The sequence below is a fragment of the Aegilops tauschii genome, chromosome 1 (genome assembly GCF_002575655.3).
Source record: "Aegilops tauschii subsp. strangulata cultivar AL8/78 chromosome 1, Aet v6.0, whole genome shotgun sequence".
NCBI lineage: Eukaryota > Viridiplantae > Streptophyta > Magnoliopsida > Poales > Poaceae > Aegilops > Aegilops tauschii.
The window spans coordinates 468437853-468505902 of NC_053035.3; the positions used below are offsets into that span (position 1 = coordinate 468437853).

General features: G+C 47.2%; 9 protein-coding genes across 13 annotated transcripts in view; 5 read left to right on the top strand and 4 right to left on the bottom strand.

The window, feature by feature from the left end:
- Window positions 1-2017, top strand: part of LOC109771432 (protein ACCELERATED CELL DEATH 6) — a 3758-nt gene extending 1741 nt beyond the window's left edge. For both annotated transcript variants that reach the window (XM_020330117.4, XM_073501223.1), the window contains 3 exons: window positions 1-424; window positions 635-1167; window positions 1277-2017. The exon at window positions 1-424 is cut by the window's left edge and continues 253 nt beyond it. In XM_020330117.4, coding sequence (XP_020185706.1) covers window positions 1-424; window positions 635-1167; window positions 1277-1876 — 1557 coding nt within the window. In that variant the 3' untranslated portion in view covers window positions 1877-2017. The remainder of the gene's footprint in view (window positions 425-634; window positions 1168-1276) is intronic.
- Window positions 1621-7346, top strand: LOC109771444 (putative disease resistance RPP13-like protein 1). Its single transcript, XM_020330144.4, has 5 exons — window positions 1621-1882; window positions 2515-2765; window positions 2861-3918; window positions 4394-7022; window positions 7124-7346. The coding sequence occupies exons 4-5, from the start codon at window positions 4405-4407 to the stop codon at window positions 7143-7145; spliced, it is 2640 nt and encodes an 879-aa protein (XP_020185733.3). The 5' UTR covers window positions 1621-1882; window positions 2515-2765; window positions 2861-3918; window positions 4394-4404; the 3' UTR covers window positions 7146-7346.
- A 3734-nt stretch (window positions 7347-11080) lies between these two features.
- On the top strand, window positions 11081-12928 carry LOC109771440 (homeobox-leucine zipper protein HOX7). Of its 2 annotated transcripts, XR_012187438.1 has the most exons (5): window positions 11081-11375; window positions 11517-11761; window positions 11862-11941; window positions 12047-12563; window positions 12736-12928. XR_012187438.1 is itself a non-coding variant. In XM_020330140.4 (4 exons), exons 1-4 carry the CDS (start codon window positions 11126-11128, stop codon window positions 12384-12386), a joined length of 915 nt encoding a protein of 304 aa, XP_020185729.1. In that variant the 5' UTR covers window positions 11081-11125; the 3' UTR covers window positions 12387-12836. The 2 variants fall into 2 exon arrangements, 1 of the variants encoding a protein (XP_020185729.1); XM_020330140.4 differs by having other exon boundaries at window positions 12047-12836.
- A 3577-nt stretch (window positions 12929-16505) lies between these two features.
- On the bottom strand, window positions 16506-19380 carry LOC109771433 (lipid phosphate phosphatase 2). Its single transcript, XM_020330118.4, has 8 exons — window positions 18664-19380; window positions 18225-18538; window positions 18033-18120; window positions 17803-17912; window positions 17629-17722; window positions 17277-17465; window positions 17116-17175; window positions 16506-16898 (listed from the first exon to the last, which is right to left on the bottom strand). Exons 2-8 carry the CDS (start codon window positions 18471-18473, stop codon window positions 16711-16713), a joined length of 978 nt encoding a protein of 325 aa, XP_020185707.1. The 5' UTR covers window positions 18474-18538; window positions 18664-19380; the 3' UTR covers window positions 16506-16710.
- Window positions 19381-24075: 4695 nt separating this feature from the next.
- On the bottom strand, window positions 24076-27166 carry LOC109771434 (phospholipase D alpha 1). 3 transcript variants are annotated; one of them, XM_020330120.4, is made up of 4 exons: window positions 26950-27166; window positions 26795-26857; window positions 24835-26722; window positions 24076-24758 (listed from the first exon to the last, which is right to left on the bottom strand). In XM_020330120.4, the coding sequence occupies exons 1-4, from the start codon at window positions 27043-27045 to the stop codon at window positions 24319-24321; spliced, it is 2487 nt and encodes an 828-aa protein (XP_020185709.1). In that variant the 5' UTR covers window positions 27046-27166; the 3' UTR covers window positions 24076-24318. The 3 variants fall into 3 exon arrangements, with proteins under 3 accessions (XP_020185709.1, XP_020185710.1, XP_020185708.1); XM_020330121.4 differs by having other exon boundaries at window positions 24079-24758; window positions 24835-26719; window positions 26950-27130; XM_020330119.4 differs by having other exon boundaries at window positions 24079-24758; window positions 24835-26740; window positions 26950-27118.
- A 6915-nt stretch (window positions 27167-34081) lies between these two features.
- Window positions 34082-36884, top strand: LOC109771435 (uncharacterized). The gene is made up of 5 exons (XM_020330122.4): window positions 34082-34701; window positions 34830-34991; window positions 36128-36223; window positions 36322-36471; window positions 36566-36884. The coding sequence occupies exons 1-5, from the start codon at window positions 34201-34203 to the stop codon at window positions 36695-36697; spliced, it is 1041 nt and encodes a 346-aa protein (XP_020185711.1). The 5' UTR covers window positions 34082-34200; the 3' UTR covers window positions 36698-36884.
- On the bottom strand, window positions 36716-39225 carry LOC109771445 (uncharacterized). The gene is made up of 2 exons (XM_073501232.1): window positions 38802-39225; window positions 36716-38729 (listed from the first exon to the last, which is right to left on the bottom strand). Exons 1-2 carry the CDS (start codon window positions 38973-38975, stop codon window positions 36939-36941), a joined length of 1965 nt encoding a protein of 654 aa, XP_073357333.1. The 5' UTR covers window positions 38976-39225; the 3' UTR covers window positions 36716-36938.
- Window positions 39226-39591: 366 nt separating this feature from the next.
- On the bottom strand, window positions 39592-43754 carry LOC109771437 (phytochrome-associated serine/threonine-protein phosphatase). The gene is made up of 10 exons (XM_020330123.3): window positions 43480-43754; window positions 43153-43299; window positions 43003-43070; window positions 42371-42428; window positions 42065-42175; window positions 41931-41981; window positions 41051-41194; window positions 40880-40975; window positions 40721-40792; window positions 39592-39957 (listed from the first exon to the last, which is right to left on the bottom strand). The coding sequence occupies exons 1-10, from the start codon at window positions 43558-43560 to the stop codon at window positions 39874-39876; spliced, it is 912 nt and encodes a 303-aa protein (XP_020185712.1). The 5' UTR covers window positions 43561-43754; the 3' UTR covers window positions 39592-39873.
- A 1660-nt stretch (window positions 43755-45414) lies between these two features.
- LOC109771438 (putative disease resistance protein RGA3) lies at window positions 45415-54756 on the top strand. Its single transcript, XM_045229162.2, is given in 8 exon segments — window positions 45415-50784; window positions 50786-50946; window positions 51019-51097; window positions 51278-51869; window positions 52982-53597; window positions 53680-53819; window positions 53904-54102; window positions 54197-54756. Coding segments are annotated over 2 exon segments (4032 nt in total). The 5' UTR covers window positions 45415-46821; the 3' UTR covers window positions 50855-50946; window positions 51019-51097; window positions 51278-51869; window positions 52982-53597; window positions 53680-53819; window positions 53904-54102; window positions 54197-54756.
- Window positions 54757-68050: the final 13294 nt, after the last annotated feature.

Sequence of the window (68050 nt, forward strand, 5' to 3'; positions counted from 1 at the left end):
CACCAGGTGTTTTGCACGGATGTGGTGGCACTGGAGGAATCACTCCTTGCCACTGTAAATTTGGATGGGGAGACGCCTCTTCTCACTGCCATTACACGTGGCTGGGTCTCATTGACTTCTGTCTTACTCCGATGCTACCGCTCACTGCGGTTGAGTGAGGCAATCTTGCAACAAGACACGCATGGATGCAATGCACTGCACCATGCCATTCGCAGCGGCCACAGGGAGCTTGCGCTGGAGTTGATAGCAGCAGAGCCTGACCTGTCGAAGCATGTGACCAAGTTCAATGACTCACCCATGTACATCGCGGCAAAGAGAAATTTTACAGATGTTTTTGAGGAACTCTTGAATGTTCCAGATTCTAGTCATGCGGGACGGTGTGACAACAATGCTTTGCATGCTGCAGCTACAAACGGGAATGGAGGTGAGACCTAGGTGCGCAGCATAGATTACAGTAATATAGTGTAGTATTTACATCAAAGCGGCCATGGGATTGAAAATTTAGGATCATCTACAGCATATTTGATGTTATGGTTCCTCGGCTTTTGCATCTACAGTATCAGTTGTGCGCCAAAGGCAATCATCGTTCCTCGGCCCATCATTGACTAATTCATGCCTCTTGACTATTTTTCAGACATTGCTACAAAAATTATGAGGATGCGACCTGAAATGGCCAGAGCAGCTAACAAGTACGGCAATACACCAGCAAGATTGGTTGTCCTTTATAACAAGGTTGACATGCTACGAGTATTGCTAGAACATGATTGTTCTTTAGGGTATGAAATGAGCACAAAAGGTTTTCCCCTGCTTCATGCTGCCGCATATCGAGGTCATATTGATGTTGCTGGAGAGATTCTTAAACATTGTCCTGATGCTCCTTATTGTCAAGTAGATAACCAGGATGGTTGGACACTCCTACATACAACTATAACTAACAATCATGCAGAGTTCACCGAATTTATCCTGAGGACACCGCAGCTTCGCAAAGTCATTAACATGCAAGACAACCAAGGAAAAACCCCTCTACATTATGCAGTCCAAAGTTGCAATCCTAAAATAGTCGCTGCCTTACTGTCTCACGAGGATATAGATGTAACAATGATCGACAACAATGGTGATCCAGCAACTTGGGAACTGTGGAAGGTCATACAGAATGCCAAAACTTACGTATGTTATCTTTTAATTCATGTAGAATGAATTGTGCATGCTTATGGTATAAGGTCATTTGTACCCAGAATGAGGTCATTTGTACCTTCCCTTTTATTAATTCATGCAGAATGAAGTGTGCATGCTTATGCTAAAAGCGAATCCTCAACATACTGGATCTATTTATAATCTTCATCGGAAAGCCAAGCAAGAGGCGACTAATGCATCAAGGAAGGATGCAAAATCACTAACTCAAATATACACGACCAACACTTCGTTAGTAGCAATCCTCATTACGACAATCGCCTTTGCTGCCGCTTTCACCCTACCTGGAGGATACAGCAATGGCGCGGGAAGCGAAGGACTTCCCGTCATGTCTCGCAAGGTTGCATTTCAGGCATTCTTGATCTCTGACACCTTAGCAATGTGCTCTTCATTTGCTGTCGCCTTCATATGCATCATGGCAAGGTGGGAGGATTACGAGTTCTTGGTTTACTATAGATCATTTACTAAGAAGCTCATGTGGTTTGCATATGTGGCAACTACCACAGCCTTTTCAACTGGTTTATATACGGTGTTGCCCCCACATCTCCACTGGTTGGCCATTGCAATTTGCATTACAGTAGCTTTGTTGCCCATTCTCACGAAGCTGCTGGGCGAATGGCCTGTCTTGAGTCTTAGATTTCGTCTGGGAAAAACTTTCAACTCTGATCTCCTTGACATTGTGTGACCTCAGGTATTTGTCTTCTGGTCCTTGTAACATTTTGTAATCTATCTGTAGTTGACACTGTTTGGCTACTCATATAGAATTGTTCACTCATCATGAAAAAATGTTGTGCTATTATTCTTGTATTCAGCTCAAATTTTGGGACAGAATGTGGTCATGTTATTCTTGTATTCCACTTAAACTAAATGCAGTGATCCGGTCTCTAGAGATAATTCATGCCATCTGCAATGGCAGTCGCCATGGGTTATCAGCATCTGAAAGACGAGAGAGTTGTCATGAAACCATAAAAAAAGATGCTAAAAGCACCACAGAAAAGTATATTATATATGAAGAATTCAGGTACTGTTGAGCACTAGTAAGATTGCACGTGCAATGAATGTATCGACTGATGCACAAAAAAGCAGTCTGTTTATAACAAATACCGATGTGTACAAATAATTGGTAAGCCAAATAATAATTTATTTGCAAATTGCTTGCAAGCAGAAGCACAATATTAGCTTGTAAAACAGCAATCCTTATAGATATATCACGGCAAAGTATGACCTGTACATTTTAAAGCACAATATGTAATCATTACACCATGGATAACATGTAAGGACCACAAAATCACTAAATTTTACACTTTTATTACAACAAATCAGGAGCCATGAATACTAATGATAGCAGAGGACATCGTGTAATAAGTTGAAGCAACTTGTGCCACCAGTTCACCCGGATCAAGGACTTAGCGTTGGCTCTCATCTCCTTGGATACAACATATGGGACGGCGGGCAGATCACCCGGCAGTGCTGTCTGATGGCAATCCGAGGTATCTGTTGCTCCTTGGTTCTCAGTTTCTGGGTCAAGATTGTGATGATGAAACGCATGAGGCCACAGCCCTGAAACAGAACAGGTATCATTTCATTTCAGTTATACTACTGCCTCTGTTCTGAAATAAGTGATGTGGCTTTAATCTGAACTAAAACCATGCCACTTATTTCCGAACAGAGTTTGCTAAAAGGGCTTCATTTGAAACACCTGACACCGGCAGAACAAAGAGCAATGGTATTATGTACTGCTGAATTACACTATGTATCAACTGAATTGCTAGTAACACCTGACACCGTTGATCCTGAATTACATTATGTATCAAACTGTATCATGTATGCACTAGAAATTCAGGATCAACTACCGTGTTGGCTAGCAGGATGTGGGAAGAAGTGCAGGTAGCAGAACAAAGCAGCCACCAGCACTGTACGGATACACCCACACGACACGATCGACACTTTGTCAGCGCAATCTTCAGGAGATACAACTACTGTGCTTGTCTTTTCGAAAGAAACAACAACTACTGTACTTGTAAATTGTAAGTACAAACTCCATTGTAGACTTAACTGAATGAATGAAAGCCTGTATGTGATGACCTCAAATAATGCAGTGGCTCTGAGGTGTGCCCTGGACCTCTCAAGAATTCTTGTAGCCAAACAAATACTGGTGTCTAGGCTTCTGCAGCATATGCATCTCGCTGCGTGGATCGGTCATCTGTGTTCTTGAGTGCAGCCAAATCGGCGGCGTTCGTTTCACCTTGTTAAGCATTCGATCCCCTTGGCCTTGATCATCGAAAGGAATCGAGCTTGGCGTTTTTGCCCATTTCTGTTGCTACTGGAGTGGCATTCTTTTGCTACTCTTACTGGTGTTTCAGTAACTAAAGAAAACAGTTTGTCAGTACTCAGCTTGCTTTGTATTCAATTCATTTGTCTTAGTGACCGTGTCCAGCTTGGAAAAAAAATAGGATATGCAACAAGGAGCAGCTAGCATGACAAACTTAAGATACGATGATATCTAGAATCATATATGCATGGCATCTCACTTCATTGTTGTCGCAGGCAGACAAAGCTGTGAGGCCGGGCGAGACCATGGTTGGTTTCTCCGCCTAGAATTGGCTTTTTCTAAGACATTGTTAAGCTCCCTTTCCTTCACACCCATCAAAGATTTATCACCTCTTCCTGCTGCTGCTGCACATTTGACGGTGAATCGCTCGTTGACGGCAAGCAGCACTGGTCCAGGTGAGCCCTCAACCTTGCTTTCTTCTATGGTTTCATTTCTCCTTCCGCTTTCCACATACCCCTTTGTTTTTTTCCATGTTTTGTTCAAAACAGAACCCAGTAATCTATTGTAGCTCTGAAATCAAAGATAAAATATCGCATGCATAAATCATAATCAAACTGAGTTTCATATGTGAATAAATCTCACTTGAATATCCCAGTGTATATTTTACGTACGTACGTGATTTCTGGTCAGGGCGTTAACACTTAACAGTTGCAAAGAAATATTTAAACTTTATCAGCTAATTCTCACTTCATGACATTTCTCTACTTTATCCGTTGGAACTAACTTCATTAGGATTTTTGGTGGAAACATATCTTGAGAAAATAATCACTACAATAGTTGGCTTGTTGTATACAAATAGTCAGCTTGTTATATAATCTGACTAGAAAAATTACTTCCTAAATGCTAATTGCATCGACTGCTTGCTCGCAGGACGGATATAAATGTCTATTCCAGTCAGCATGAGCTTATCCGCTGTTGGGGTTGTTGGTGCCGTCAACGAATGTGTCACTTTGTTTCAATGGGCCAAATCTGCCATTCCCTCTCTTTACTCCCGATGGAGTGGCTCACAGGAGCAAATTCTCCAGGACCATGTGTTGCAGTTGGAGAGTGGCCTACAACGCCTCAGGGATACCCTTCCTGCAATGTACGACCTCGTTAATAAAGCAGAGTGGAGAAGCCACGAACATGTTGTGGCCAAGCTCCTTCCTAATCTCAAGGATGCAGTGGCTGAGGCCGAGGACCTTCTTGATGAGTTTGGATGGTACGAGAAGAAGGTACAAGTGGAGGGCAATGCAAGCCAATCTTCTTTCATTGACTTCTTTCATACTGCCGTACAAGGCAGCTTCAACAAACTGAATGATGTCCAATTGAGGTTGAACCATCTTTCAAGTCAGCTGGAGAATATGGGGCTCCGTGGAGTTACACGATGCTTTGACAAAATAGTCAGGCCGGAGACCACATCTTTTCCAAATGAAACAAAAATATTTGGTCGTGACAAGGAACTAAAGCGCTTACTGGGATTTCTCAATGTACCTGCAATTTCAAAACGCAAGAGGGCAACTAGTTTGGCAAGCACATCAGCAAGCAATCATGTTGGTAATCAATCGAGAATATTGGGTCTTCATGTTTTGCCAATTGTTGGAATTGGTGGTGTTGGGAAGACTACCTTGGCCCAACATATTTGTAGTCATCGACGAGTGAAATCTCACTTTGACATGATAATTTGGATTTGCGTCTCAGATGACTTTGATGTGAAGAGGTTAACTAAAGAGGTAATACAATCATGTACTAGAAATGAGGCAAAAACTGATAATTTGGATTCTCTTCAACGTGATCTCTCTAACCATGTGAACAATAAGAGGTTATTGATAGTCCTCGATGACATGTGGGATGATGCCTTGAAGGAAAATGGGCAGTGTTGGAAGAGGTTTTGTGCACCTTTTAGAAGTGCCCAACATGGAAGTGTGATGTTGGTCACGACTAGATGTCCAAATGTTACCGAGGGGGTGCGCACAATGGAGCCCATTATAGTTGAAGGTCTGAAGGACGACGTCTTTTGGAATTTCTTCAAATTGTGTGCGTTTGGATCTGAGGGTTCTAATAACGATCCTGAGTTAGAGAGCATTGGTAGAAGTATACTTGCTAAACTAAAGGGTTCACCTCTGGCCGCCAAAACTCTAGGACGCATGTTAAGCATGGACCTTCAAGCATCACATTGGAATTCTATACTCGAGAGTGAACTGTGGGAGTTGAAACAAGAGGAGACTGACATTTTGCCTGCACTTCGGTTGAGCTACATGTACTTACCACTCTACCTGAAGCAATGCTTTGCATTTTGTGCTGTGTACCCTAAAGATTACAGATTTCATAAGGCACGCTTAGCTGAAATTTGGGTGGCAGAAGGTTTTGTGGATCCTCGGTGTGGTGTTCCAATTCAAGATATTGGTTGCCAGTATTTTGAAGACCTTGTAAAACGATCCTTCTTTCAAATAATTAGTAGTAGATATGTAATCCATGACTTGCTACACGACATGGCACAAATGGTTTCAAAGCAGGACTGCTGCATCTTAAGAAATAGGAGTGACTTGGATAAAGTTCCCCAGAATGTTCGTCATCTCTACGTACTCCCTAGCAGTGAGTTTGATGATTCCAGCTTGTTAAAGCTATGCAATTACACAAAGTTGCGTACCCTAATTTGCAAGAAGGATTTAAAGAGAAAAACAGGCTTTGTAATGGGCGAATGGTGTACTAAACTTCTGTGTATGCGCGTGATTTCTTGTGACTCCACAAATGAGTTACCAGATAATATTGGCAATTGGAAGCATCTTCGGTACCTTGAAATCAACAAAGCTCGCCCTCTGAAGAAAATCCCTTCAACTTTTTGTTGGCTTTATCATCTTCAAATTTTATATGCCAAGAATTGCAGGCTAGAATGCTTGCCCGATGACTTTGGTAAACTGATTAGTTTGCAGAAGTTTGAATCAGTTGGATTAACATATTATGATGGGTGTCGCATGTATCTTGGTCCAGATAACAAGTGGAGAAAGATTACGTTAATGAAGAATCTGAACCAATTCCGTGGGCACTTGGAGCTTATTGATGTGCACTTGCTAAGTAAAGATCATGCCGCAGAACTAAACCTGAAGAATAAGAAATATCTTGATGAGTTGAAACTGAATATGCGGGAGGATCGTCCCACAGGTTTCCCTGAGTCTGATATTGAGTTTGATATCGACAACAATGATGTCGAAGTGCTTGAAGTTCTACAGCCTCCTATCAGTCTCAAGTCTTTGTTCCTCCAAAACTATGACGATAGCTGGCTCCCAAGTTGGTTTCAACCACATAACCTACCAAGATTAACATCACTTACTGTTGTACATTGTTTTCAACTCGAGAGCATATCACCTCCTGCATCACTTGAGAAATTGGTGATCAATGATTGTCCAAACCTAGTTTCAATTGGTGGAGCAAAGGCACTTGCAAGAATAAAGACCGTCGAGATATCCATGTGTCCAAAGTTAAAGGAAGCGGAGCAGATCAATACAATATCCCACCTAAGGTATTTACCTAACACTCAGTTCCTGTCCAGCTTTACTACCCTTTTGTTCGAAATTCCCAATAGTCCCAAATTGCTTTACTGATCATTTTTTGTTCTTCAAGGGACTGGAGGCACCGGAGATAAATAGCTAGATTACCTGGAAAATGAGGACAACATGACTTCGTGCCTTTGCCTCATCGTCTATATGTCTGTCTGTGGCTGATTAGTGATTTCTGCCCTTGAGTTTCATACCATCAACAATTTCTCATATTTGTACTGATAACTATCAGTTCCCAGTTTGCACCATCGTAGCAAACTCGTTGTAATCTATGAAACGACAGAGAATCGCAATCGTGTTTTGGTTCATCTTAACTCTGCAACATGTTCACCTTCCATTGATGAGCACCGCATCTGCCTGTTTGTGATATTTCCCCTTCTCCTGTAGTTTTCGTTCTTAGCTCTGTGGTTTGTGCTTGTGATGTCTTTCTTCTTTGGCTTCTCCTTCCTCTCAGGTTTCAGAAGTAAAAAAGCATTAGCTAGTTTGCTATAGCAGTTTGCAGGGGCCAGAATTGGACTCCTCTGATGATTATTCCCAACCGCCTCAAAGTTAAACTAAATGCCCTTTCGTAGCCCGTATGTCTGGCAGAAGGCTACACTTCCAGATGCGGTGTACAAACTGTGGGATTTGGGAGTAAATCAGGATCAGTTTGTAAAATGAGCAGGCAGCTCAGCCTTTCTCAAAAGGAATTTATTGCGGTGTGCAGCAGAGTAAAAGGCAGTGTACTTCTGCTCACCAGTATATGCATGTGATGCTGATTGTTGGTGCTGATGATGATGCTTGGGTGACTTGAGAGCCTGAACTAGCTAGAGAAGCCTGCTTATTTTTCGAGACTGGGGTTTATGAAGGGAAATAGATACAACACTTTTCAAGGCTAGGTACAGAATGTCCATTAAGGGCCTTGTTTCATTTTTCATGTATCCTGGGCTAGTCGTCAGTAGAGCTTTCTTCTTGTTTTTCTGTTGTTTACCTCTTTGGGACTAGCCCGCCCTCTGCTTTAGGTTTCATTCTACTTCTTTGTTTTCCTTGTACATTTATGTTTGAAAAATAATAAAAATATATGCATTAGAGTCGTGTTTTTCCGGTCAAAAAAACTTATGGAGATTTATTGCCTTCATTCGTTCACTCTACCTTTTGATTTATGAATAATGTTTCATGCTTTTGCGGTAGCTGTACTTTGCTCCAATACATAATAAAATATCACAGGGTAGATGTCACCAACTTTCTCCTAATGATTCGTTGAATGATCCTTTTCTTACCGATAAATTGCTGTAATTAGGAAGCTTGTTTCATAATATGAACACGGAAGGTTTCTAGCACACAACGATGTGCCATCAAATCATTTATATTCTGATCCGTAGCTGTTTTCATACCCCCAAATGCAGTTTTATAACACTTTGCTATCAGAAATTTACTTAACGGCAGCAAATTATATTATCAGGAACTTCTCAACAAAAATTTAAAACCTAAAGATCCATTGACGTGCCCGGATTTGGAAAAGTAAGTACTATTCCAGGGTTTAGTGCTGTTGCTTCAGTCCGTGATTCCTTAAAAAGCAAGCTATTGGTTACCGAGTTATAGATGATATATTAGTTGACTTCTGTTGTCAGACAATATTTTAAATTAGTTAACCGTAACAAGGATTTATTAAAGCTTATATTCCACAAAGACATTATTTTGCATAAAACTCATCCGCCCTTTCAACTGAGTCAAAGTGTTCCCCAAAATCAAACAGTCGTATCGTGTCTATCTGCAAAGAAATCTAATCAGTTTTGTAATTAAATATTCGGTGAGAACAAAAGGGTGACCTCAGCTCATTCACTTTTCCTGTACATTATTAGTTTCAAATCTACAAGTTGTCAAGAGGCAGTTTGCCCTTTGTATATATGTACCTTTGGCCATGCCGAACAGCCTTCCCTGTACTTTATCCTCCCAAATATATTGTCAAGCAATATTTTACACATATTACTGGTCTAGTTGTCAAAGTAGGCTATGGCTGAAATTTTAGTGAAAGCAATGTGTAGGTGTATGTTAAGTTCTGCAAGAGAAAGTCCTCAACTTTTCTGTTGCAACTACGACCAAGAACCGTTCGTTGTCTGTGTAATCGCTGATCCTTGTCACTGGAAACTCGCACGCCCATAGATAGGAAATGAGAGTTCGTGTGCATATGGGCTGCTTGATCATCATGATCCAGAATCTTGTCTGACTGGAGTCAAAACTGGAAGATTCAGGCCCACGCTCAATATAATAATACTTATGCACGGGGGCAAATTCAAAGTCTTGTAGCCATTTTGATTAGACACTTCAGATGGAAATGGTTGCACTTCCGCACAAAACCCTGGCAAGGTCTCTCTTTGCAGATTAATGAGATTGAAAGGGATGCAGCTTCTGATCTTCACCTTGGAAGCAGTTCTAATCTTGCACGTGTGCCTCTGCAGCTCCCCATCTACTACTCCCTCCGTTCCTAAATAGTTGTCTTTCTAGAGGTTTCAAATGGTGACATGGTGACTACATACGGAACAAAATCAGTGAATCTACACTCTAAAATATGTCTATATACATTCGTATGTAGTGACCATTTGAAATCTCTAGAAAGACAAATATTTAGGAACGGAGGGAGTACAATATGTACCTGTCAAGTTAGGAATTCGACAAAGGGCGGATTTTATTAGCTCAAAATGGAGCATCAAGAGGATACAAACACAAGAAGCACACACACGGCCTCTGCATAGTAGGATGCACACAGCCAATAAGGATGGTCGCAGAATTCTTGGTAAACGATTCACCCGATGACCGCCTTGCAAGGTGTAATCTGCGACGCAATATAAAAATCAATGATGACTGCAAACACAACTTCTTCTCGTGTGTATGTGTGTGGGGGTTGGGGGGGGGGGGTGTCACCAGAGCACCTTGTTTCATCGCCCTCAGGTTGTAGGCGGTTGGAGTTTGCTTGTATCCTGTACTAACTTGTGTGTTCTCCTGCATGTCCTCAAAAAAATAAAATTCCCAGTCTCTCATCCAAGCCACTCTAGAACATCTGCTACACAATTGGACTTGCTACCTAGTGTAGTGGTTCTTACAACTTCTGAAAAAGTGCTTTGTTACGTGTTGTCCATACATTAGACTCCAGATTGTCACATCATGGGCTACTTATTTGTGGAGTATCTAGACAACCTCAGCTTGAAGATGATCGCAGCTCAGATTTTGACATTTGGACATCACGGTACCAACTACTCCTATTTCCATAGGCAGCCGTAGCAGTCAGTGTGATAGATTCAGTGAGCATTCTGCCTTGCTGTACGGATTTGGTTAACAGTAAGAATTGTCTTACCGATAAGCTTATCATTTCTTAAGGAGAGATAACTTTCCAAGCAATCTTTTGACAAAGCATATTCTGTATTATTTATGCAACGCACAATTATTGATCAAATTAATGATAATCCTCTATTAGTTGAATAAATTATTTGGCTTTCAACCATGCCTTTTCTTGGAAGGGCAAAACTGGTAATTTTGTTAAGAAAAGACAAAGTGTTTTAGATTTCTATTGCACTAGTTGCATAAATTATTTGGTTTTCAACCCTGCCTTTTCTTGGAATGACAAGAATGGTTGTTGCCTTAAGAAAAGAAAATGTCTTATAGCTTCCTAATGTGTGGGAGAAATGCAAAATGATAACTCATAATAGCTCGTAATAATGCTCCTCTGAGAATCTCCTATTTTTTAATGTCAAAATGATAGTTTTGTGGACCTCGGTTGAAATATGAAAATCTCCAGTTAACCCTCTCTATAAGAGTAGTTCCAAAGTTCAAATAGATTGCACACTTATCCTACCATGATAAAAAAAATATTGGAATAGCAGGAGAGATGATATAATATTGGAGGTTGATGGGACAAGCATTATATAATAATAATAATGCAAACGTGTTCTTTGATACTTAATCATGTTTGAGTTTATTTTGTCAAAACTGATGATTACTTACTTGATTGGCCGACCACCACTATATATGTGGTACTTGCTATTTGTTTCCTCTTTGCCTCATCACTCCAAGACCCCTCCCTTTCCTTGACATGGAGCTTGAGCTTAGTCTAGGCGATCTTCCCACTCCAGTGAAGGCCAACACCATGCCTGCGCCGGCGACATGCCAAGGAGAAGACCACGACGACCTTGCGCTAGGGCTACGAGTAACGGCTACCGAAAGAGCTGGCCAAGAAAACCAGAGAACAAGCATAGAAACTGCGGAGGGAGAAGATAGCGATGAAGCATGCCCCGAACTGCCTGTCAGAGCAAGCCCTTTTCGCCAAGCCTCTGCACAAACAGGTAAGTTAAAGAGAATCCTGCAGAACAAGCTGTTGAATTTGATCGGTTCCCATCCCAGTAGGTCCATCCATATGTTGCTATGTGCTCGTAGCTTCTGTCTGTAAAATTCTTTGTATGCTGATGAGTCATTTTTCTGTACAGCGAGTGCGAATTCACGCGGGTTTGATGTGAACGCTGCTGTTCCGGTGGATGGGAGAGCATCGACAGCGAGGTCTTTGTCACCGCCGTCCATGCATATGGAGGTTCCTGTGACACAGGGAGTTGATGAGGAAGCTTCAGAGGATGAAGACAATGGAGGTGCAAGGGTGAGGAAGAAACTGAGGCTGTCCAAGGAACAATCTGCGTTTCTGGAGGGTAGCTTCAAAGAGCACAGCACGCTAACCCTGGTATGCTATGCACCCTATATTGTTCTGCCTCCGTATTTTTTCTAATCGATCAAAATAAGTGGATGATATAGCTGGATTCATTCGGCATATATATATCCAGGAGCAGAAGAGCTGTTTAGCCAACCGGCTGAGCCTTCGACCACGCCAAGTTGAGGTCTGGTTCCAAAACAGAAGAGCCAGGTATGTAACAAAATTTATACGCCAGTAGTTTTCCCCTTTTGAGTTTTGATGTCATCATTTTCCAGATCAGAAGAGCGACGAAATCTAACATCATATTTATCGCAGGACGAAGCTGAAGCAGATGGAGGCGGACTGCGAGCGCCTGAAGCGCTGCTGCGACGCGCTGGCACGGGAGAACCGTAAGCTCCAACGGGAGGTGGCGGAGCTGCGCGCCTCCCGTGCCCCGTATCCGCTCTACAATCTGAATCACCACCTGCCTGGGTTCGGCGCGGCGCTCCCATCGTGCTCATCATGTGACGCCACCACCCGTTCCACCGTCTCCACCGTGTCATCTCCAGGACCGTCGCCGATGTCCACCTTGTTTCCCGGCAGGCCTCACTTTGGCCCCTTCACCGTCACCCACCCGGTGCCCCCCCTCCGCCGCCAGCCGTCGGCGACATTGTGACGTGGCTGGCTAGCCTGGCCGGCCCGTTCATGTTGCCTAAGTTATGTAAATAGCCTCTTGTGTTTTTGTCACCAGTGATGTACATACATACATACGTAGAAAGGAGTCAAAAACCATGTGTACATCTACTTTGTAAACTCTACAGTTTAGCCATTTTTATAACGGTAGATGAGCTGAGCTCGCTTATACTCCCTCCGTCCCTAAATATTTGTTTTTTTAGATATTTCAAATGGGCTACCACATACGGATGTATATAGACATATCTTAGAGTGTAGATTCACTCATTTTGCTCCGTATGTAGTCACTTGTTGAAATCTCTATAAAGACAAATATTTAGGAACGGAGGGAGTAGTAGGTGTGGAATTTGCTATTACGTGGCTGACTTTGGAAAGTTGTTTTGGCTTTGTGTAAAAAATATAATCGATCGATGATGTGGTTTGCAGAGTGTCATCCTGGCAATTGTCGGCAGATCTCTAATTTCCATTTGTGTACCAGTCACAGTGCGGCACATGCCATTTCCTGGTTAAACATTAACTGTGACCTAATGACTCTGCGTGCTGGCTGAAAAGGACAATGAAATTGGTGATGCGGACCTCTGCAAATTACAATCATTGAGGCTGCATCACTGTCATCACATATGCGTATGTGTAGGAGAATTCGCCAGTTATGAAACTTGTCTTGGTGGTTGCGTGATTGCCGGCAAAAAGAAACGAGAGGGAGCATGCAACGTGTAGCAACACTGGCCAAATAATCAAACTGCTGTATGGAATTCTGGGTTCCGGACGCCGTCAGCATCAAGTTGGATATGCGCCGCACACCTGTCACCTAAGTGTACACAACGTTAAAATTATGTCGATTGTCTATATAGGGATATATATAGTTTGGACTTGGAATATGCAGAGGGTTAGGTGTTTGGGACGAACATATGAAACTCAGAACTATTATATAAATGCGCCGTCGCATGGCCAAAAGAGACTAAACGAAGCTGTTGGCTAGACAGGAGATCATGAAGGGGATGGTCCGGGCGCCTGTGCCAAGGGTGTCCGGACAGGCCATGGGGCATTGAGATGTGTCTGATGGCCATGACCAACTTGTCATCGATCCGTATTATGTGATTTAGTTCATGGAAATGAGCGCCTATAGTCATGCTCCAGGGGTATAGCCATGTTGACATATTTGGTTAACATATCATCTCCCCGTTCTTAGAAAAAACATATCATCTCTCTCATCTACTTTTAGTAATGATCTATTTGCATCTTTTGTAACACACTTTTCCATGTCAAGCATCGTAAGAGACACAGAAAGTTCACAGGGCCAGGTCTGGCTTACACCTGTTGAAGCGGACGACCAGCTACAACACTAGAGTAGCATATATTCACACTCGAAGCTTTGATTGGGTGCTCACATGTCGACGACGACGTTGACACGTGTGTGCGCTCGCTGTCGCAAACGATCCATCCAACGTCGACGCAAACACTTACGTGATCTGAAATCTGAACATCCAATCAATGAGTAGTGGATGTTTTGCAGAAAATTATTGAAGACTTTGCTTCCAGAGGTTTGCCACAACACCCTACTCTGAACAGCATGCCTTGTCCGGTGCTCCAGTATGCAAATGACACCCTGGTTGTATTGAAAGGAGAATCTTTTTTTGAAGGGTATTGAAAGGAGAATTTAACGAAGCCAGGCTTCTGAAGGAGGTTTTGGATGCTTTTGCAAACACCAAGGGGCTGCCCATCAATATTGATGATACTGATATAGTTGCCATATCTCAAGTGTCAACAGATCAAGTAAACAATTCTGAGTTTTAAGAGATCAAGTAAAAAACAATTCTACCCATAAGCAATGATGATGCTGTGGTTAGCTTTACATAACTAGAAATGTGACGTCTTTTAGATCTACTAAATCACCATTGTGTTCATCTTCCTGGCCCACATCCTTCACTTGCAGTTTGTTCATATATATATTTATGAAGGATAAGTGTTGCATCAGTAGCTTTCAGGAAACATCAAAGCAATCCAAAACCTCCTTGGAACTGAGATAGATATAGGGGATCAGGTAATACATAACCAGATGGAGTCTCAAGGAGCCTATGGAACATTCTCCGCGGCGAGGCTAAACCAGAAATATTTTTCTTGAGTTTGCCCCTAAGCAAGGCTTAACCATATAAAGTTGTTCTTTCTCTAGCTCGAGGTCAGACCTTCCTTTGTATCCCATGGCGGAAACCTACAGCCATTCATGTCTGGTATGTCTCCATAATCGAGCAATTCATGTCTGGGTTATGCTTTGGTTTCCAGTTTGTTGTTGCTCTCAACTGATAGTACTTACGCTCTGTTCCAGTTTGATTTAAACTGCCAAAACGTCTTATATTTAGGAACGGAGGTTGTACTACTTGAGAAATTGTTTTTCTGTACTGTGATAGTCAGAGGGATTATCTCAGTCTTATAGCTCTGAACTAATGGTACTCTAGCAATTATTGCTCCTGCTACCTCAGTACTCCCTCCATCCCATAATGTAAGACGTTGTTTTGACACTACACTAGTGTCAAAAAAGAGGGAGTACCTTAGTACTTCACACATTTTCTAATATACGCACTGTTTGTACTCACATATAAGATTCATTGGCCTGAATTAGTGAATTGGTTATTCTTGATTGCTCTGAATTGTTATTGTTTTATGACCTTCTAAAGGTGCCGTTCCAAGCTCCATTCAACGCTAAATGTTCACAAATAAACCAACAGTTACAGTTTTATTTTGCTTCCAAAGTGGGCTAGCCTATTTTGTAGTGGTCCAAAATAAATAAGTAGACCAATACGCCAAAATGTTACAAACAGATTTGGTCCTTGAATCTGTCTGTCATCATCCTATTTGCAATGCACCTGTTGTGGTAAAACCTGTAGGTAGCCGTACTGCCATGATTTTGTCCAAAATTGTCATCTTTGAATATATTGGTCATCGTTTTATGGTATATGGAGAATGATGTTCTCTGATTTGCAAAGTTAAATTCATAAAAGGAGTCACATTCATATTATAGAATATTAGTTTAGCTTTAGCACATGGATGTCATTCTTTTTGTACCATATGTGGTGCAAATTAGATGTCGGTGATCCGAACTGTCTCCTACGGGAGCATTTCATTTTACTTTAGATGGGAAACGATTAAGTCTGGAAAGGCATAAGTACATGTAAACAAGGATGAGGCGTTTAGTTTTTTTGAGTTCCCAGTTGTAACTGGTCAGCAGATCGAATTGTGGCCATTGTCAGGTGACGATCGTGTCTTCCTTTTTTCGTAAGACGATGATTTTCTTCAACTTCATTGTTTCATCATCCACTCTGATGGTGTAATGTTCCGTCACCCTATTTGTGATAGGTCACATTACTCAAGGTAGACCAAGCCTCTGTGCGATCTAAATTTGTTCCGCAACCGCTTTATAAACCCATTTTTGATTCTGACTTGCTACTGTCTGAGAAAAGAGTGGTCATTACTCAACTTCAAGTCTGTAAATACACTACTGCCCTATATTTACATTTCTTCTCTTTATGTGCATATCAGTCCTTTGTTCTGTCTGCAACAGGTTACTGCCAATTATGAAGATACCCAGGAGAAAAACTACTCAAAGAGGGCTTTATTTAATCTTTTCGCTTACATTCGAGGATTTTTACAGTAATGCCTTTAGACCATATATAAATATTCTTTTTCATTGGCCAAATGCTCAAATATGTGTACATGTATCGTTTTGTCAAACTTTGACAACCATAGCTCAAACATGTGGACCCCACCAGTCATAAAAGCCCGTCAAAACGCAGCAGTGACCAGACCATGCCCCTAAATCAGTCGGGTTTTTTTTAAATCCACAATATCAGTGGCTATGTGATTTTTTTTAGGGTGGCTATGTGTTGTATTTGCCGCAAAAATGTTTTTTTATTTACTCATCATATCCCCTCAATTGGTTCCATAAGCTTTTTCGAAAAGATATGACCACTATTTGACTCCCTCTTCGTTCCCTTTTGGGGCAGCTTGTCAATTCCTAACATGTTACGTTATGTACAAAATACTTATTTTATTTTGGTGCAAGTGATAGCAAAAGTATATACTGCATTTGCATGAACAGAAAATGCACTTGTTTAGGACTAGATCAATGGATTGATTCTGAAAACTCAAGGACTAGAACTAATTCGGTCCAACCACGAACGAAATCGCGCAATTTTATTTGTCTTTACAAGAAACATATACAGAACAAGAGTTCTACTAGTACCTACCTACCTACAAGGTTGATGTCTCTCATGGTGCGTGCCTGCCCCCATCCCCATGGTGGTCGTCTTCAGTTACCAGGCTCTGCCGCTGCCAGCCTCCATGTTATCCAACGCTCGGCCATTGGTTCTCATCTCCATGGAGGCAACATATTGTACCATGGACAGATCATGCGGCGGCACCGACTGATGGGTATCTGTTGTTCCTTGGTTCTCAGTTTCCGGGTTCGGATTGTGGTGCCGGAATGCATGAGGCCACAGCCCTGAAACAGAACAGGTAACATTCCACTTCAGTTATACTGTAGTTGCGAAAAAGGGCTTCATTTATGTACATCCGACAATGGCGGAAACAAAGAGCAGTGGCATTATGTATGCACTAACAATCCAGAACAAATGTACTCATGTGGATGTGGTGGTTGCTTTATATATAAAGCGGGGCGAAAATCTATTTCGTTAATCCAGGATAAATTGTAAATGTACCGTGTTTGCTAGCCGGATGCGGGAAGAACTGCAGATAGCAGAACGAAGCAACTACCAGCCCTGCAGAGATACACCCACATGATCAGCGGTCTGTCAGTGCGATCTTCAAGAGATGGAGACACTACTGAACTTATAACGGCTCTGATGGAGTTGGAACGTACCAAGGATTCCACCGGCAAACACATCCTGCCAGTGGTGCCAGTAGTCTGCGACCCGTGACACGCCGACCATCGCAGCGAAGAGCAGCGGCAGGATCACGATGCAGAGCTTGGCAATGTGTCCGCCCCGGTCAAACACCCTGATCTTGCCGGCAAGGTACCACGACAGGAAGCCCAGCCCGGCAAAGGACCCTGCATTCCATACCAGATGTACACGAGGAAACTATCAGATCGAACTGGTTTTTTTTTTTTTTGCCAAGGGGGAAGTGATTTAGAAAGATAACCAGTTCGTGCTACAGTACAACTCAAACAAGTTCAGATGGTCTTCAGAATTGCAGATGGTGGCCAAGCTTACATGAAGTGTGGCCACTGGGGAAGCTCTTGTGCCCTTCTTTGATGACTTTTGCGTCTCCGTGGCATATGACTTGTCGCGTGACCGCCTTGTAGTTCTGAAAAGGCAATTGGATTCAGCATGGCAAATGTTGAAGAAATGGAAAGCTCTGAAGAAGCAATTAGGAAGAGAGCTCACCGGCACCCCGTCAGGAAAGCAGCGATAGTAGAAGTTGGGGCGAGGCCGGCCGACGCCGTCCTTGATGGCGTCGGTGAGGACGCCGGTGATGAGCACGGAGAACAGCAGGCCTGCAAATTTCCCCACACATCTTTCAGAACTGATGACAAGAGCGGTGTTCTGACTAAACTGACGCAGTTGCAGGCTGCTGCAGCACAACAATTAATGGTAGCACCGCAAGGATAACCTGCCTAGTATGGCGTGGTGCAGGTCGTAGGCATTCTTCTTCTTGACATAGATGGCGGCGAAGATGAGCATCGGCAGGATGACGGCGTATATCTGCATCCGTCCACCGCCGTCGCCGGCGAGCAAGGTCCGGTCAATGGAGGAAAAAGAAGAAATTTTGCAGATAAGGCAGGGAGTCAGGTGGATGGGGAACCTACCGGGACGGCCCAGACGGGGATGGTGTTGGGCTTCATGGGGTAGCGGAGGTCGTCCATCATGAACTCGGCGACGAAGCGGTGGAAGGGCGTGATGAGGTTGAGCACGACCTCGATGGCGGCGAGGAGGAGCAGCACGATCCAGTCGTACATGTGCCGCCGCGCCATCTTGGCCCCGTGGGTCCGGAGGTACGGGGGCGGCACCCCCAGCTGGATGGGCGCCGCCGCCGCTCCCGGTCCCGGTGGCGGCATCTTGGTCTCCGGCGCGGGCAGGAGGGGCGATTCGATGGATTCGCCGGGCGGATCCCCTGGCGAGCCTGCGTTTTCCATCCGAGATTAGCGCTAGGGGAGTGGGACTGGATTCGTGGACAGGGCATGTGCAGCGAGACAGACGGAGACCGCAAGTGCGTAGATGACAGGTGCAGTGACGACAGGTACTCACGGGAGGGCGAACGAAGCGCGGAGGTTCCTCCTGCCGGAGCCGGCGGTCCGAAGTCGACGGCGGCTTCAGGGGCGAGCACCACCACCGCCTCCTCCTCCTCCTGCTGCTGCTCCTTCGCTGCAGGGGAAGCGGCCGCGAGCTGAACGGCGGCGAGCACGGGGTGGCACCAGGCTCGATGTCCTGCCTGCCTCGGTGCCTCCTCTATTTCTTTGAATCTCTGTGTTCCTCCGCCCGCCCTCTGGGCTGGGGCTCCGGTCGGGTGCGGCGGCTACGGATGCTGGACGCCCGCCGCCGTCGATTGGGGAGTTGGAAAGGGGTCTGTTTCTGGAATTGATTCCGACGGTGCTTCGTCGCGTCTTCTCCGTGTGCCGGAGACGGGTGGCCAACTGGGAGCGGCTGACAAGGGGGAGGTGTATGCTAGGCCAGGCGGCGGCTATAGCCCGCCCGCCCGTGAAGAATGGTTCAGGTTGTTGCTGGAATGGAGCGCGCCGTTGGGGACCGGCCGCTGCTGCACCTTGACTTCCGCCCCTCGTGAGCTGTGGCGACGGCTGTTTCGCCGGTGGTTCGCCGGCCAGGTGCGACCCGTCAACGTAAAGGATACAATATCTTCTTGCTGGAGATCAATGCTTCCGTTGTCTGGGATTTATTATGCGTCGACAGACGCTTCAAAGCCAAGTACTCCGGCCGGTGAATGATCAACACAAGTAGAGGGTCGACACGCCGCCTAGAAAAAGCCAAGACAATATAAAATACCATATACTCCCTCCGCCCCAAAATAAACGTCTCAATTTTATACTAACCTTAATACAAAGTTGAGACACTTATACTGTGTGACTGAGCGGGAATAAATTTATATATAATCGAAAGTGTTGAAAATACGTCAACCCGGTCAACCTACTGGTTTTGACAGATTTATACAACACGCTTTGCTTTTCAACAACACGGTAGTTGCTTTTGAAGAGAGTATTCATCTCAACGAGTCCCTTCGGGATTTAGTTTAAAAGGTCTCATGACGATAGTAAACATGTAAATGCAAGGAAACATCATGTGGGGTCCTGCTTTTTTTTCGAAAAGAAAGTCTCAATTTATTAGTTTGTGCTACAAAAGCATGTTCATACTAGAGACTTGCTTTTCATGGTAGAAAGTTGCTTTTCAACAAGACTTGTTGGAACATGCTCATGTGGGATCTGGTGTTGAGGATCTCAATATCTCATTGGAAGGAACACATCGGTGAGAATGGATTTTGATTTGGATGCTCTATATATAAACAATGTGTTTTTAAGGTGTACTCCCATCCGTTGCTAAATATAAGCATTTTTAGAGATTCCAATACAAACTATATACGAAGCAAAATAAATGAATCTACACTCTAAAATGCGTCTATATACTATACGGGTCAGTTTGGATTGCTTCCACGGGTCGACGCACCTGGCCTGGCATGTGCCTGAAATCTGCCTGATGGTTGTTTGGCTGATGCCTAACAAAAAAAAGGTGCCTGGCATGGCCTTCCCATTAGCCTGATCTAGTTAAAAAATACCAATAAAATATAGTATCTAGCTCAGGCAGGCTGATCAACCAAAGCCGAGGCAAGAAAGGACGGATCAGCCACAAAAATGGGAAGCACCTGAAGATGGATGGGTTAAGATCAATTCTGATGGTGCGGTTAATAAAGGAGAGAGTAAGGCTGGTGGTGGAGCGGTGCTTCGGGACCATAATGGGGCATTTCTGGCCGGAGTGTGCCATCATTTTCCACACATTGTGGAGCCTGAAGCAGCGGAGATTTTGGCTTGCAAAAGAGCTTTGCAGGTAGCTGAGGAGATCAATGTACAGAATGTCCATTTGGAGTTGGACTGTTTGCCGGTGGTGCAAATGATCAACCAGAAGGGCATCAATTATTCGGGAGCTGGACCATGGATTCAGGAAATCAAACAGGTGCTGGCGTTGAAGAATGACTACAAAGTGACGTGGGTGAAACGCACCGGTAATGTTGCCGCGCATAAATTAGCAAAAGTAGGGGTAGGTGATGAATTGTGTAAGGTTTGGTTGGGGGTTCCCCCAGACTGCATTTTGGATGTAATTTCGGATGACATTCCGAGCTACACTTAATTAAATAAAAGAGGCAACCTTTCCCCTCAAAAAAAAAAACTCAGGCAGGCTGATCAGCCTCGCCCAGGCGTCCCTTTCTCCATGCTTGGTTGTGCTGCCTGGACCAAATCATGATACTCCCTCCATTCCACAATGTAGTGCTTCCTCTATCTCCGTGCTTCAACTTTGACCGTAAATTTAACTACCAAGACCGATTACGGCGGGAGCAAAAATTATATCAGTGAATTCGTATTCGAAATAAGTTTTTAATTATGTAATTTTTTCACCCGCCGCAGTCGGTCTCGTTCGTTAAATTTATGGTCAAAGTTCGACCTCGGGAAGCGCGGGCGCACTATATTTTGGAATGGAGGGAGTATTAGCTTGTCAGCGTCTGGCACATATTCCTAGGTAAAACTTTCCCCAGGCCAAGTTCACGAACCAAACACCAGTAGAATCTAGCAGTTTCCCAGCCTATTTTCAGGCTTCGCTTCGTCCCAGGCATAGTGCCCAGGGCATGAACCAAACTAGCCATACATCCTTATGTAACCCATATTGAAATCTTTAAAAGATCTTATATTTAGTCTAGGGGGTGGAGGCGCGGCGGCATGCCGCGCCAGCCGAGAAGCCCGTGTGTGTGACTTTGTTGCTTGTTTTGCATGAGAAAAAAAGACATGGTGGCTTTAAAAGGAGCTGGTGGAGCGATACCTTTTGTTTTCCTAACTGATTCATGCAAGTCATTGCATTTTTTGTGTGGTACATACAGGTCCTTGTTACCATTTTGGCTCTTTTTTTGGTATGTCTAGCTTATTGTCGTGTGTTTCGGTTTTGGCCGACTTGGTGGTCGCGATGTTGCTACTACTGTGACAGGTTTGCCTCCCATGCTAGATCGAGAAATTATATATGGACACTGGTGGGAGGAAATCAGGAGAGAGAAGGGTGCCGCCTGCAGGGACTGGGAAGGGGACCGCTAGCTTCATCAATGCCGTATGCCTTTTGCAATATTTTTATTAGGAGATATTTTAACATGTGAGCTACATTAAAAAAGACAAAATTAACACTATTATGTGTTTTGAACACCACATGTGGTCATAATGTTTAATAAAGACTCGTAGTTGTACTTAGTACGAACTAAACATGGCTTAGACGGTTAACTTTCATTCTTTTTTTATTTGGTTAGGTACTTACATTAGATTTGTTCATGAAATCAGTCTCGATGAGGCAGGATGTGTGTGTGTTCATAGGCGTGAGTATGTGTTCTGTGCATTTGCGTCCATAGTGCGTTTGTAAAAAAAACTTTATATCTTCCATGATTTACATTTTTTCAAGTATTTGCATGAATCGTGAGTAATGTGAATAACTCTCGCCCTATCAAAATTGTACAACATGAGAACTCTTGAAAAACTACCTGATGGAAAGTGACACGGAATCGTAGCCAACCACGCATCTCAAGGAGGCGGAAGTTGGGTGGACCTAGCCTTGCCGCACGAGGAGGTGGCGCTCGCCGCACGCCAGATTTGGAGAGCGGGGCGCCGAAGAAGGAGCCACGTCCTCGATCGGAGCCTGGGGTGCATCTCGCCATCATAGGGTTTCAATTCAATGAATCAACCGGCCTTCGGATTCCCACCATGGATTCACCACCGCCCCAGCTTAGCATGGAGTCTAAGACAGGATGGAGTCTTAGACAGCTAGATGTACAGAATGCGTTTCTTCATGGTGTTCTGGAAGAGGAAGCGTTCATGCGACAACCTTCTGGGTTTGAGGACAGAAACAAATCTTTTCATGTGTGCAAACTTGATGAGGCCTTGTATGGACTGAAGCAAGCTCCTAGGGGCATGGTACTCCAGATTAAGCTCAAAACTTCAAACACTTGGGTTTGCTCCTTCTAAGTATGACACCTCATTGTTCATTTACAATAAGTCAAATATCTCTATATTTGTGCTTATCTATGTCGATGATATCATTGTTTCAAGTTCATCAAATGAGGTTGTTACATGACTGCTAAAAGATTTGAATTCTGAGTTTGCTCTTAAGGATCTTGGAGACTTGCATTATTTTCTTGGCATTGAAGTAAAGAAAAATGAAGATAGTCTTCATTTATCTCAAGAGAAATATGCAACTGATCTTGTAGCCAGAGCAGGATTGCACGGTTGTAAGCCAGCATCAACACCGTTGTCTAGTACAGAAAAATTGTCCTTCTCAGAAGAAGAACTCTTGAATCAAGAGGACAGCACCAGGTACAGAGGTATGGTTGGTGCACTACAATACTTAACTCTGGCTAGGCCTGACATTTCTTTTGCTGTCAATAAAGTATGTCATTTATGCACCTACTATAGTACATCTGACAGCTGCAAAACGCATACTTAGATATGTTAAAGATACCTTGAGCATCGGACTAACATTCAGCAAGTCATCATCAACTCTTGTCAGTGCATTCTCTGATTCTGACTGGGCAGGTTGTCTGGATGATAGATGCTCAACAGATGGTTTTGCAGTCTTCTTTGGTCCTAATCTAATCTCTTGATGCAAAGAAACAAGCTACTGTGTCCAGGTCTAGCACAGAAGCAGAATATAGAGCATTAGCTAATGCTACAACAGAAATCATTTGGGTTCAATCCTTGTTGAAAGAGCTTGGCATACGTTGCAAGCAAGCTCCATGTCTATGGTGTGACAATCTTGGTGCCACATACCTTTCTGCTAATCCAGTTTTTTCATGCAAGGAACAAACACATCGAAATATATTTTTATTTTGTCAGAGAAAGAGTTGCTGCCAAGAAATTGGACATTCGATTTATTCACTCTCAAGATCAAGTTGCGGATGGTTTTACAAAGGCCTTACCTACGAGGAGTTTTGAAGAGTTTAAACATAATCTCAACTTGACCAAGTTGTGATTATGGGAGGGTGTTAAACATGATATGCTAGGCGCAATGGTCCCACCTGGGCCGAACTAGTTTAGTTAGAGATAGAGTTAGACAATATTCTTGTAACCTCTTTCATCTCTATCTTCTCTCTTTACTTGATTCTCAAGATGTAATCTAAACTGCCTATATGCATATCTCAGGGATACGCCCCCGCCTATATAACATGAAACCGTCGCCTCCAACGAGGTACGACGTTCATCGCTCGTTTACAGGGTGAAACTTCTATTTTTTGCTAAGTATAAATCATAGGCTCTACATAAAAGGTTTCAATATTTTCCAAACGCACCGACTATTTTCTTTTCTTCTCTTTTTCCTTCTCTCTATTTTCTGTTTGTTTTTTGAGAAAACTCTATTTTCTGCACACAAAAAAGAGAAAACTCTATTTTCTGTAAATGGGATAGAGAAAAAGAAAAGTAAAGGAGGGAGAACCCTCATTATGATTTTACTTAGATGTAAGAACCCTGTTATTTACAGCACCAGCAATCCCAATTCTCAAGTTGTATAGTAAAACCGTTTATACACGTTCATCCATCCTCCACAGTCCACACGACGAATTTACAACATACAATCCATGTACAGATCACCTGATCACTGTGTGTCCATCTCACAACGAGCAGTCATCATCGTAGTCGTAGAGGATCTCGTACGTCTTCACGTTGTGAGGATCGGGGGGAGGTAGGTGGACTTGTTGCCGAGCACCCTGGCCTTGGTGTCGGGGAAGAAGGCCGTCGTCTCCAGCAGCTCTCCGCCGTCGCTCACGCCGATGGGGTAAGCCAGGAGGTGGCCCGGCAGGTCTCCCTGGGGCGGCGCATCGCTCGCGAACATGTCCCAGTGCTGCTGCGCCGCCTGGTTCACCCGGCGCACGCACGCCAGGCTCGACGGCTGGAGGAGGTCGACAGCTGCCGCGGCCTGGCCCAGATGCTCCTGCCACAGGGCGAGTCGTAGGCCGTGCACCTGCCCCCTGGCCGGGCGGTTGGTGGACGCGAGGTAGCCCGGCTGGTATGCGCCCATGGCGATCTCCGAGTCCCGGCCACCGTCCATGGAGCGCTGATTGATGTTGGCCGATCCCACGATGACGTACTCGTCGTCCACTGCAATGCAAATAAAATGTCAGCAAGACATAGCACCATAAAATTTTGACATGGCAATAGGTCATCGATCGGCTACCTATCATGGTCTTGGCATGGACGTATATCATGAAACGCCTGGCCTGCTGCGCCCTGTCGTAGTCGGTGTCGGGGTCGGGCCTCTCCGGCGGCACGTACTCGCCGGGGCTGAGCGCCTCCCGGTTGCCGAGGCAGAAGAAGGTGAGGTAGTCGGTGGGGCTGGCCTGGATGCCCTTGGCCTGGATGGCGAGCGCCACGTCCTTGTACATCATCTCCATGGTCCGGCGCTGCCAGTCGAGGATGGCCTGCACGGAGCCGCTCTCCGGCACGCCCTCGGGCCACATGGGCACCACCACGTAGACGGCGAAGCGCTCGCCGGCCTCGATCTTGCTGACGATCTTGAGCGACAGCTCCTTGGGGATGAGGTGCAGCGCGTTGATGTCCTCCACCGTGACGCCGTCGTCGCGGCGCCACGCATAGGAGCTCCCGAGGAAGTACTGGTTCTCGATGTAGATGAAGTCGCGGGCGCGGCGGATGGCGTGGATGTAGGCGTCCTGGATGCTGCGCTCGATGACGTGGTCCTTGCCCGTCTCGAGGCCGATCAGCGCCGCCTCCTCGGGCTTCTCCGGGAACCCCGCCGCCGCGCCGCCGTCGATGGACCGGAACACCTGCACGTTCCAGGAGTCGGCGTCCTGGACCGCCTCGCGCGCCGCCCAGCCCCGGTCGAGGGTGACGAGGTGGTTGTCGCCGTCGCCCTGCTTGCGCCAGCGCTGCTCGAAGTTGTCGAGCACGTCCCACGCCGCCGGGCCCTCGACGCGGCAGTGGATGTCGTGCCACGGCTCCCTCGGCCCGCCCTTGCTGATGGACGCTCCGGGGAAGTTGGGCTGGTGGAAGTCTTTGTGGTGCGTGGTGCCCAGCGTCCGGAACAGAGGGTGCTCCTGCGTGTCGTACCTCCCGTCGCAGAGGTCGATGCCGCCGAGGAAGCTCACGAGGCCCGGCGAAGCGTTGGCTGCGGCGTTGCGGCTGCTGTCGACGATGACCGTCTTCTGGTGGTGGGTGAACATGGCCGCCGTCTCCACGTCCTGCACGTAGCTCCTGCCCTGGTCGGGGTTCCGCGGGCAGAGGATGCAGCGCACGCCCGTGCCACGGAAGTAGGTGGCCGTGTCCTCGTCGTGCGTGGCCATGAGACCGTCGCGCCGGATCGGGCCGAGGCCCAGCGACGTCCGGTCGTCCCACACCAGCATCAGCACCCTGACGCCTTCGGCCGCCTTCCTCTTGAGCAGCTCGCCGAGCGTTCCCGACGACGGCTTACGCGGGTCGCGCACCAGCGCGACGTCGGTGTTGACCGACCATCCGGCGATGTACACCATCCTCCGGGCGTTGGTGATGGCCTCGAACACGTCCTCCCAGCACCGGCGCGGCTGGTACGGCTTCCCTCCGGCGAGCGTTACCTGGACCCGCTGCGCGAAGCCGTCGGAGATGTGGGCGTCCTGGTAGAGCCTGACGCGGCAGCCGCGGCGCTGGCCGAAGAAGGTGCGCGGCACGCCCGGGTAGGCCGCGGAGCCGACGCCGGCGCCCCAGCGGGCCGCCGGGTCGTCGGCGACGTCGGTGAAGCGGAGCTGGACGTGGATCCTGTCCCCGCCGTCGAGCGGGCGGCGCTTGTCGTCGCAGATGGGGAGCCACTGGTCGACCCGCTGGCCCGCGAGCACGGCGGCGCCGGTGGGGAGGTAGGCGCGGCCGATGAGCGTGGCGCCGACGGTGTTGTCGGCCTTGACGGTGAAGATGATGTGGCTGGCGTCGTGGGCGCAGTAGACGTGGAACGACTCGTTCCACGCGGGGGCATTGCTCGGGCTCACCATCCGCGTCCGGCCGACGCGCGCCTTGTCGATGTCCACCGTCGCGTACAGCTTGCCCGCCGTGCCGCCGAGCCCGATGGCGTTCTCCAGCTGCTGCAAGCGCGCGTTTCTCTACGTGGTCAGGCATGGTTAAAAGTTTCAATGAAATTTCTAACGAAATCCAACCTGAGTGTTGTTGCAGAATGACAACTTCTTGATCCATGAGAAGACTCTCTTCTTCATAACAGTCTGCTAACATCCATGCATGCACATATTACTATACTGAAATCACAGCTAACATTGTAGAAGAGTGTACGAGGTAAGAGGAAGCCATGGCGGACCTTGCGGGTGGGTCGGAGCTGGCCGTCGGAGGTGACGGACAGGTCGGCCTCCAGGATCTTGGCATCAACCACCCCGTGCAGCAGCATCTGGGCCATCTTCTTCTTCCTCCTCCTCCTCGTCTTCTTCAACTATGGCTTCTCGCGCTCGACGGCTGGCTGGCCTCCAAAGCCGACACTTGTATTGTATATATACAGTCTCCCATCGACTGCAGAGAGCATGCAAGGATTATCCATGGGGATGTGGGTCAGCGTAACTTCCTTCCTTTCATCCGTTCCCTTCCTTCCTTGAAGAACAATTCAGGAGAAGACGTCTCGAGAAGGCTACTGAAAGGTATCGAGGCAAGGGATCTCATCTTAGAACAGCTAGCGCAAGAAAAGCAAAGGTTCTTCCAGATTGTTTGTTTAGTTTAGTCAGTCATCAGTCCTAGATTTTACTACCCGCTGGCTGCTTTATGTTAGAGGAGAAGCGGTGAAGATTCTGGCGCATGCGGGGTTCTGCTTTTTACTGCTGCGGAAAAGCTCGTGTGCTTTCTAGATGTTGCATACCACTCAAGGCTTAGTGCTATTGTTGGGAAAGTTGCGGCTAGATCTCAGTCTACTGGCATTTAAACACAATATACAAAAAGAAGAAAAAGAAAAAATTAAAAGAAAAATTTAGGTTAATCTTCATGTAAGATCTCACGAATATTGTATCAACTAAGACTTCGTTAAGTCTCAGTCGATTGAGATTTATCAATCTCATTTTAGGAATTGACTAGACATCTTATTTCTTCATTTTCCAACTTTTTCAACTGCAAGGGAAAAATAGAAAGAAAAAAAGTTCAACCACAACATGTGGTGCAAAATAAAAAAGTTCATGAGCCACAAACCGACTGATCCCAATGTCGAGTGTCGAGTCTGTCGACCCCCTTTCCTCTCCCCTCATCGCCCATGAAGCGATGAAAACCGACGCGTTCCCCGACCCTCCCCTGAGACACAGTGAGGGATTCAGGATAGATGGACCGAGGCCCTTCATACCCTAGGTAAACATCGACTGCCCAGTGTGGATAGATATGAAACCAAGGCCAAATCGCTGAGGGTGATCATTTTTTTTACAAAGTACTCCCTCCGTCCCATAATATAAGAACGTTTTTTATACTAGTGTAGTGTCAAAAACGTTCTTATATTATGGGACAGAGGAAGTATAGTTTTTCTTCTGAAACGAAGGCAAAATATTTGCCTTGTCTATTAACTAACTATTGCAAACAACCCATAATCGGACTACTCACAAAGCGTGAAACATCATAACCGCACAGCTGGCAGCCCACCAAACGCTTCCAATACACAACAACCACAACCCTTACACTTGTACAACACATCGGAACCCTTGACGAGAACACTCACAACAACAACTCAGACAACCAAAGGCACGCGGCACCCTCCATCATGAAATCGCAGATGCCTTCTCGGTGGCGCCACCCATCTTGCTTTTGTTCCTATTTGATTTCTTCCTGGCTGGTTTCTCCTTCAGGAGGTTGCCACTTGTCTTGCCGGATCGATCCAAGGTGCTCAGCCGCCCATTTGTCCAAGAAATTGTAGAACTCATTGTATTCTTGGTGTAGAGTTGTCGTCAACCAAGAGGCTCCTAGGAGCAAGCACCAAAACACCAGTTGCATCGACATCATCAACTACAGGAACCATCGACACAACGGACTCAAGCACCTCCGGTTTCTCGCATGACAGAGGCGACGCACGTCACTCACACGAGGTTACCGACAAGCCCACCTTCATATGCTCCACTGACAGAGGCGAGGCAAGGCTCAGACATATAGTTCAGGCGATGTTAGCACCGGGCCACCAGCACGGCGATGGACTAGCCCTCGGTGGTAGGCAACACAGGGGACAAGGCAGATGACGCCGATGAATTGTCCCCAACATGATGGGAGAGACATCTATCTGGCTCCGCTGGCCCAGAGCAGCCTCCGCTCACTCCAGAAAGCTCTCAGCCGCGCCAACCGGCCTTGCAGACTAGCGGAATGGTGGATGTGAGTGAGAAGGCTTGCTGATATTTCAGACAATTCGTGAACGTATATAAATTGATGGAATTAGGTGTAAAGAATCTGAGGGGGTACTACTAATTGGCTAATAAACCTTCTCTTGTAACACAGTTCTATGCAAATGTCGGTCGGCTAGAGCCTTCGTTCAGCAGGGGAGATCCTAAGTTCGAATCCCACATAGATAGCATTTATTTCCTGCGGCTCAATCAAAGGAAAAAAAGATGCGGAAAGGAATTAACTCCCATTTGTAGTGCAAAAAGATAGCCCAATAGGAGCTCCTATTTGTTGTGTTTTCCTTTTTTTCGAGTCTAAACACACTTGCTTTATTGATTACTAATGTTCATATGGATACAATTCAGATCTGGGGGGTTTATCAGCCACACATGGCGCCCCGATTCCAGACCAAAAGCGTGGTTAGCAAGGCTATGTGCCTCTTGATTAGTTTCCCGACCTTCGAAGATGAAGGTACATTGTTGAAAGAGCTCCACAGTATCTCTGTTCTCCTTCACGATAGTTGCATACATTCCTCCTATACCAAGATTGATGTCCTGCACCACGCCCTTGCTGCCCGAGGCAACAACAACATGAGACAATGATAGGTCTTGAGCTAGTGCAAGAGCTTCCCGGCAAGCCAGTGCCTCAAGTGTTGTTGGGTCAGTGAGGCCGGCGCATCTGATCACCGATGACCCCAAATAATTCCCATTGTAGTCCCTGCACACCGCACTGTAAGCGCCTTCCTCATTTGCTCTATTTACAGCCCCGTCGACCCTTATCTTGGCAAAGTTCACTGGTGGCCAGATCCACCTAGGTTTCCTGATGGTTGATCTGGTGGCGGGAGTGTGTTGCACCTCTTTTGGTTTACAATCATTGAGTTCTCGGATGTACTTCATAACAAAGTGGTGAGTGGACATCGGGCTTTGAAAAATATTTTCATGCAATGCTTGCCGTCGAGAAAACCAGATAGCCAGAGGGTTACCAGCACCTGGGTAAACTCCGCCGAGGGGAGCACCTCCAGAAGGGTGAACACCCAGCGCTTTGCGTCAGGCTCGGTCGCTTCGGATAAGACCTGAAAGAGTTCAGGGGCTTGCAGTGCCCAAACTGATCGATCAACGTGACAATGCAATAAAGAGTGTTGCCAGGAATCTGTAGCTCCGCATAACCCACAACTGTCGACAGTAGACATCTTCCGGTGGTGTAACAAGTCCGCTGTTGGGATGGATTGTTGGGCTAGTCTCCAGAGGAGATTTTGACCTTTGAAGGCACATCTACCTTCCATAGTTTAGACCAGGATTTCTGTTCACCTTCAAAATTGGAGGAGTCTGAACGTCCTTCCAGTCAAGCTTTCCGGCTATACTTTGTAGTAACTAGCATGCGGTACGCTGAGCGTACTGTAAAAACTCCATTCTTTTCATGTGCCCACGACCAAAAATCGTCTATTTGTTGTGTTTTCCTACAAACAGTCAATGTAGCGCAAAATGGAATTGAACACTGGACCTTTAGCTCGTGTGTGCACATAGCTAGCCACTTTACCTAATGACCATTTTATGAATACAAAGCAGCGATAAACGTTAGAGAACTAAGCGGCATCGGCATACCCCAAACAATTTTTAAAATTTTCTATAAGACAATCATTTTCAAAAATCACAAATAGATTTAAAACTTTGAAGATTTTTTTAAAACTTAAACATGTTTTGAAGCTCCCAAACAAAAAATGAAAATGTGAATAATTTTTCAAACCCCTGAACAAAAAATTGAAAAATCCCGAACAATATTTGAAAATGCCAACATTTTTTGTTTGTAAACATAAACGGAAATGTTTTTCGAAGCTAAAAAAAATCAACACAAACAGTTTGTCAAAAATAACGAACATTTTATGAATATGTGATTTTTCTAAATGACAATACCTTTATAAACTCATTGAAAAAATTCAAAAACACATTTTTTCAAAAACCTGAACATTTTTTATATGTTATATAAAACAGAAACATTTTCTGAAACTCCCAAACAAAATTGAAAAACATGAGCCAATTTTTCAATATGTGAACAGTTCTGGAAAAAGAGAACATTTTGAATTTTTTTAATATGAACTTTTTTAAAACAATGATTTTTTTTAAAATTCTGAACATTCTTTTAAATAAATAAACTGGGAAAAAGGAAAAAGATAATTAAGTATAAGAAACCTGTTTAGGAACCTTTAACCGGTAAACCGGCTGAGAACGTTGTAGAAGGTTCTCAAAACCAGAACTGAAAGCTGTACGTATGTACACATGGGCCGACCCAAAAATCGCTCGTACGTGGGATACGTTGACTGTTTAACGCAGTATGCGTCAAATAGGGTTTGCCAGCCTCTTGGCCCACGTAGGTGATTGGCTCTCTACGGCCTAATTGCAAAAAAAGTGGACCTGGTCCCTTGACTGAACGGTTTGGATTTCCAGTGCGATCTTTTTTTGTGTGAAATCAATGAGCATTATTAATCAAAGATCAGTATTACAATCTTGCTGTAAAATGTCAGCAAGGAAAGGAAGGGTATAATTAAGCCATAAGCATCTACGCCTAGACTCGCTTGCTCTTTTAGCAGAAAGATGCGCCCCAACATTAGCATCCCTCCCAATAAAGCTCAAGGTAACACGAGATGTTTCAAAAAAAAAAAGCTCAAGGTAAAACGAGAGAAACCAGCGTTCATCTTCATGATGTCATGCAGAATACTTCCTATCTCTACTCTCTTGTAGTTGCTGGACTGCCAACAAAATTATCTATGCATGGACAAACAAAAAAATTAGTACAACATCAGATTTTGGTACAAAGGAAAATAATTGTACATAGCATAGATAAAAAGCAGGGCGGGCACAAATTCTCGGTACAAAAATGATAGACTTACGTAACCAAGTACGTAAAGTTACGTTTTGGCCTTAACCCTAAACTGTCCCACCCCTGATTTTCAGGGGGTGGTTCTGGGCCTATTTCCGTTCGAACCAAATTAGGCCAAGACACCTTTTACTTTTGCATGGTACTACGTGTCTCATTTATATCATAAAGATCATAATACAAGCCACGTACATACCAATCTGACCAAACTGAAAAAACAGTAGAACGTTAGCCTTTGCACGCAGGAACACCAGCCAAGAAGTAAAATTACAAACAAGACTGAAGAATCCTCTGAGCTTGACACCAACGCCCGTCACATGTCTGGCGTCACCATAGCAGCCACCAAAGGAGAAAATGACGGATCACCTCCACACCCGAGTTCGACGCGGCTCCATCGCTGACCCGGAGATCTCCGTTGGAGATGTCCCAAGTCAAGCCTTCAAGTCACCTTTTGCTTAGGTTACATAAAAATCTTTACGTAAGTGTGGCAAAGCTCTTCTCGGTACATACTAGGCCATACAGGTTACGCGGCATGCACGTTGGCACCAAATACATACAGCCAATCGAGAACACAGGCGACAAATCCACGCAGCGCAAACAAACGCTGCCGCAGCCCATATACGATCCAATGCTCGATCGCGACGTCCCCGTCCGTTATCCTGGACGCGCGAGTAGCTTCTCACCGTCGGGACAAGACGTCAACATACTGTGGCTGGCAACACTCAGCTGCAGGCGGGCGACCAAGCTGCAGTGCGGACAGCAGCGAGGCGGAGTTAATTCCAGGCTGCAAGTCAGAATTAGGATGAGTAGGCAGTACAGTAGCCCATAAAGAGAGGTCCGAGAGGCGATGACGCGCACGCCCTGTCCATTATTGCATCCCATCTGATGATGATTGCATGCCAATGCAATGCAGAGCCAAGCCGGTCGACTGATTGGCTTCCCTGCCTGCCTGCCGTGCAGCGACTCCCTGCCGATCATCGACGCTGGCTGCCACGGTTGGTATTGTTAGAATTATTGATATCAAGACCATCTTTTATATCCAATAATTTCTAGAAAAATCTCATAGGCCCATGTGGCACGTTCATACATGACAAGAAAGAAGCTAAAATATTTGCGCTAATGAAAAATGAAACTGAATGGTGACATTCATCTCCTCATTGATGGCATCAATATTTTAGTTTTAGTTTTATTTCTTCATTAGTACATTGGTTTGTTCATACCGTGCGTGCGAGTATATTTTGTCATGCAAGAACTTGAAACGATTTGCCCAGTAATGGGAGATGAAACTGACCACTTAATAGGATTTTTAGTGCGTCTGTTTCTCCTCTCCTTAATGAGAATTAGTGCGTCCATTTCAGTTTCATCTCATTACTCCTATAAGAGGTCGCTCCTCTTCCCAACGAGACACAACTCTTCGCATTGTTCCAGAGCATTGCACCGCCAATCTCTTTCCCATCTTGCTTCCTGGCGTGCACCGGAGAGTGAGACAGCAGGCCTCCGAAACCTCGCGTCTTATGATCCGGTACGCGAGAGGGGTGATCAGGTTTTTGGTGAGCGTCCTTGCGCGACTGCTGGATTCTTGTTCATCGTGGCTGCGAACGGCGACATCACCGACGACGAGTTCCCCAACGACGACTTCTTCCCCGACGTCAACGACCTCTTCAGCGACATGACGATCGGGACATCCACATCTTCTGCTACTGCGTCGTATGTCATCTTATCCTCACTGTTAGGGCTAGCATTTGGTTTATTGCTAGTAGCGATTGACATGGATATGATGCATTTTGCTTGTGTTTTCGATTACATGACTAGTCTCAACGAAATGTTGTTAGTTTCTAGTTTCATCAGTATTTTGCTATTCATGTTTTATCCACTATTTTTCTGGATTAAACTATATGGGAAAATGCCTACTTATTCAACAGGTATGGTCGACGAAAGGGAGAGGCGAGGTGAGGTGGACGGCTCAATCACCCCAATCACACACACGACCCTAATTAATGAGTCTTCCTCCTTAATCCTTATCCACCAAAGCAGGAAGCCGGGAGGAGCCTACTGCTCAAGCGCCGCCTCGCCTGCTTCCCTTGACCCACTGACCCCCCGTGGACCGCCCAGCGCCCCAGGGCCCGGTCCCCGGCCGCCCGATCAGCATCCGACGGCCCCGCACAACGCCGACGGGCCGACGACCACCTCCCTCCCTATTTCTAGTCCATCGGCCTCTGCTCGTCCCCCCCGAATAACCAACTGCCTCCGCCCGCTCGCCGCACCTACCGCGAGCAGTCAGTCAGAGCCGCACGAGCGCCGCGCGCAAGGGGAGGGAGGGCTCGCTTGCTTGCTCGGCTGGCCCGCTCCGATGGCCCGCGACGGCGCGTCGGCGGAGCGGCGCCGGGTGGCGCTGCGGGTCCTGCTCGCCCGCGGCGAGGGGTCCTCCTCGTCCTCTCCCCCGCCGCGGGGGCCCGAGGAGGAGGCGCGGCGGGGCAAGCAGCAGTGGCTCGCGCTGCGCCTGCGCGACCTCGGCTGCGCGTCCGCCGCCGCGTCCCGGGCCCACGCGCCCGTCCCCGCCTCGGCCTCCGTGCGCCCGGCCCCGGCAGCGGAGGAGGAGGAGGAGGAAGAGGAGGAGGACTGGCGCGAGACTCGGCGGCAGCGGCGGCGAAGGCGGAGGGCTAGGGAGAGGAGGGCCGCGGGTGGCGGAGGCCTCGCGGGGGCGGGCGTCGCGCCTGCTGGGGACGTGTGGTGCACCTGCACCCCGGGGATTCCGTTCGCCGCCGAGGCGTCGTCCGTGGACTGCGTCGTGGCGCGCCACCACACGGCGGCTCCAGGCCGCCGCGGGGACGGGGAGAGGCGACACAGGGAGGTTTGTACTTTTGCTGTCCCCCTTCTCCTTGCTTGCGTCTCTCCGTGCTACAACTCTGGACGAATTCTGCTCAAATCCAACTGAATCTCCATCCCGTTCTGAATCGACTTCTGATTTCCTGTTGACAGAGGACCGCCGAGCAGCGGGCGCGCAGGGTCACCATGCGGGAGCACATATCCTCCTCCTTCATGGACTCGCCGCCGCGCTTCCACATGCCCTTCCACGACGCCGACCTCCTACATTCAGGCCGCCACCGCCACGCCCACCCCTACGACAGGACCGACGAAGAGGTACACTCCAACATCTGTTCCATTCCACGCACCATTTCATTTCCCCAACCCTGCGAACCTCACCGACAAAAGCTCATACTACTTCCATCCAGCATTCATTTCATCATTGTTGATGCACGATAGGTTGGTCCTCCACATTCCTCAAGAATCATTCTGATTGGGCAATCTCACAGCAGCCATCGTAGGTGGTTTCAGACTATCAAGGGGTCCATGCTAAATCTTATACTCTACTAGTAGCCATCATATGCAGCCCATGGTCCATGCTGATTTGGCATTTTTGTTTCTATGCCATGGTACTCACATCACATGGTACCACCATACAAAACGATCCTCACACGTTCTATACTGAAGTGGTTGGTTGCAGCTCTAGGATTGGTACAGTATAGTAGTTTATCACCCCTGGCTGGTTGTAGTTATGTTTATACGACACGCAACGCAACGCGAGCGCGCGGCAGATTGGATGGAGGCACATGAGAGCAGGTGATGGTGGTAGATATGTTAGGTGCAGAGGCAGCGGCCCTTTGAGTGTAGATGCAGATTTCCTTTTCCCTGTTGTGTACACACACAAAACGCTGAATCATTGTGCTGGACTGAACAACCATGTTGCTGATTCTTTTGGTTAACTAGTTGCCATGCTGCTGGAATGGATGGTTGGTTCGTTGTTTAATGTGAGTTTTTAGAATGGGGTGAGCACACTGAAGGATTTTGAATGCCTGAGCAAGGATAATAAGAATCTGACCTCCTTCAAGTGAACTTTAGGATATGAACTGGCATGTTTGTGGGTCAAAAGGCGGCCTTCGGTGGTTGTTTTGACTTTGGGTTCTGCACTTAAGATAATACCTAGTTGTTCTTGATCAGAGAACTGTACTATTTTTTGCTAGTTTCCTGCTCATGGAGCACAATGCTGCTGTGCCACTTTAGTGCTGATCAGTTGTGAAGTTGTTTTTCATCTGTTATACACTAGTTGTTGGGATCAGGTCATTTGATAGGTTGTTCCAGTTCACTACTGTCAGTCACCCACAATCTCTTTAGATCCCTTGAATACTTGTGCTAATGGATATATGTAGCATGCACTTTGAACCCATGTTATCTATTACTACCATATAACATTCAGTATTATCCTTTACAACATTCAGATAATGATGTTCCGAACGAGACTACTGTTGGGAAGAATGGGCATGTATGATCAATACCAGGATTGGCGCCTTGACGTCGATAACATGAACTATGAGGTACCCCCCTCCGCCCTCCACCATGTGCAGCAGATTTCAGTTTGCACATTATCATCTTACTGAAGTCTACATTGTCTCTCAACCGCATCATTTGGCAGGAGCTACTCGCGCTCGAGGACAGGATCGGCTACGTAAGCACAGGGCTGCGCGAAGACGAGATCGTTCGCGGCCTTAGGGTGGGCAAACACCCGCCGTTCGACCGCAAGCATTTCTCTACAGAGACGGAGCGGAGCTGCAGCATTTGTCAAGTATGACGACGAACTTCCTCCTTTCGATTCAGTCCCCATGTCGCATCGGCATCGGCTCTTCACAAGTTAACATGAACTTATTGCAATTTTTCAGGAAGAGTTTGAAGCAAGCGAAGAGATAGGGAGGCTGAGCTGCGGCCACGGCTACCATGTGGACTGCATCAAGCAATGGCTCTCCCGGAAGAACGCCTGCCCACTTTGCAAGGTCGCCGTCTCAAAACCATGAGAGTCTCCTACGCCACAGTTTGTATTTTCTGGTAGAATACTTGTATTCATATCATATCTGAAAGGGTGGTTGTTCTGTATACGTAGTTCTGCTTGTACAGCCCCCTCTGCTGCTCTGCATATACACATGGTTGTTGTAAGAAAAGATACACAGGCACACATGCATATAGAAATGATATTCTTGTCCCCATCGTCTGTTCGCCATTTGAGCTGCACCTCTCCTGCGCTGCAATGCGTCTCAGTCATGGCCTCGTGCATTTCCCGCCGACGAGCTTCAGGTAGCTTCTTATGGCGAGCGACTGCGCCCGCGGGTGCCGCGACAATGGGGACGGCGGCGGGGACGGCGATGGTGGCGTCTTCCTTCTTGACGTCGCCGCAGATGAGCCTTTCACCATCGCGGCTCGCCTCGACGTGTGCGCGCGCTGCAGGCCGTCACGCGGCCTCCGCTGCTCCGCCGCGCTCTCGTCGTCCACGGCCTGTAATTCTAGCCCGAGCTCCCTCTCGATCGCCTCGGCGCGCATGATCATCTCCTTCTCGCCGGCCCGCCGCGCCTCCACCCACGCCTCCGCCGCGGCCACCTTCTTGTCGGCGACCGCGCGGACCACCTCGGCGCGGCCGGTCAGGTACTCGTACTCGAACCTCGGGAGCGTCACGTTCCCGGACCTCCGCGGCGCCATGGACGCCCTCTCCATCGCCGCGCCCTCCACGGCGGCCCTCAGCCTCTCCGTCGCCGCGGCCTCCGACGCCCTCGCCGCCTCCAGCTCCCTGATCGAGCCCCTGATCCTCTGCTCGGCGGCCGCGATCTCGGCGTCCACGCTGTCCGCGTCGTCCTGGACGCACTGGCCCTCCTGCTCCATCAGCGCCTTCTCCTTCTCCGCCGCCTCCGTCTCCTCCTCCAGCTGCCGCAGCGTCGCCTCCAGGTCGGCCAGGATCTCGCCGGCCATCTCGTCGGCGGCCGTGACGGCGCCCAGGCGGCACTTGGCGTCGCGCAGCGCGGCCTCCAGCTGCCGCACCTGCGCGCCGGCCTTCTTCTCCTGCTCCTCCAGCCGGCCGATCTCCTCGGCGAGGCGCGCCGCCTCCGTGCGCGTGCGCTCCATGGACGCCGTGAACTGGAGGCTCTCTCCTTTGGCGGACTCGAGCTCCGCCCGCGCCATGTCCAGCTTGGCCTCCGCCGCCTGCAGCGACGGCGAGCTGTCGTGTCCCTCGTCGGTGATCTCCGAGTCCGACGAGTGGCCGAAGCCGTGGCGGAGCCGTCTGTCGTCGGAGCTCGCCGCGGTTAGCCACGCCTCGAGCTCGCTCGACACGCTCTGACGGCCCATGATCGCACCTCTCTGCAGCCCTATGCTCGGCGGGGTCCACCTCGTCACCTCCTCCTCCGTCTCCCTGGTAGACGACTGGCCGGCTCCGGTGAGCTCAAAGGCGACGCGCACCTCCTTCGCTTCGTGGTCGGCACCCGGCCGTTCTTTCGCGCCGTGGGCGACGACCGAACCAGGGCTCCTCGTCGACGCCGACGCCGCGTCCTCCTCGGCCATGGCCGTGCCGGCCTTGGCCTCCCTCGCGGCCTTCACCTCGCGCTGCAGCTCCCGCAGCTCCCTCTTGACGCGGTCCAGCTCGCGCATCACCTCGGCGTACGTCGCGCCGCCGCTCGACTCCATCGGCCGAGCGCCACCGACGTCTGCGGCGAGGCCGGCTACGTTCGCGCGCGGTCCTTTGAGGAGGTCCGACCTGCGGGACCCCTGCCGCTCCAGCTGCTTCTTGGCCACGACCGCCGGCAGCTCAGGCTCCGCTGCAGCGACGACGCGCGCCCTCTCCTTGTCCGGCCCCTGCGACCCCGCCTTGGGCTGCTCCACCAGCTGCTTGGCGTCGGCCTGCTCCACGAGCTGCTCCAGCGTCTTGCCCGCGAACAGCTCAGGATCCACACGCGCCTTCGCCTTCTCCTTCTCTCTCTCCGGCGTGGCGGCCGGACGCCGGTGCGGCAGCCGATCGGTGCCGGAGCCGGACCTCGCCACCTGCTTGACATCGGACGACACGTTCTGCACGCAGTCACCACGGTCGATGTTATCAGCACAACACCAAGACCCGGCATGATCTCACATGAAGCCTACCTTGACGACCTTGGGCAGCGTGGCTCGCCGCCGGGGCTTCCCGCGGCGCCGCACGTCGATGCTCTGGCTCTGGCTCTGGCCGAAGATGCTCATGCCGTCGCCCACCGACACCGACTCGTTGCCGCCGCCGTAGCCCCGCGCCGCTCGGATCCTCCCGCCCTCCATCGCCGCCATAGTTTGCTCGGAGCGACTGAGGCCAGGTTAAATACGTTCTTGCTGGTGCATGGTGACAAACCGAGGCATGGCAACTCCAAGTTCTTGCTACCTGCCAGCCTCCAGCTCGGTGGGATTTCTCGTGGAGTCAGACGATGGTGTGTCGCTGCGGTGATTTTTTACATCGATAATGCTATTTTAGTTTACGTTGGTGACAGCGTCTGAACATGGAGTTTTCGATGGTCTGAAAGAACATGGGAGTTTTCTGCTATTCCTGGGCCAGTAACATCAGGAGGAGAGAACTAGATTGCTTTTGGAAATGAGGCAGCTTGGGACAAACTAGCAATCCTTGGTGGTTCACCAAGATTTCGTGACGCATGAATTGGCGAATTCCCATCTCGGTCGAAGAGTTTCGGTATGTTTTTTCAGTTTGGTATTGCTTACATCTCAGTGAATCTGTGTTGTCAGACAGGCCACGGTTTCCAGTGCGGACAAGACCCATCTGTTACTGAATTACTGCTCACAAGAAATGAAACAAGCTTCAGAAAGAAAAGTGCCATGACTCACAAGTGTTAATTGCGTTAGCCGCAGAATTTAACTGTGTCCACAGAGTTCTTCGGCTGACTGCTGAGCAAGATTGAATACCCCGCACACACAACAATATTTCATCCTCCTCCATGTGTTCATACATCATATCTTCTAGAATGCATAAGTTGGTTCCAAAATATACTAGAATTAAACTTAGGTGTGTACAGGCGATGAAGGACAAAACCGGGGCCAATAATCTATTGTATACAGCAGGTTAAGACAAGCGGTGAAATCAAATGCATCAGATGATCAGATTGCACTGTGAGCTGAAGCTACAACAATGAGCACGAAAAGTGAAAATCGCCCAAAAAAAAATAATGCACAAAGGAGGTCAAAGGAAATACGGGACCGCACTTCTCGGCCCTCGCATCTGGTTGTTCTCATCCGTCTCTGTGAAGATCTTGACATCCCTTTCCTGCCAACGGAGTTAAAAGGGTCGATTAAAATGATCAAATACAAAAGGTGGCATAATCAGTCCCCACTAAAGATGACATAACAAATCTCCTTTTTTAAGATAATAACTGAAAAACATGGTATGCATAAAACACAGGAGTATCAGGTACTGCGACATTAGGGAATTGAATGGAGATTGTTGTAATTATTATGATGTTTACTTCTATTTATCAGGGAAAGATACAAGGCACCAGTTCATTTGTTACCAAACAAGCCACATTCGCCTGTTTATTGGTAAGTCTACAGCTTGGAAGCTGGGATGATATGTTCCTTCTCAGAATCTCAGGTCATATTAACTTGCTTAATCTGGACTAACTTCTTTTCAAGACTCTTATTACTGTTAGTTTGTTAACATCAATAGTGCACAGAAATACAGGAGCGACTTCATCAATCATAACAGGAACTGTTGCAACTTGTGCTGCAATGCTACTATGTAACAAGGATCAAAACAGCCTGAAAATCAAATCGCAGCTTCTGTTCTCTATCTGGATATGCCATCAGGAGCTCCGGAGTTCATACACAAAACAGTGAAATTATCATTATATACCTCACCGATAGACTCAAGAAGGTTTCCAATGGAACCTATCAAAGCCCGAGTAGGAACGATTTCTTGAAAGTTTTGAAGCCAATAAAGCATGTCTAGCAAATTATCGCAGGCGAAGACAGCAGTAGACATAAAGTACATAAAACACAAATGAAGAACTCGTAGTGATGGAGTGACCTACCATAGTTTCGCTGAAGCTTAGTATAGAAGCAACATTCCCACATCTGTAACAATAATTAGGTGCAGACCACACCTGGAAAAAATACACAAATAAACAGTGAGCATCTGGAACTACATGCAAGTTCTCGGACAATTTGACATGTGTAAATGGAGAGCTTACAGTTACAAGACCCTTGTCTGGGAACATGTACTTTAGGCCTTCCTGGACTAGTTGATGAGCCCGACAAACTAACTCAAGATTGTTAACATGGTTAAACTGCATCAGAACAACAAGCGTCAGTAAAAACCTTACATGGAGACAACCTGAAACGAAAAGAGCAATATGACATACCTCGGTTGTCACCCGTGATCCAAAAAGCCAACCTGCTCCACGGGGACTAACACCCCATGTCTCTATCTCTTCTGGGTCACTCCACATTAGATCACAAAAAGGTCCTTCATGAGGAATTTCGCAGTTGCGATCAATTGTCCGCATCTGGACACAACAAAGATATTCAAAACTACTAATCAGATTTGCACATTTGGTTTGGTATTTCACTGGGCACTGACTTAAACGATCCAGTCTCATATAACAGGAAAAGCAAAATCACATACAGGTAGTGATTCTCCGTGAGTACTGAGTAGTTCCATGAAACTACCGCTTTACATATATGTACAGTTGGAAGGTATATTTTTCTCACCGAAAGGAAATGTGTATAACAAAGATGACTCTAAGTCTCTAACAGAAGACGATCCACATGAATACAACAGTACACTTCTTTCGTGGCTCATTTGGGGCTGTGGAAATAAGCTGCCCCCTACCCAGCTAATTCTAGAAGCCCAATCTAAAATTTTATTTTAAAAGCCTACTAATTAAGGGTTAACTACTAGGCTTCTAAAATAAAATTTTAGGTTGAGCTTCTAGAATAAGCTGGGTAGGTGGTAGCTTATTTCCACAGTACCAAATAAGCTACAAAAGAACTGGCCCTAAGACTCTAAGAGACACATTTTCTGATCGTACTACTGATTAATAGTCTGTTTAGTACACCCTTCAAACAAACAAAGGAAGCTACTCAAAGGGGCATTATATGATTGAACAAATTGAATAAACAAAGAACAATAATTAATTTTACACAGGAAAATGTGGATAACTATATCTTGATTTCACCAGGACAGTGTAAATGAAAGCATCAATTCGGGAATATGAGCCAAAAGTGAACAGAATAACTAACCTGATCAACTGTGCGTACATCAGGTGAAAGCCCACCATGAACACAGAGGACCTAAATATCAACATGCATCTTACTAAGTATGAGTTAACATCATCTGAACATAGGACTTAACTTCTTTACCTAACATAACTTACTGTGCCATTAATGATTGCTGAAAGAGTAAGGTAATCAAAAACATCAGTGCAATACCGCCATGCATTCGCATTCCCATACTTCCTCTGACACTCATCATAAAAGCCATACACCTAAGAAAAGAAAATAAAAATATTAGGATACACACATGATAGGATTGGTTTAGTTGTAATTGTATTGGTTAGCCTGCATAAAACCTCAAAGCAACAAAAATAAGTGAGATTATATGTCTCATTAGAAAAGAACCCCCTGAGACAAACTAAAACTAAAACTAAAAAAAAGCATTCGAATATTAGGAAAGATTGTACCTGTGTCAACTGTCTGCTTTCATGGTTCCCACGCAGAAGGGTTATGTGGCCAGGATACCTAATGACAGTCATGAAAATTAATAAATAGAATAGGACAGTTATCGTTTGCGAGGAATTGAAAAACAGTCATGGCCATGATACCGAGGTAATTGAAAATAAGTTATTTTCTTTTGTGATGAACTGAAAATAACTCTTCGAGTGCAAAGCAAAATAAACTGGATTCGAACAGAAATATTCAGTGCTAACCGTTATTTCAGCAATATTGAGTCAGCAAGTATGTTAATGCTGAGAGATTTTAGTAAGCATGAGTCAATGGTTCATTCTACAGCGAAGGAGTATCAAGTATAGCCCCCTGAACTTTCTAACTTCCCTTAGGCGGAAACAACCCTCCTAGCAACGTTACATATGAACTCACATGTGCTGAATCACTGACCACAGCATACTAGTGAATTAGAGTACCGATGACAGCAAGCTAAAACAACATTGGAAATCTATGAAGGTGCTGTTTGGGAAAAGGAGCAAATTAAACAGCACATCATAAAGTATGTTAATGAGGTTCAAGTACCGTACATGATAATTGTGCGGAGCAAGTACAGTCATTTAAATGCTCAAGCAGACATTCAATGGCATACCTAGCTTTTAGAAGCAGAAGAATGGTGAAGACTTCAAGGCTGTTGAACCCGCGGTCCACAAAGTCGCCCTGCAAGTCAACACAAGCTCAGTTCAGCAACCAGGATGGCCAGTCCAGTATAAGACACCAAACTACCAGCAGAGCCAGAGACCATGAATATGTAGTTGGTGTCGGGGACATGGCCGCCGGTGGCGAAGAGCTTCATGAGGTCGTGGAACTGGCCGTGGATGTCGCCGCACACCGTCACGGGGCTGTTGACCGGCTGCACGTTGGACTCCTCGATGAGGATCTCCTTCACCTGAAATGGTTTCACCACACAGAGGAGCATCAGTCACTCAGCTCAGCTCAGCTCACTGAACAGCAGCCACCACTCAGACCTCCAGGACCTAGGCCAGGCGGCGGCGCTGGAGAGTGGCGAAACGCCGGAGGAGAAGCCGGCGGGGTTGGGGCATCGGAAGGGGGGAGAGAGGGAGCGTACGTATTCGCAGAGGGACTGGAGCTCGTGCTCGGCGAGGTGCTGCCCCTCCTTGACCTTGACGATCCACAGATCCAAATCCATGTCGCCGGAGCGCTGGAATCCCCCTGCTACGGCCTCCCGTTCCTCGCCGCTAGGGTTTCGGCGGATTGGGGATTGGATTTTGGTGGGAGCGACGATTTTGTTTTTGATCCAATCAAAGGAGGCGGCGAGGGAGGGGAAGGGGAATGGGCTCGAGGACGAGGAGCATGAATTTTCAATTCCCCTTTGATTTTGGATTTTTTTTTTAGCCTTGAAATCTTGGATAGGGATTTCCCGTTGGCCCCACATGTCAGGCGAATCACTTTCTTCTCTATTTTTTTTCTCTTACAGAAAAATTTAAATACCCATCTGATCTGATGAATTTCCATTTGAAAAGTGTATGTTTCAAACATGTGGTCCATAGTCTTGGGGATCGAACGGGATACGTCAATGACGAGTAATGAGACGAAATGAATGAGGAGGGATGGTAGAGAATGAGGGCGGGAAAAAGGGTTGGCCAGCGAGCTAGATGGTTGATGGTATACCTCTCGAGCAAGGCCAAAAAAAGCCCGGTGCTGAAAACCCAGGCCCGGGCGAGGCCTGGACCGACTATGGCTAAAATCTTGTTTTCCGCAAGCCTGAGCCCGATCCGATCTGCCTGCCAGGCTCAATTTCCAGGCCTGAGCCCGACCTGATAGCACGCTCAGGCCCGTCCCGCCCCAGGATTTTTAGGCCATCCGGGCCGGGCTGCCCATGGCCAGGTATAATTGATGGTGACCGATTATGGGTGGTCATCGAGGAGATGGTGTGTGTCAATGGATGAGCAAAGCAAATATGGAGGCCATGTAGAATGAGTGGATGAGACGGTAGTAGCAAAAAGGAGGGCGTATAGCACACCTAAGCCTATGGCGCAACAAAATTGTTGTGTTATGGCATCTTTTTCCTTTCAGGGAAGTGGTGTAATGGCATTTTTTAAGCAAATACATCGGTGACAGTCGTCGAAGATTTTTGGAGGGCCAATACAAGGTTTTCTTTTGCTCTAACATGGTTGCCTCCTCGTCCTACTAAATTGCGTTGAGGGATTGCACATATGGCGAGCTTGATCTAGCAGGTGGCCGCACTTCTCCGCACTACGCTCTACTTTATTATAATAGGAATCAAACTAATATTGTGACAACCAAAAGTCGAAGTCAATCAAATCTCCCACCATTCATTTACAATACACCATAAAAAAAACCACCGAGATAGAGAGAGAAGGGGTGAATTGAGCACTTATGAGGATATCTTGGGTTTATACTACACCTCTGATGTGATCTTGTACCATGGCCTTTCCTTCTCGAGCTTTGGTTTATCGGCGCGCCCATCTTAAAAGGAATTTGAGAGGTGGGGGTCGCACACCACATCGAGATTGCGTTTGTATGTGCCATCCACCTCCGCAAACGTTCTCGTGGCACACGAGGGTCACTGTCGTGGTCCAGTCGCTGGCCAGAATGCCCCACACAGTCGCCATTGCCTGCCTAGGGTTTGAGATTTCGACTACAATGTGGGAAGCACAATTTAGGATTTGGGGTATTAGCTGTTTCAAGAGCTTCTTTGCGAGATTTGGTACAAATTCTGTTTTATCTTTCTTCTAAAAAACGCCCCAGCCCCTCTGCCCGCTTTCAGAAGCCACCGACAGTGGACCCGACGTCACACTGGCATGCCAAGCAAAGCGCAATACACAGAATTTGCACCGTTTGCACCGATAGACAAGTTTGAGCATCGGGTTGATGTATTTTTCAACTGCACCACAGTGGTCATTGAGAACTGGTGCCGTCTATATGGAATCGATGGCTGGACTCGGGGAAGCTCGGGAAAATTCGAGCCGAGGCTAGCTCTGGCTCGGCTTGCGAAAAATAATTCCCAAAATTCGGAGTCGGCTTGGGTGCCCAGCCGTTACAGACATGAACGAGACAGATAGCCAGCGCTGGCTTGGCTCGATCCCCTCTCTCGCACGCCGCACGCCGCCGCCGGGGCCGTACGTCACTCCTGCCGCCGCGAGACTCCTCCGCGCCCCCCAGTCGCAAGCGACCCTGTCCCGCTCTCTCCTCCGACTCCGGTAGCGGACGCGCCTCCACTGCTAGGCCGGCCGCCTCCCGTCGCGACTCGCGAGCGACCCTGACCTGCCCTCTGCCGGGTGTCCGAGGCGGCGGAGGCCTGCGAGCTCCGGCAGGCACCTCTGCGCCGAGCGCCTCCTGCACCCCGCCTCGAGGGCGCCGTCCACATCGTTGTTAAACTACGTACGCCCTCAGTTCTTCACAGCGCTCTTGTTTATAGTTGTTTTGTTTTGCTAGCATGGCTGTCTGCCTGTCTCAGCTTCTGTGTATGTTAGTGTCACCTGATGCAATCAAATATTCGAAACAGTTTGGAACATGAGAATTAACCTGCAACACTTTAGACATTCACTTTTGAGTTTTGACACGAATGACGGATTTGATAAATCCGGCTACCGGAGGTTGGGACGATCAGCTACTCCACGGCTGCTTCCTATACTTTGATATGAATCAGATCTTGGCTCTAACTAATGACTATGGTGGCTGAAGTTGCGGCTGTAATCGCTATGGCAACTGCAAAGCTTGGAAGAACGGCGAAACCTGGCGGCGAGCTGGGTCGGTTGGGTTGCGGATTGCGAGCGCCGCGGTGGCGGAGCAGGCAGATGCCTAACCTGACCTGTAAGGAGGGAGCTCCAAATCGTATCTCATCACCGCTTTTAGTAAAGAAAGTCTAGTTTATTTTAAAGGCTAAAATCTAATTGTAGTGTTCCTCCCTGCTTTTGGTGACTAAATTACCCTACATCATTTGGCTGCACACGTATATGCTGCTGCTTCAAGCACTTTGCAAAGACAAGTTTTCCAAAGCTCCTCTTATAGCCGTCGTCTTGGTCCTACACACAACTATGGACAATATGAAAATTTTAAGCTTTTGTTAGTTAAATGTAATTGCGACCAATAAAGCCTTGGCGGGGAGGGAAGTGGAATGGCAGGTGGCTAAAGTAAATGCCTTACTTGATCTGCAAGGAGATCCAAATCTTATCTTCTCACTGCTTTTAGTAAATTAAGCATGGAGTGCTCTCACTGGGATTGTAATTAGACATCAAGTAAGTGTAGTTTATTTTTTAGTGCGCGTTACCTGACCCGCAAGGAGTGGGAGGATCGAATTGAAGCTCCGTGATTATAGGTTGACGGCCAGTGTATATATAGGTGCCATAGATAGCTGCCCTCCGGATTACTATCAATTCCCAAGTCCCAACTACTCCAATCCTTGGCGAGGTGAATCAGAGCGCGGATGGAGGTGGCTGTCGGCGTGGCGAGCTCGCTCCTTGGCAAGGTGTTCACGAAGTTATCTGATGACCTGGTGGCCGCGTATGTCGACAGCCTCGAGCTCGGCCACAACTCCCAGCAGATCAAAACAAAACTGTTGCACACACAAGGGCTGCTGCAAGTGGCCGAGGGGAGGGACGTGAGCAATGTCACCGCCCTGCAGGCCTTGTTGGAGGAGCTGAGCAAGAAGGCCGACGAGGCGGAGGACTCGCTGGATGAGCTCCACTACTTCAAGATCCAGGACCAGCTTGACGGCACCAACTATGCGGCACCGGATCTCGGCGATAGCCTCCGCGGCCATGCTCGCCATGGTGGCCATGCTGCTCGCCACACCATCGGTAACTGGTTCCCATGCTTTTCTTGCTCGCGTGCGCAAGATGATGATTCTGCTCCTACTGCTGTTGCCAATAGCCCACACCACTATGCAACCAACTCTGCTACTGCTAGTGCTGATGATGATGGCGATGTCGATAAGTTACATTTCGACAGAGTCACCATGTCCAGAAAAATTAAGTCAGTGATAAATGACATACACTCTTTGTGTGATCCCGTCTCTGATTTGCTCAACAAAGTTCCAAGCAGCAGCACAGCCGTCACCCTAAAACGGCCTCACATAGGGTCCACAATTATACAAGATACACTGCACGGGAGGAGAGACATTTTTGAGAAAATTGTCAATGATATCACAAGTGGCACACATCACGGTCAAACTGTTTCTGTTCTTCCTATAGTTGGCCCGGGGGGTATTGGAAAGACAACTTTCACCCAACACCTGTATAATGATGGTAGGACTGAAGAGCACTTTGCTGTTATGGTTTGGGTGTGTGTATCAACTGATTTTGATGTGTTGAAACTCACCCAACAGATTCTTAACTGCATACCTGCAACTGAAAATGAAATTGCAATTGAAACAACCAATCTAGACAGACTTCAAAAATCCATTGCGCAGAGACTGAAGACCAAAAGGTTCTTAATTGTCTTGGATGATATATGGAAATGCGATAGTGAGGATGAGTGGAAAACCTTGCTAGCTCCATTCACAAAAGGGGACGCCAAAGGCAGCATGATACTTGTCACAACTCGATTCCCAAAACTAGCAAGAATGATGAAAACAGTTGATTCAGTAGAACTGCAAGGCTTGGAGTCTAATGACTTCTTCACATTCTTTGAAGCATGTATATTTGGTGAACATAAGCCCAGGGATTATGAAGATGACTTAGCTTGTATTGCAAGAGAAATTGCAAGCAAGTTAAAGGGCTTCCCACTAGCAGCCAAAACAGTTGGTCGACTATTGAAGAAAAATCTTTCCCGGGAACATTGGAATGGAGTTCTTCACAATCATGAGTGGCGAAACCAGAAAAATGATAATGATATTATACCATCTTTGAAAATTAGCTACGACTACCTCCCTTTCGATCTGAAAAAATGCTTCTCATATTTTTCCCTTTATCCTGAAGATTGTAGGTTTAGCACTTCAGGAATTAATCGTTTTTGGATTGCAATAGGCATCATAGACTCTAGCCACCGAAGCGATAAGAATTACATGGAAGATCTAATGGAAAATGGTTTTCTCATGAAGGAGGTTTCTAAATATCCTCCTTTTGATGAATACTATGTAATGCATGATTTAATGCATGAGCTATCTCGGATTGTCTCTGCACAAGAATGCCTCAATATAAGTGATCTAGATTTTAGAGCTGAGGCCATCCCACAATCTATTCGGCACCTATCCATCACCATAGAGAATAGATATGATGAAAAATTTAGGGAAGAAATGGGTAAACTAAAAGGAAGGATAGACATTGTAAATCTACGGACATTGATGATTTTTAGAGAATATGAAGAAAGAATCGTTGAGATCTTAAAAGATACGTTTAAAGAAACAAAAGGCCTGCGCATCCTAGTTATAGCAGTGAAGTCCCTTGAATCTCTGCCACGAAGCTTTTCAAAACTTATCCACCTTCAGTACCTGCAAATTCGATCACCCAATGTCACAGAAATGACTTTACCTAGCACACTATCCAGATTTTATCACTTGAAATCCTTGGACCTAAGTCGGTGGTGTGGTAGTTCTAATTTGCCTAAAGACATTAGCCGCCTTGTGAATTTACGCGATTTCCTCGCTAAGAAAGAACTCCACTCCAATGTTCCTGAGGTTGGAAAGATAAAGTATCTGCATGAGCTAAAAGAATTCCATGTTAAGAAAGATATTGATGGATTTGATTTAAGAGAGTTGGGGGAATTGAGAGAGCTTGGGGGAACACTCAGTATACATAATCTTGAAAATGTGGCAACCAAGGAAGAAGCTAGTGATGCCAAATTGATGTTGAAAAGGGATTTGAAAGAGTTGACATTAGTATGGGGCAGAGAGCAACCGACTGATGTACATGCTGATATTCTTGATGCTCTTCAACCACACTCTAACCTTACAGCACTTGGCATTATAAATCATGGTGGCACCACTTGTCCTGGTTGGCTGTGTCCTGTGATAAGGGTAAACAATTTAGAGACTCTCCATTTACACGGCGTGTCTTGGGGAACTCTTCCACCTTTTGGGCAGCTACCATATCTCAGGGAACTCAGCTTGAAGAGCATTACTGGGCTGCGTCAGTTTGGTCCTGACTATGGTGGTGTTACAGGCAAATGTCTTTTGCAGTTGAAGAAAGTTGTGTTTCATGACTTGTCAGAGCTTGTCCAGTGGGTTGTGGAACCTAATTGCCATATGTTTACAGGTCTTGAAACCATCGACTGCAGAAATTGTCCGAATCTATGTGTGGTGCCCTTCTCGGAGTACTCTTGTACCACTTTGTCCAGGCTTTGCATTGATAGTTGCCCCAAATTGTGTCTGCCCCCCATGCCTCACACCTCCACACTAACATATTTTGCTGTTGAAGAAAGTTTGTATTGCAACGGAAAAAAATTGGAGGTTTGTGAGTATGCCGGTGCTTTGGCCTTCCACAATCTGGGTGAAGTAGAGGATATGAGTATTGGAGATGTATCACACATTTCATGGACAGACCTCGAAAAGCTTAAATCCTTGAAAGAACTAGCTGTCGGAAGATGCGACAGCATGTTCTGCGGAGAACTGGATGGCAGTGTTATCTTCCACAACATGGACAAAGTTGAGAGTCTCAGAGTAGATGTATCTCATCTTACCGGAAAATTGCTGTCAAAAGTGTTCAATAGTTGCCCAACTCTTGTTGAACTTGATATAAGATCTTTATATGGAGACGATGAGGCACGAGCAATACATTTCCCATCATCCAGATCACTGCGGAAACTTAACTTCTTGATGACGAAGGGCCTGGTTCTTCTGCCTGCAGAGGATGGAGGAGGTATCCATGACATCGCGTCGCTTCAATCATTAAACATACTGCATTGCAACAAGTTGTTCTCTCGGTGGCCCATGGGAGGAGCTCCGATGGCCAACCCTTTCCCTGCTTCCCTCAGGGAACTTTATATTACGGGAGAGTCAAGCATGCGGTCAATGGCTCTGCTCTCAAACCTCACGTCTCTCACCCATCTAAGTCTAGTGGACTGTGAAAATTTAACAGTGGATGGGTTCAATCCTCTCATCACAGTCAACCTCAAGGAATTTGAGGTCTGGAACGACAGAGGCAACTCTATAGCAGTGGATCTGCTCTCAGAGGTGGCAAGGAGCAAATCAATGCATGCGGGTTCCTTCCAATTGGAGAGACTGAGCGTGGATAGCATCTTGGCAGCACTTGTTGCTCCCATTTGTAGCGACCTCTCTGCCACCCTCCACAAATTGCAATTCCATGGTGATGAGCAGGCAAACGGCTTCACGGAAGAGCAAGAGAATGCGCTTCATCTCCTCACCTCCCTCCAGAAACTAGAATTTACCAGTTGCAAGGTTCTGCAGTCCCTCCCTCAAGGATTACATCGCCTTTCTTCTCTCAAGGAATTAAAAGTCCACCGTTGTCCTGAACTCCGATGGCTGCCAGAGGAGGGCTTCCCCACTTCGCTTCAAGTTCTAACTCTATGGGGTGGCAGTGCCGAGCAAAAAGAGCAAGCTGAGAAACTGAAAGAAGTATATCCAACTTTACGAGTAGATTATCATTAGCCCAAGGTAACACTTGTCGCCTCCCTCTTCTTATATATTTCTCTAAAGTGATTTATCTTAACTTCTAAAACTTGACAGGCTGGCTCCACTGTTGCAACATGCACATAGCTTCCGATATTTGACAGGCCGCCAGGCACCATTGATCTGCAATCTGCCAGTTAGTGACGGAAAACTAAATTCTGCTCATCAATTTTTATGATTTCATTTACACTCCATTCAAGACTGCACTATGTTTTTATGACTTCTGCGTTTCTGTATCTACACATACATCTGCACTATGATTAATTCTTATGCAGCTTTCCTTTTTCTAACCAGAACTATAAAATTTCTTATGCAGGTGTGGTAGCTTTTGTTCTGCTTTCATCTGCTAGCTGCATGGTATATATGAAGACTAAGGCGACACCTGATAAACCTATAGATGAATGTCTATTTTAACAGAATCTCACAGAAGCAACTTGCACGCCTGAATCTGCAATCTAGTTGTTCATGTATTGAAATTTTAAGGCAATGCATTCTGCAATCTTCTTTCTGCTTCTTTCTGGACAGGAAGCAGACATCAGATATCAGATTCTGCAAATTTGCCTCCAGTTCTGCTTTTATGGAATTATTAATCCTGTGCGTGCTTGCCAATTTCGGTAGAAAAGTAAGTATCAAGTAGCAGCTATCTTCTCATAACCCTTCTACCACTTCTTGCATATGGAGGCACCTATCTTTTGCTGTTAGGTTACCATCAACAAAATGAAGAAAACCCACAATTTTCCTTTTTGAAGTAAATGGCAACGTGAAGTGAAGGTGTTTAAGAGGATCTGGTCTTATTTCTCCGGGCCCTGTGAAGGATCAACTATCTGAGCATTCCGAAGCTTAGAGTGGCATCATGTTCAATGTGCAGGCTGCTGGTAGTTTGCCACAATAATTTGCAACAGTCGCTGGTACGTAATTGTCCAGTGTTTCTGTATTTACACATACAGCCACCCTATACTACTTATGCAACTTCCCTTCTTCTATGGAATGATATAAATGTAGATAAATTTTAAGATGCTCCTAAGCTATTCTGGACTGTTCATTCCTTTTGATCCAACAGTTTAGATTGAACATGGTATCTACTATCTCCTAGGAGGTAATAAGACACCCATAACTCTTAAATAGGTACCATTGCCTTTTATATTCGAGTATCAGTTGACAAAATGAAAGCATATTGCCATTTATTCCTGCCATATTGGCAGTGTGTGAAGGAAGGAACTTAAAGAATATCATAGCATGATAATAATCGAGCAATATCTTCGATCGGATTAGAAAAAAGAATCATTTCTGGTTATATCTTGTAAATGAGTGTAACATGACAACAAATATGATATGTCAACCTTTTTTTGACCGTGTGAAGAGAAATTCTAGTGACATGCATGATTATTCCGGTAACGTGACAACATTTGCTATACATTTTGCTTGTACTGTGGCAACAATTTTTTAATATGGACAGATTGCACTTGTAATTTGGAAATTTATCAGATCATCAGATCAAACACAATAAATCTTGGAACGTTTATATGTGACTGAAATATAATAAATTTTCAGGGGACTGTCAATTAATTAGCAACACCGATTAAATAATGACCATGACACGAGCCCATCATGTTTTTTAAACTTTGCCTGCAATGAGTTAAAGTTATCTTAGTACATCTTCATGTTTTGTAGCGTATACAAAATTAGCACTCCACGTTTATGTGCAAGTGGGACTTTCCTTTCGAATGGGGACATGGTAATCAGGATTAAGGAACATTAATTACACTTCCCTGTAGACTATGCATTTGGTTGTGACAAGGACATAGATCCATTGTTTATAACAATGATATTTCCAAGCATTGCTTATGTGTTTAAGTGGTAGAGATTTTAAAGTTTTAAGCTGTCACACAAGACAAATACTGTGATAAAATCATGTACGTAATTTTGTTAACATATTAGGCCATACTAACAAATTTAATGGTTTCTGCTGGTGTGCAATATGATAATTATTAGTAACCTTCGTGTTACACAAAAAATGCAGGTTCTGTGTTTGCTTTCTTGGAGCATTGGACAATTCGCTTGTGCTGTCATTAGCCAAGTCTTCCTAGTTCCTAGTAATTGGATAGCATGTGTTTTAAGAGATTAACAATTTGGGTGGATGAGCATCACCGAAACTATAGTGAAGCTTCACTGCCTTGCCTCCATTTCATTCTCTGATAGGTCATCCTCTGTCTTGTTACTTTATATGGTCAAGGTAGCAGACCTCCCTTATTGTTGGTTTAATGCAACGATGTTTGTTTAGCCTTTTCTGAACCGCTTAATGCTGAAACACACGAGTAATTTTAACATGCTCCCTCTTACCCCCTCTTTTCACATGGGAGGTAAGAAGGTAAGAGTTAAACAGACCACTACTTAAGCAAATCAATGGCTCAGATCTATTATGTACTCTTACCCTCTCATGTGAAAGGGGGGGGGGGGGTAACCATGCTAAAATTTGTCAAAACACATTTCATGCGGTATCAGTGTAGGGTGATTCTTTGTTCATGGATGTGTGCTACCATCAGGTTTATGTTCCGGCAAGTACGGATCCTGTGGTAACCAACTGCTATCTGGTAGGGATTGCATATAATTCACTGGCATCCCTTGCCTTGTTTTAGGTAATGATTAAGCATCTACATTTGTGAGTTCCCTTGCCTTGTGCATTTTTCTGACCACAAGTTCATTACTCGGGTCCTGCAGAACAATTACAACCAACAGTGAATCTGGCCGTTGGCATTCAGGACATAGCTCTTCTCTCCAAATAATAACAGTAAAGGAAACATTTGTCCCGACATTTTGAGTGAGCCGAGCCGGGGAGTCCCGCAGTGACCATTTAAAAGGTTAGTAGGTCAATCTTCCTTCTTTTCTGTTTGTATTTTATTGAAGCTCACAAGAGGTAAAGTATCCCCACTTGTCCCCTGAAGGTCCTAGGTTCAAATCAGCCTCTTTGCACAAAAAAAAAGTAAGGGAAAGGCTGTCCAGAAACTCCCTTCCTCAGAGTCCACACTGTGTGTGAGCTTTCAGCATTTGGGTACGCCCTTACTAAAGCTCAAAATTGACAATGTGTCAGAGTGTCAGAAGTGGTAAGCTCAAAATTGACAATGTGTGAGAGTGTCAGAAGTGGTAAGCAAATGTTTAAAGAGCTCACATTACATGTGGCGTGATGGTTCAGGCGTTTGACACTAACTCGTTTTGGTGTGAATGATTGATTGTCCAGGCGTTCCTCTCAATTTGCTCGCTCCCAGTTGACGAGCCCATACCCTGAGCGTGTTTTCAAGTTCAGCTTCCAGGCGAAGGTGTGGCACCAGGATGAGATCAGATGGAGATGGACCGCCAACGGTTGCTACTCTGCTTCGAGCGCCCAGCGCATTCAGTTTGTTGGCAGAACTAAGCCAGAGCCGATCTGGCATGTTATGCAAGTACCATCCACGGAACAAGTTACTGCAAAGACTCCACAAGTTTGCTCCATCCACGGCTTGGTTCTCACGATTGATCATTTAGTTTTTTAAGTTGTTCTCACGCCTGACTAATATGTGTGCCTCTAGTGTAAGTATTTCCACGAGTGCCCTGTGAAGCCGAATGAGAAGTCTGAGTTTGAGTTTGTATGCAGTTGGTTGGATTGCGTGTGCTGTTTTGTGTTGTGTTTTGTTGCGAGCACTAGATCCCGTTTAGTGTTAGCTGTTATGTGTGGATCCAAGGGTTTGTCCTGTAAACCTCCATATAGGATTCTTTTGGTTCCATTTTGTGGTTCTATCAAGGTCCACAAGTATCATGATATGGGTTTGCGTGTCCACAGATATCAAGGTCCACAAGGTGCCCGCCCAACACCACCCCCCCGCCGCTGGCGAGTCCCTGCCTCTGCCCGTCCCCCTCCCCGTCCATGTGCGTCGCTGCCCCGGTGCACGTATTGGTGCTGCTACCGACTTGGACGAGCTCCGGCGACGCACCATACTCCTGTGTGCCGCCCCCGCGAGCCCGTGTTTGCTCCTGCTCCTGCGCTCCGTGCAGCATCATCGACACGTCGTCGACCGCGCCAATGGTCAACTGCAGCCTCAGCGCCACCAACGGAACGAGCGGCCCGCCCCCGGCTCGCACCTGTGAGGCCTCTCGACGGCGACGTTGAACCTCTGCAGCGCCACCCTTGCCTGCCTGCGCGTTGGCCTGGTTGTGATTGGCGAGCCAGAGCTCGAACGCGCCTTGGCCACCAGGGAGGTCATCAAGACCAAGAGTCACAGCGTAGAGGCTAAAGTGGTGCCCAGCGTCGGCGTGGACGACATCGATGAGGTACCCGAGCTCGCGACGGCCCCCCTGGAGTGGCCCGCCCTCCGGCCTTGGGTAGTAGAAGGCGACGTCAATGGCACCCGCGAGCAGCCCTAGCCCATTGAAGAGGCTGTTGACGATCTTATCGGCGGGGCCGAGGAGGAGCGAATCCATGCCGCGGGACACTGCCTCGAGCAAGTCAGTGTAGATGGTCTCCACAGCGTCGATGGGCTCCTGGAGCAGCTCCTCCGCTCCTTAAAGGAGCTTCGCAGCCTGCGCATCGAGGCGTTTTCGGCGTGGTCACCATCGTCGTGGACACGCATAGTAGATGCTCGACAAAATGAATAAAACAAAAGGTAAGTTTACTCCACTAAATTTAGGAGTTCGGACTAAATTACTCCACTAAGGGCTGGATCCCCCCGGTATCCCCACCCCACCCTTTCCCTAGGTAGCTGTCACCGGTGAAAAGCCATCTCGGCGCTATCTAACTGTGAATTTGTTGGATGCACGAGCGAGAGCGAGAGAGAGAGATCCTGCCCCATCCCTGTCAAATCCCTGGACGGTTCGTCTCCGGAGCCGAGGCTGGCCCTGGCGGCTTGCAAAAAATAAAGTCCTAAAATCGCGCTCCGGACGGCTTGCGAGCCCAGCCGTTACAGACATCGCTGGCTTGACCCGATCCCCTCTCCTCTCTCGCACGATGCACGCCGCCGGGAGGCTCCTCCACCGCTAAGGCCCCCAGTCGCGGGAGACCTGGCCCGAGCCTCTCTCTCCTCCGATCGCCGCCGCGCCTCCACAGCTAGTCTGTCCGCCCACCGTCGAGCGACCCCGGCCTGCCCTCCGCCGGTTGTCCGAGGCGGCGGATGCATCCGGCAGGCACCTCTGCGCCGAGCGCGTCCTGCACCCCGTCTCCAGGACGTCGCCCACATCCCTTGCTGGCAAACTCTGTATGTACGTCCTCTGTTCTTTTCACAGCGTTCTTCTACTTGTTTTGTTTTGCTAGCCTACCTGTCCCATCTTCTGTTCTGTGCATCTCAATTCCTAGGACTGAACAGTTTGGAACATGCGAATTTCTAACCTGCAACAGTTTACAAAATCACTTTTGACATGAATAACGGATTTGATAAATCAGTTTCTTCTGCTAATCATCAATCAAATACGGAGTATATAACTATCAACAGTTGACAGTCTGGTTTGAAAGAACACATATCTCTAATCCTTAAACTCCCCTTGTTCTGATGTAGAGCTGGCATCATCCGCTCTAGTAGAAAGAAAATCAGTGTTCATAACAGCCTCTGAAATCTAGAAGCGCATACAAACTGAAACCCTGCTGAAATTTTATTTGTGTAAATAATCATACAGCAAATACATTTTAGAGTACATACTCTGTCATCTCTCTGGATGATCACATTGTGTTACTACTGACAATGCCCCCCCCCCCCCCCCCCCCCCAATCCCCCTCCTCAAACAAATCCAATCCATCACTACTAATTAGTGGCCTCCACATAATCAGTCCAGCATCATGGAATTCAACACTGTCAGTTTCTCCACATAATGGGCGAGGCTGCAGGCGGGCAAGCGACAGACCCGAACATAGGGAAGACATGTCGTGGGAATGGAGATCCGCCACTGCCGACATTAGACTAGATTAGATTAGACAAGCCTAGTCCGCTATAATTTAGTTGAATATGTCCGAAATATAAATGTCTTCGTTCGATTTGTGTGAAAATCAGATGGTTTGCATTAATTTTGTCTGATTTGTTTAAATACGGCTTGATATATATGCGGATAGCGTTGGATTGCTGGCTCCCGTGTCGGTGTTCGCAGACTTGCCTCCCCTGTCCGCGGATGGATGCGGTGTCCGTATTGTGGGCCAGCGTTGGAGATGCCCTTAGAGCATCTCTAGCAGAGCCGCTATAGTTCTGACCCATAAAATACTTATATGGATTTGCAGGCCCGCTAGGTCTTTGGCGGAACAGATACTGTAAAACCCGTACCGCAAAATACAGTATCTGTTCCGTCCGGAGCCCTCGGTGTACTGCAAATGTTTCATCCACAAGTATTAACATGATCTAGGCATCAAATTGATGCGCACAATTGATAGAAAATAAGCATGCCGCAACGGGTCACATCCAAAATCATGCGCAATATCAAGAGGTAGCAAGATTATCGCTATGAATACGCACTCAAACAAAATGTAACATGATCGAAGCACATCCGGGAATGATCAAATCAAGCATGATCATTATTGCCAAGATCTCCCCTGCCCACCGGCCATAGCACGAGCACCATCTTCATCATCATTTGGGATGGCCGAAGCATCAATACCACAGGCTGAAGCATCTTCACCACCGTTGGCCGAAGCATCACCACCACCACCACCTCCACCTCCAAACCCAACACCACCACCATCATTGTCGAATGCTAACCCTCCTCCAAAACCTCCAACACCTCCTCTAAAACCTCCTCCACCACCACCTCCAAACCCACCACCATCACCACATCCAAACCCACCATTATCGAAAGCAAAACCACCACCACCGGCCATAAGATTTTGAAGCACCATCCTCCTTCGACACATGATCTCTATCGTTTCCATCTCCCAAAATTTTCTTGTCATCACATCCATGCTCTCCGGATTCATCATCATGAACCGGCCCTCCTCGGCAGCCTTCTCATCTCTCCTTATTTGCTCCTCTGGAGCGATCTTGCGCTCCTCGAAGGCATACCTCCATGCCCACTTCTCCTCTTTGTGTTTGTATTTCTTCTCGGACAATTCAACCTTTGTTGCCAAATGCTTGGCCAACGAAGTTTCTTTGAGCTTCACCATGTCGCCAATTTGCTCCCTCAAAGAAATAGCCTCGGCCCATGTCTTCACCCTCTCCTTCTCCTTCCTATTTCCTTCCGGCCTGCCCTTGTTTCTTCCTCCCTTTGGTGCATCATCACTCTCTTCATCGTCATCCAAGTTAACAAGTGAGCCTTTCTTTGGAGGAGCTTCCTTTGTCCCTCAAATTCCACTTCTCACTACCCTTGAGCAAGAGCCAACAATGTCCAAGTGTGAATGACCTACCCTTGAAACCCGAGCTCTGCTTGAACAATTCATTGGCAGTGCAATCTTACAACTCATTGGAAAAGATGCAACGGTGATATCAATTAGTCATCAACAAAATCATGATTATGAGATAGAAAGAAACTACTCACGTAGTCGTCGATAGTGGATCCACTAGAGGGCACATTTCTCAGTTGGATCAAGCAACCACTCCAACGGCTACATGTTTTCTTGATAGTTATCCTTCGGCCATAAAGTGATTTCAAGGAACGGCCCGAAGGAACCGGCACAATCTTGTGATATTTGTCTTCAATATGTTGCCAATACTTCTTGCCATTTTAATTTTTGCCGGTCACCACTTTGAGAGACACACTCCCATGCTTGAATCAAGCAAGCATCCTCCACCTCAGTGTAGTTTTCGGTCCTTCTCCTGAAATTGGCTTGGCTAGCATCAAACTCCTCCTCATGAAGCTCTTCCACTTTGTAATTGTCCTCATCCTTCTCCTCTATCTCCCGAAAGGACTCGCCTTGCGGTTGTATTCCCGGTTTAAAATCACCAAGTGGCGCACTCAAGTCCACCATGTTCTCCTCCAACAGTTCGCTATATGTTGGATCAACATGGTAACTACAAAATCAAACGACTGGAACACTAAGAATCTGTTGCAAAGTTCAATCAAATTTGACCTGAGCGACTTTTTTACCTCTAGCATTTCATTGAGCACATTGCGGGCATCGGTGGAGTCAAAGGGATTGACCGGCTCATTGACGACCAAAGGGGGTGGAGGAGGGGCCCCGCCTCACGCTGTTGTCGCCTTCTTCTTGGGGCCCTTCGCCTGCGTCTTTGCATGACCGCCAGAGGGGATGAAGGAGGCGTGAAAGGATCGATATAGTTGACTAGAGGGGGGGGGGGGGGTGAATAGGCAACTAACAATTTTGAGCTTTTCTTTACCAAATTAAACTTTGCATCAAAGTAGGTTGTCTAGATATGCAACTAGGTGAGCAACCTATATGATGCAACAACAACAAGCACACAAGCAAGCAAGGGATATAACACAAAAAGCTTGCACAAGTAAAGGGATGAGATAACCAAGAGTGGAGCCGGTGGAGACGAGGATGTGTTACCGAAGTTCCTTCCTTTTGAGGGGAAGTACGTCTCCGTTGGAGCGGTGTGGAGGCACAATGCTCCCCAAGAAGCCACTAGGGCCACCGTATTCTCCTCACGCCCTCACACAATGCGAGATGCCGTGATTCCACTATTGGTGCCCTTGAAGGCGGCGACCGAACCTTTACAAACAAGGTTGGGGCAATCTCCACAACTTAATTGGAGGCTCCCAACAACACCACGAAGCTTCACCACAATGGACTATGGCTCCGCGGTGACCTCAACTGTCTAGGGTGCTCAAACACCCAAGAGTAACAAGATCCGCAAGGGATTAGTGGGGGGAATCAAATTTCTCTTGGTGGAAGTGTAGATTGGGGCCTTCTCAACCAATCCCTAGTAAATCAACAAGTTTGATTGGCTAGGGAGAGAGATCGCGCGGAAATGGAGCTTGGAGCAACAATGGAGCTTAGGGTTGGAAGAGGTTGTCAACTAGAGGAAGAAGACACCCCTTATATAGTGGAGAGACAAATCCAACCGTTATCCACTTAACCAGCCTGCGACCTGCGGTACTACCGCCCTAGACCAGCGGTACTATCGCAAGGGCTCACGGTACTACCGCGGCAGACCGCGGTACTACTACTGCTACGGCAGGAGTTAGCCCAGGCCTAAAGCGCAAAGGCTGAGGGCGGTACTGCCGCTGGCGCGGTACTACCGCTCCCCCTTGCGGTACTACCGCAAGGCAGGATTGGACTTAGCCTGGGAAGGGCGCGGATGACTAAAAATACATCCGTGCTGAAAGGATCGATATAGTTGACTAGAGGGGGGGGGGTGAATAGGCAACTAACAATTTTTAGCTTTTCTTTACCAATTTAAACTTTGCATCAAAGTAGGTTGTCTAGATATGCAACTAAGTGAGCAACCTATATGATGCAATGACAACAAGCACACAAGCAAGCAAGGGATTTAACACAAGTAAGCTTGCGAAAGTAAAGGGACGAGATAACCAAGAGTGGAGCCGGTGAAGACGAGGATGTGTTACCAAAGTTCCTTCCTTTTGAGGGGAAGTACGTCTCCGTTGGAGCGGTGTGGAGGCACAATGCTCCCCAAGAAGCCACTAGGGCCACCGTATTCTCCTCACGCCCTCACACAATGCGAGATGGCGTGATTCCACTATTGGTGCCCTTCAAGGCGGCGACCGGACCTTTACAAACAAGGTTGGGGCAATCTCCACAACTTAATTGGAGGCTCCCAACGACACCACAAAGCTTCACCACAATGGACTATGGCTCCGCGGTGACCTCAACCGTCTAGGGTGCTCAAACACCCAAGAGTAACAAGATCCGCTAGGGATAAGTGGGGGGAATCAAATTTCTCTTGGTGGAAGTGTAGATCGGGGCCTTCTCAACCAATCCCGAGCAAATCAACAAGTTTGATTGGCTAGGGAGAGAGATCGGGCGGAAATGGAGCTTGGAGCAACAATGGAGCTTATGGGTGAAGAGGTGGGTCAACTTTGGGGAAGAAGACCTCCTTATATAGTGGGGGGAACAATCCAACCGTTACCCCTCAAAACAGCCCCGCAGAGGGCGTACTACCGCAGGAGGCAGCGGTACTACTGCTGAGACGGACCCGAGCGGTACTGCCGCGGTGGTAGGGCGGTACTACCGCTCATGAGCAGCACTGCCGCTCTACTGCCGCTACAAAGTACCGCACAATCCGACACGAGAAAAGACCCCTCGAGTCGACGCGGTAGGGGCCTGGTACCGCAGCGGTACTACTGCTGAGGACCCACCGGCGGTACTACCGCTGTGGAGCGGTACTGCCGCCTGTGACCCCTAAGCGGTACTACCGCTGGGTACCGCGGTACTACCGTTGGGACCGGACACAGCCCAAAGAAAGGGAAAGAGATCTCCAATGAAGCGGAAAGGCTCAGAGGGTGTAAAAAGGATGTGTACGTGTTGATTCCGCCCTAGCCTTACCAAAACGGACCCCCTCTTGATAGTACGGTGACTCCTACGAAACTAGTCCACCAAAAAGAAGCGAAAGAGCTACACCGTCTTAAATGACACTCCAAGGGGAAAGAAATCGTCTCGTGCCAAAGGATGAATCTTTGAAATGCTCAAGCACACGATTAGTCCGCAAACATGTTGTCATCAATCACCAAAACTACATCTAGAGAGATATGCCTTAACAATCTCCCCCTTTTTGGTGGACTGATGACAACCAGGGATTTGCACAAGGATATATCATGAAAGTAAAGATGCTTAGAACTACAAAATATAGACGGGCTCCCCCTGAATGTGTGCACCTAGTTAGTAGTGCCTTTGGAATGTAGGACACACACATTAGGATCAACACCCCCCCTATATTTTATAGTCCAACAACCTAAGCATAGGATACATGAGAGCAGGTAATATAAAAGGATAGACATGCAACTCATAAGATACCAAAGTACTAGAAAGACATAGATAAAGATAAGGTAGCATATGTCTTACACCATATGTCTGGAACTTAGGTCTCACTGGCACACAACCAAACAAAGCAAATGACGAGAAAACACAACGACACTACAGACAAAACGACGAAACGACGACACCATAAAGCACACCATAAAGCACAAATCCCTAAGCTCTCTCCCCCTTTGGCATCGAGACACCAAAAGGGCAGAGAGCGACGCTACGGCTCCAGGTGAAGGCAAACTGAGGAGCTCTCTCATCACATCCTGGCAGGGTCATCTGCACTGCCATCCTCAGTCGGAAACTGCTCGGTGTCGGAATCGGTCCACGGATAGTGCTGCTGAATCCACTCCTCTTCCGCAGTGATCTGGCCCTCAGACCCACTGACAACGGTCGCACCCAGCTGACGCATGAGCTCCTTGTGACGCCTCCTGGCCTTCTTCTCAGCCACATGAGTCATGTACTGACCACGAGACTCCATGCAGAAGAGCTTCTTCATCTTGCGCTTGATCTTCTTTGCCCAAGAGGGCTCTGTCCCAGAAGGCTCATAATCATCATCGTCATCATCGGCCTCAGCCCCGTCCTCGTTCTCCATGTCAGCAGCAGAAGATGGACCCTCAGATTTAGGGGCTGGGGTGCCCCAACTGTCCTTCTTCCTCAGACGCTTGATCTCATGAGAAACCAATTCTCCAGTTTCCAGCATCACCTGGGGATAGACACGTGCCCAGGCCTTCTCAATGAGCAGATGATGAACGGATCATAGATCGGGCACTTGCGCTCAGAAATGGCAGTGAGAAGTTCAGACCACATAACATGAGAAATGTCCAGGGACTCGCCAGTGTTTGCTTCCTTCTCATGCTGGCAGAAGAGAAGCATATCCACGAGATAGGAGTGGACCATATCCAGATTCCCGATGCGAGGAAAGAGGGTCTCTCGAAAGACACGATGAAGGATGTCTAGGTAGGTAGACAACTCATAGGTTTCCTTCTTAGTCACAGGGTGAACCTTCACAGTGCAGTAGGGCCAGAGGGCTTGCTTGTGAGTGGAGTTGACATAGGGCTTGCACTGTGAAGGTTCACCCTGTGACTAAGAAGAAAACCTATGAGCTGTCTACCTACCTGGACATCCTTTATCGTGTCTTTCGAGAGACCCTCTTTCCTTGCATCGGGAATCTGGATATGGCCCACTCCTATCTCGTGGATATGCTTCTCTTCTGCCAGCATGAGAAGGAAGCAAACACTGGCGAGTCCCTGGACATTTCTCATGTTATGTGGTCTGAACTTCTCACTGCCATTTCTGAGCGCAAGTGCCCGATCTATGGTCCGTTCATCATGCTGCTCATTGAGAAGGCATGGGCACGTGTCTATCCCCAGGTGATGCTGGAAACTGGAGAATTGGTTTCTCATGAGATCAAGCGTCTGAGGAAGAAGGACAGTTGGGGCACCCCAGCCCCTAAATCCGGGGGTCCATCTGCTGCTGACATGGAGACCGAGGACGGGGCTGAGGCCGATGATGACAATGAGGATTATGAGCCTTCTGGGACAGAGCCCTCTTGGGCAAAGAGGATCAAGCGCAAGATGAAGAAGCTCTTCTACATGGAGTCTCGTGGTCAGTACATGACTTATGTGGCTGAGAAGAAGGCCGGGGGGCGTCACAAGGAGCTCATGCGTCAGCTGGGTGCGACCGTTGTCAGTGGGTCTGAGGGCGAGATCACTGAGGAAGAGGAGTGGATTTAACAACACTATCCGTGGACCGATTCCGACACCGAGCAGTTTCCGACTAAGGATGGCAATGCAGATGACTCTGCCAGGATGTGATGAGAGAGCTCCTCAGTTTGCCTTCACTTGGAGCCGTAGCGTCGCTCTCTGCCCTTTTGGTGTCTCGATGCCAAAGGGGGAGAGAGCTTAGGGATTTGTGCTTTATGGTGTCGTCGTTTCGTCGTTTTCTCTATAGTGACGTTGTATTTTCTCGCCATTTGCTTTGTTTGGTTGTGTGCCAGTGAGACCTAAGTTCCAGACATATGGTGTAAGACATATGCTACCTTATCTTTATCTATGTCTTTCTAGTACTTTGGTATCTTATGAGTTGCTTGTCTATCCTGTTATATTACCTGCTCTCATGTATCCTATGCTTAGGTTGTTGGACTATAAAATATAGGGGGAGTGTTGATCCTAATGTGTGTGTCCTACATTCCAAAGGCACTACTAACTAGGTGCACACATTCAGGGGGAGCCCGTCTATATTTTGTAGTTCTAAGCATCTTTACTTTCATGATATATCCTTGTGCAAATCCCTGGTTGTCATCAGTCCATCAAAAGGGGGATATTGTTAAGGCATATCTCTCTAGATGTAGTTTTGGTGATTGATGACAACATGTTTGCGGACTAATCATGTGCTTGAGCATTTCAAAGATTCATCCTTTGGCATGAGACGATTTCTTTCCCCTCGGAGTGTCATTCAAGACGCTGTAGCTCTTTCGCTTCTTTTTGGTGGACTAGTTTCGTAGGAGTCACCGTACTATCAAGAGGGGGTCCGTTTTGGTAAGGCTAGGGTGGAATCAACACGTACACATCCTCTTTACAACCTCTGAGCCTTTCCGCTTTGGAGATCTATTTTCCTTTCTTTGGGGTGTGTCTGGTCCCAGCGGTAGTACCGCGGTACCCAGCGGTAGTACCGCTTAGGGGTCACAGGCGGCAGTACCGCTCCGCAGCGGTAGTACCGCCGGTGGGTCCTCAGCAGTAGTACCGCTGCGGTACCAGGCCCCTACCGCGTCGACTCGAGGGGTCATTTCTCGTGTCGGACTGTGCGGTACTTTGCAGCGGCAGTAGAGCGGCAGTGCCGCTTATGAGCGGTAGTACCGCCCTACCACCGCGGCAGTACCGCTCGGGTCCGTCTCTCTCCTACCCTCCTATCTTCACGGTAGTACCGCCCGGGGGAGCGGTAGTACCGCTGTTCTCAGCGGTAGTGCCGCTGCCTCCTGCGGTAGTACCGCCTTCTGCGGGGCTGTTTTGGGGGGTAACGGTTGGATTGTTCCCCCCACTATATAAGGAGGTCTTCTTCCCCAAAGTTGACCTACCTCTTCCCCCATAAGCTTCATTGTTGCTCCAAGCTCCATTTCCGCCCGATCTCTCTCCCTAGACAATCAAACTTGTTGATTTGCTCGGGATTGGTTGAGAAGGCCCCGGTCTACACTTCCACCAAGAGAAATTTGATTCCCCCCACTTATCCCTAGCGAATCTTGTTACTCTTGGGTGTTTGAGTACCCTAGACGGTTGAGGTCACCGCGGAGCCATAGTCCATTGTGGTGAAGCTTTGTGGTGTCGTTGGGAGCCTCCAATTAAGTTGTGGAGATTGCCCCAACCTTGTTTGTAAAGGTCCAGTCGCCGCCTTCAAGGGCACCAATAGTGGAATTACGGCATCTCGCATTGTGTGAGGGTGTGAGGAGAATACGGTGGCCCTAGTGGCTTCTTGGGGAGCATTGTGCCTCCACACCGCTCCAACGGAGACGTACTTCCCCTCAAAAGGAAGGAACTTCGGTAACACATCCTCGTCTTCACCGGCTCCACTCTTGGTTATCTCGTCCCTTTACTTTCGCAAGCTTACTTGTGTTAAATCCCTTGCTTGCTTGTGTGCTTTGTCATTGCATCATATAGGTTGCTCGCTTAGTTGCATATCTAGACAACCTACTTTGATGCAAAGTTTAAATTGGTAAAGAAAAGCTAAAAATTGTTAGTTGCCTATTCACCCCCCTCTAGTCAACTATATCGATCCTTTCACCTTCTTAGTAAAAAGAGTGGGATCGATTTGCCCAACTTCAAATCCACGATCTTGCAACAACTCGGTAAGGTGGTCATACCACGCACGTGGGGCTTGCTTAAGGCCATAGAGTGCCTTATCGAGTTGATACACATGATCGGGGAAGTAGGGATCCTCGAACCCGGGGGGTTGCTTGACATAAACCAACTCATTAATAGAATCATTAAGAAAAGCACTCTTCACATCCATTTGTTGTAACTTAAAGTTATGATGGGAAGCATAAGCAATCAACAAACGAATGGATTCAAGACAAGCAACGGGAGCAAAGGTTTCACCGTAGTCGATACCCTCGACTTGGGAGTAGCCTTGTGCTACCAATCGAGCCTTGTTGCGAACTATGGTCCCATTAGCATCTTGCTTGTTCTTGAATATCCACTTGGTTCCAATGACATTGTGGTTCCCCTTTGGCCTTGGCACCAATCTCCACACCTTGTTGTACTCGAAGTTGTTGAGTTCTTCATGCATGGCATTGAGCCAATCCGGATCTTCGAGCGCCTCATAGACCTTTTGGGGTTCAACACAAGAGACAAACGCGTGATGTTCACAATAGTTTGCCAATTGTCTACGAGTGCTTACCCCCTTTTGAATGCTTCCAAGCACATTCTTCATGAGATGACCCTTGGTGGAGAGCTTGGATGCAATCTTGGCGGCACGACGCTCCAATTCCTCCTCGGGGGTGATATGAGGAGCGGTCACTTGATCATCTTGAGCACCGTCATCAGCTTGTTCTTGATCTCGAGGAAGCTCTTGATCTTGAACTTGACCTTGGGCATCACTTGATGTTTCAACACCATCTTGAGATTGGTCTTGCCCTTGGTCTTGTTCATGAGGTTGAGGGCCTTCACTTTGTTCTTCGGAAGCGTGTGGGCCTTGGGTTGATGATGGCTCCACTTGAGTGGAGCATTGTCCTTCTCCTTCGGCCACAAGGGGTTCCTCAATGGATAGGACAAAACCAACTCCCATTCTTCTTATGGCTTGAGGAGGAATTTCATCACCTACATCACAAGTGCCACTTTGCTCCACTTGGGAGCCGTTATTCTCATCAAACTCCATGTTACACGTCTCCTCAATAAGTCCCGTGGACTTATTTGACACGGTAAGCACGAGAGTTTGTAGCATAGCCAACAAATATGCCCTCATAAGCTCTAGTCTCAAATTTAGACAAACGAACACCTTTCTTGAGAATGAAACACTTACACTTGAACACCCGAAAGTACTTGAGGTTGGGCTTGTTACCGGTGAGTATCTCATAAGGAGTCTTGTTCAAGCCCTTGCGGAGGTAGAGCCGATTGGATGCATGACAAGAGGTGTTGATGAGTTCGGCCCAAAAGTTGTATGGAGACTTGAACTCCGCCATCATGGTCCTTGCCGCATCCATCAACGTCCGGTCCTTCCTCTCCGCTACACCATTTTGTTGAGGAGTATATGATGCAGAATATTGATGCTTGATCCCCTCGTCACTAAGAAACCCATCCAAGGTGTAGTTCTTGAACTCGGTGCCGTTGTCACTTCTTATTGTCAAGATCTTTGCATTGTGTTGACGTTGGGCTTCATTTGCAAAGTCAATGACGGTTTGTTGGATCTCGCTCTTCCTCTTGAAGAAATATACCCCAAGTGTATCTTGAATAGTCATCCACAATCACCAAGCAATACTTCCTACCCCCAAGACTATCAAAGGATGGAGGCCCAAAGAGATCCAAGTGAAGGAGCTCCAAGGGCCTTTTCGAGTAGATGATAGTCGTGGGAGGGTGAGTCTTTTCATGAAGCTTTCCTTCGGTACAAGCACTGCAAGCATGATGTTTAGCAAAAATAACATTTGTTAGTCCACGGACATGGTCCCCCTTGAGAAGACTTTGCAAAGATCTCATTGACATGGGCTAAACGGCGATGCCAAAGCTATCCCACATCAACTTTAGCCATTAGGAATGTCGCGGTCTTAGTGGGTCGCTCCGAAAAGTTAATCACATAGAGACCGTTCTCGACATGCCCAACAAAGGCTACTTTAAGAGTCTTGCTCCATAAGAGGGCCACGACATCAATATCAAAGAAAGTGGCAAAGCCCATGAGTACAAGTTGACGAACGGAAAGTAAATTGTATGCGAGGGACTCAACAAGCATGACATTCTCGATCGTGAGATCATGAGAAATGACAACCTTGCCAAGCCCCAATACCTTAGAGGACGAGGCATCACCCCACTCGACATTGGTGGGCATAGATGGAATCTTGTGAACGTCCACCACCAAGTCCTTGCTTCTGGTCATATGATTAGTGGCTCCACTATCGAGCAACCATGATCCCTCACTGGAAGCAAACACCTACAAGAGATCAATGCTTGGTTTTAGGTACCCATTTTGTAATGGGTCCTTTTATGTTAGTGACAAGGGTCTTAGGAA

Excerpts from the sequence above, each read along its gene's own strand:
- LOC109771440 (XM_020330140.4), top strand. The coding sequence starts at position 11,126 with ATGGAGCTTGAGCTTAGTCTAGGCGATCTTCCCACTCCAGTGAAGGCC. Across the intron at positions 11,762-11,861 it reads AGCACAGCACGCTAACCCTG|GAGCAGAAGAGCTGTTTAGC; the intron begins GTATGCTATGCA and ends ATATATATCCAG. Across the intron at positions 11,942-12,046 it reads TTCCAAAACAGAAGAGCCAG|GACGAAGCTGAAGCAGATGG; the intron begins GTATGTAACAAA and ends TATTTATCGCAG.
- LOC109771435 (XM_020330122.4), top strand. The coding sequence starts at position 34,201 with ATGGCCCGCGACGGCGCGTCGGCGGAGCGGCGCCGGGTGGCGCTGCGG. Across the intron at positions 34,702-34,829 it reads GGGAGAGGCGACACAGGGAG|AGGACCGCCGAGCAGCGGGC; the intron begins GTTTGTACTTTT and ends TCCTGTTGACAG. Across the intron at positions 36,472-36,565 it reads GGAGCTGCAGCATTTGTCAA|GAAGAGTTTGAAGCAAGCGA; the intron begins GTATGACGACGA and ends GCAATTTTTCAG.
- LOC109771433 (XM_020330118.4), bottom strand. The coding sequence starts at position 18,473 with ATGCCGCCACCGGGACCGGGAGCGGCGGCGGCGCCCATCCAGCTGGGG. Across the intron at positions 17,913-18,032 it reads CCTGCACCACGCCATACTAG|GCCTGCTGTTCTCCGTGCTC; the intron begins GCAGGTTATCCT and ends GGAAATTTGCAG. Across the intron at positions 17,176-17,276 it reads GTTTGCCGGTGGAATCCTTG|GGCTGGTAGTTGCTTCGTTC; the intron begins GTACGTTCCAAC and ends GTATCTCTGCAG.
- LOC109771444 (XM_020330144.4), top strand. The coding sequence starts at position 4,405 with ATGTCTATTCCAGTCAGCATGAGCTTATCCGCTGTTGGGGTTGTTGGT. Across the intron at positions 7,023-7,123 it reads AATACAATATCCCACCTAAG|GGACTGGAGGCACCGGAGAT; the intron begins GTATTTACCTAA and ends TTGTTCTTCAAG.
- LOC109771434 (XM_020330119.4), bottom strand. The coding sequence starts at position 27,045 with ATGGCCCAGATGCTGCTGCACGGGGTGGTTGATGCCAAGATCCTGGAG. Across the intron at positions 26,858-26,949 it reads AGCTCCGACCCACCCGCAAG|ACTGTTATGAAGAAGAGAGT; the intron begins GTCCGCCATGGC and ends GGATGTTAGCAG. Across the intron at positions 26,741-26,794 it reads CATTCTGCAACAACACTCAG|AGAAACGCGCGCTTGCAGCA; the intron begins GTTGGATTTCGT and ends CTGACCACGTAG.
- LOC109771445 (XM_073501232.1), bottom strand. The coding sequence starts at position 38,975 with ATGGCGGCGATGGAGGGCGGGAGGATCCGAGCGGCGCGGGGCTACGGC. Across the intron at positions 38,730-38,801 it reads CGCTGCCCAAGGTCGTCAAG|AACGTGTCGTCCGATGTCAA; the intron begins GTAGGCTTCATG and ends GACTGCGTGCAG.
- LOC109771437 (XM_020330123.3), bottom strand. The coding sequence starts at position 43,560 with ATGGATTTGGATCTGTGGATCGTCAAGGTCAAGGAGGGGCAGCACCTC. Across the intron at positions 42,429-43,002 it reads CTTCTGCTTCTAAAAGCTAG|GTATCCTGGCCACATAACCC; the intron begins GTATGCCATTGA and ends GACTGTCATTAG. Across the intron at positions 41,195-41,930 it reads ATGTACGCACAGTTGATCAG|ATGCGGACAATTGATCGCAA; the intron begins GTTAGTTATTCT and ends TGTTGTGTCCAG.